At 38.7% G+C, this 68,715-nt stretch overlaps 1 protein-coding gene across 1 annotated transcript; it reads left to right on the top strand.

Annotated features, from left to right (window-relative positions):
* The first annotated feature begins 20,932 nt into the window (after window positions 1–20,932).
* On the top strand, window positions 20,933–53,648 carry Tram1 (translocation associated membrane protein 1). Its single transcript, XM_020166582.2, has 11 exons — window positions 20,933–21,195; window positions 29,696–29,759; window positions 31,102–31,223; window positions 31,348–31,464; window positions 32,676–32,734; window positions 34,314–34,398; window positions 42,537–42,607; window positions 42,710–42,814; window positions 43,754–43,897; window positions 44,216–44,376; window positions 52,110–53,648. The coding sequence occupies exons 1-11, from the start codon at window positions 21,073–21,075 to the stop codon at window positions 52,181–52,183; spliced, it is 1,125 nt and encodes a 374-aa protein (XP_020022171.2). The 5' UTR covers window positions 20,933–21,072; the 3' UTR covers window positions 52,184–53,648.
* Window positions 53,649–68,715: the final 15,067 nt, after the last annotated feature.

Below are 68,715 nucleotides of genomic sequence, written 5' to 3'. Positions count from 1 at the left end.
CTTATTAATTCACTGATGAGGTTAGCACCATCATGATCCAGTCACCTTTCAAAAGTACCATCATCTGGGAACCAAGCCTTCAGCTCATAAGCCTTTGGAGGGACCCTTCATATCCAAACCATAACGTTCTTCCCCTGGCCCCCAGAGGCTCATGTCCATCTCGTAATGCAGAATGCATTTAGTCCATCTCCAAGAGTCCCATTAGTCTCAACAGTTACAATATTGCTCAAAGGTCCAAATCCAAACTCTGAACTGCAAGCCTGTATAAAATTCAAAAAACCAAGTTACCTCCTTCCATCATACAATATCACAGAGTAAACACTCCCATTCCAAAAGGGAGGAATGGGACATAGGAGAAATGAGAGCAAAGCAAAACTAAAACCCACCAGAGCTCCCCTGTCTGGCATCAAGAGCACAAGTTGGCACGATTGAATTCCAAATAGCTTGGGCAGCCTCTATATCCTTGCCAGTTGCTACCTCTCCTGGGCTGACTCTGCTCACTGATTGCAGCATTCCTCAGCAGATGTTCCACATTACTGGCACACCTAATTTCCTAGGGTTTTTCTCCATTACAGCTTTGGCATCACTCCTCACAGTTTTACACATCACCCTGTCAGGGACTGTCTGCAAGAATTCCAGCCCAGCTACATATTGCCTGGCTTCCCATGTCTTCATTTGAAGTCTGGGGGGAAGCCTCTGTGACTCCACAACTCTTGCATCTGCTCTCCTGCAAAATTGGCACCACAAGGATAATGCCAAACTTGAACAGTAGCTAGGGCCACTTAAATCATGGCAACAGCTGCCTCTGACTGCCTAAATAGCTGAACACTTCTGTAGGTTGCCATGTACAGTGTACAATGGAGCTCTTTTCTCAAAGCAAAATCTTTCACATGAGTTTACATCTTTACACCCTTGAGCCTGCAATGGGTTGGGTCTTGCTGATTCCCAAGATGTCCTCAACGCATCTTTCCTAATGTCCTGGTGCAAGGTACTGTTATTCTTTTTAGTGGCATAAATTCTTCAACAACCGCACCTTTGTTGGCATCTACTTTAAATATGCTTCTTTTCTGGCCAAACTGCAAGTTTTTCAAATCCTTCTTCTTTGTTTTTTGCTCCTGATTCTCACTATAAGTCTGGCAAAAAGCAATCAGAAATATCCATACCACAGCCTAAATGTTATGCTGCCTTGAAATTTCCTCCACCAAATTAATTAGTCCATCACCTTTAAATTCAGCCCCACAAAGTCTTGAGGCATGGACAAAATGCAGGCAAGCTCTTTGCTAGACTGTAATGCAAATGGCCTCTAGTCCAGTTCCCAGTTGAGTCCTCATTTCCATCTGAAACCTCATGAGCACAGTCTTTACTGTCTGTGTTTCTATCAGCATTCTGGTTTTCTGAGTTCATAACAGAATTCCTGATTTAGTTCTGCTTACAGCATTCTAAGATTTTTCTAGTCAGTTTTTCCAAATTTTTATGAATTCCTCCCACAAGCCAATTCCAAAGACTTATGAACCACACGGTCAGGTAAAGTCATAGCAACAAGCCTACTTCATCATAATTTTCTGTTTAGTTTTTCATCACTGTGACAAAATACCTGAAAAAACTTAAAGAAGGAGGGCTAGCAGAGTGGCTGAAGTGATAAGAGTGCCTGCCTAGCAAACGTGAGACCATGAATTCAAACCCTGGTACCACCAAAATAAATAAATAAACTTAAAAATGGAAAGTTTTTGTTTATTTGCTTATAGTTTCAGAGGTTTCAGTCCATGGTTTCTTAGCCCCTTTGCTGTTACTAAGCCTATACTGAGGTGGAACATCATGGCAGGAGCACATGGTAGAGTAGAGCTACTCCCCTTATGGTGGCCAGGTGGGGTTGAAAGAGAGAGAGGGAGAGAGAGAGAGACAGAAAGAGAGAGACAGAGAGATGAAGGGTCCAGGTAACATACCCTTCAGAAGCATTCCCTAGTGACCTACTTCCTCCAACTAGGCTCCATCTCCTAATAGCCCATTTAGCTATGAACTCATCATTGATGGAATTAGTGCCCTTATAATCCAAACATCTCTCATTAGTATCACCAGCTAGGGACAAAGCCTTCAACACATAATAAGCCTTTTGGGGGGATGGGATAACTCCATTTTCAAACCACAACTACTATTATCATTCCTTTTCTGCAGATGAAGAAACTGATTAGACAAATATTGTTACTAAACTGTTACCGCCAACACCATGACGAATGGAAACATGAATAGGCCACGTATGGGGAAATCAATTTCAGTCCTCCTTGTTATCCTTGAGGGATATGTTATGTGACCCCCAGTGGATGTCTGAAAATATGAGTAATACCAAATGCTGCAAATTAATGCCATTTCCATCTTAGCCCTAATTTTTGCAGTTTGAGATAGCACAGGAAAACCAGCATGCATTTATGTTTCCTCCTCAACAATTTCATAGATAGAAGCACTTTGTAGCTTTTCTTTGGCATATCCAAATATCCAGCAGCACTACTTGTGTATGTTGGGATCATTAGAAAGTACCATTACTTGAACACAAGTACTCTCAATCTGATAACCAAGATGTCCAGGTGATTACTAAGTGGGTAGTGTCTACAGCATGGAAATGCTAGACAAAGGATGAGTCACCTCTCAGATGGGATGGTAGAGAATGACACAGGATTACATCACACTACTCAGAATTACCACTTAAAACTATGAGTTGTTTATTTCTGTAACTGTCCATTTAATATTATGGTAATGAAAACTATATGAAAGCTATTAAAAGGAAGGAACTAGTATAGTTATTTTAATGAGGAAATGAGCATTAGGCTAGGGAATATAAGAGAAAGAAATCCTAGAGGTTACAATAAATAATAGGCCTCGTTTCTGTGAAGCAAGCCACTTGCATTTCCTAAGCAGTTTCTCTTCTGATCATCACTCAGCCACCATTATTTTTTTGGGTCCTGAAACTGACTTCTCCCTACATCCTCAAATTAGAACCTAACTACTGCCCGCCTAAGTGGAGTGGGCTTACAAAACACAGGAGTAGCCAAGGACTAATTTAGCTTGGGACATGGGAGAAAGGTGGTACCACTCACCTAAATGGTGAGTTGGGCAAGGGTGGCACTCAGGAATCTGACACAAGGGAGTAAGCTGAAGTGTTCAGGTTTAGACACAATAGGTTTCTTCAGTTGATGTCTGATTTTGGGAGAGAGCCAAATGAAGGGACTGTGCAGATAACAAAAGATTTAGCCCTGGGGCTTTGGTGAGTGATTCCAGCTCAAGCATACATGTGGAAATTGCTCAGTATGGTGGTAATGGTTAAAGCCACTCAAATGGATCAGTGTTTTGAGGTGGTGAATAAAAGAAGGAAGAGCAACAGATTTAGTCTTGGGGTACTAATATCAAAGAGGCTGAAAGGGGGATCAGGAACTTAATTATATACCATGGAATTTCAAGAGTAATTAATTTCAGAGTGCTTTTCAAACAATGGTTTCCCACAAAATCTCTGTAAGCTTGGATAGTGAAACATTTTGATGCCAATAATAGTCTTTCTTGTTTTGATCCTAATAACTGATTTATTTTAGGCACAAGTGCTATTGCAAGGAATGTGCTGGTCTAATGGACAGTGTTTATACAAGTTATTTCCTCTGAAGTTGAAATGTTAAAAACGTATTAAAAGAACAAGTAATAAAATGTGGGGAAGAAAAGGAGGATAATTACATTAGAGGACTTAATTCTAAGAAAAAAATGCTATAATACTAGCTTCTAAGCAGACAGGTAGGGTAAATTAAGCAGATATTGTTCAAAACATTAATGCAGACTAACCTAGTATAGGTCCCACCTTAAAATTGATTGATAGAACTTGCAACAATTTTTTGCTACATAAGTAAAGGCCATTTACATTAGGGAAAAATGAAGCCCCTTCTTTAAAAAAATAGATAGAAAAAGGGAGGGAGGGAGAGAGAGAGAGACTCACATTGGCTTCAAGTGAAACTTCTGATTCTTAACTTTCCATCCAATATATTCCCTTTTTAATCTCTTGCATCTGAAGGAGTTATAACTAATATAATCTAGGTCATTGTAAATAAACTCCCCTACATCTTCCACCAGTGCCACAAACATTCCCTCGGGATACGGTTGCTTTAACTGTGTCCTGGCCCGCCTCTCAAACCACCAATTCCTTTAAGTCCTCTTAACTCAACATCTTGCCTCTCTCAAACTTTGTATATTTTGAGATCAGAAGTAGGGCTGATAGTCACCTCCCTCTCCAAACCAGTATAGTGGTGCCCTACTGAACAGCCCCTGCTCTTTCAGACATCTTTTCTCTACCTTTATTGCTGTTACTTTCCTCAAGTTCATTCTACTAAAGTAATTTTTGGGAGGTCATTAAGCTGAGATGGTTCCAGTGCCTTAGGATTCTCCATAAGCAAACAAAACTTCAATTCAATGTAAACAGTAAAATGCAACTTAAGCTCAACCAATCAAAAACTGCCAGTTAACCCTAAACTAGGGGCTTTCCACTGGATCATACCTAAACAAGGCAAACACTGAGCTGTGGCCAATCAAATTGCTTCCTCTTTCAGCACATAAAAGCCAGCTGCTCCTGCTGCAGAAATGAAGCCCTATTCATAAATCTTTTAGTGGTCAAGTAAACTCTGTGAAATTTATTTTGTCTGGTTCTTTTAACAATCCAAAACAGAAATTTGGCTTACCATGATCCTTGCACTGCCCTTCCTGATTTAACACCCATGTGGCAGAACTTCCACTCTCAGTTGTGTGATTGTATGTCTGTACTAATCTTTCCTCTTCCTCCTTCAGTGTGAAAAGAGGTGTCTTTCCTATGAAAAGTTAATCCTCTGTCTCTGTTTTGGTGAATTCAAAACTTCAGAGACCTCAGTGCTTCAATTTTCCAGGCTCTATCCAATGTCTTCAGCCTCTCTTTCTCCCCTTTTTCTCATCATCTAAACATGCTCAACTGTCATATCATTCAAAAACAAATCCTTCCTTGGCTCTCTTTAGTTTTACACCTAGCTTTCTCTTCCTCTTCAAAGAGAAACATCTTGAAAACATTGCCTCCATTTCCTGTTTCCATTTCTTTGCTTTTCATTCATCACTTTCTGAATCAGATCTCTTTTGCCAGAGAAACATTAACTCAGGTCTTGATGTGCCTCATTTAACCAAGGTGAGAAACTCCACCTGGGCTCCTTAAGCCTCCATAGCTCCCAGGATCGCAGGAGTGGTCTGGGTGGGTCACACGCTTTTCATAACCATCACCAGCCAGCTCTCAATTGTCAAATCTACCTCCAAGTATAATGTGCCAGCTCTTGCCAGTCTTATCTACTAGTACCCACACTGCATTATTAATTTGCTTTATGATTTACTCAGCAGTAAAATATGTGCTCAAGGAAATTATCAATGGAGTAGTTTTGCTTTCTCATTGAAATACAAGTTCAAAATTCAGTTTTATAGTTTTAAAAGTCATTATAAATGATATAATGATAGGATGTAATCAGATAGATGCTCTGCTTTTTTTAAATGGGCTTTGTGTTTCTCTCAAGGCAAGACCAATTTCTTGAATGGCTTAAGAATGAAATAAGGTTGATAATCACTGATCAGGGTCTTTCTAGCAAGTGAACCACCTGAGGACATGAAATGAGTTCAAAGGACAGATTTCTAGCCCCATGACCTTGTGGGAAAATTACATTATCTTGCCTGCCTCAGTTTCCCCTTTTTAAATGAGGATAATAACACCTATTTTGTGAAGATTAAATAATACAACCTATGTAAAATCAAAATACCTAGAAAAAAGTAGACATGCTGCAAATATTTGTTTCTTATTCTTCGTTCTTTTGTTCCCTAAGGAATATTGAAATCGAACAGTCCCACTTTGGTTCTTATTTCTGTAAGGCACTTTTTTTTGCACTTACTTTTCCATCATCTCAGAACTGGTTTTTCATTCTTCCATGTGTCTTATGTGGCCAAGTAGACCTAACCTCTTTGAGGGCAAAAATAATCTTTCTGTTCTTTTGTATTTCTCATAATTACAATAAACCTGTGCCACAAATTTTCCTGCATAGACTTAATTCCAAGTAAGCTGCCTTTTGTCCTTTTTTAAATCATTAAAAGTATTGCAAATCCTAATATTTTGGTGTTTGGGCTACACTTGCCAAAATATCACTTTCTCAAAATATGGTTACTGTGCACATAGTGGCCAGCACTGTGCTGAGATATAATGGCCTCCAGACCTGTACATACATGAGCAATCGAACTGCTTGAGGAAGGTCTGCCAAGCCCATGTGCCTTGGTAATAGGCCTTTCCCCCACCACCATGACTTACCCGTGCAGGAATGTAGAGGTTAGAATGTATTCCTCAAAGGTCCATATGTAAAGTCTTGGTCCCCAATGTGGCAATATTGGGAAGGGATATGGACCTTTGAGAGGAGGGCCTATGGAAGGTCTTTAAGTCATGGGGGTGTGCCCTCAAAAGAGATTGCAGGACCTCACCCATTATGTCTCTCTCTGCATCCTGGTTCATGAGGTAAGTGGTTTGCTCCACTGTACTTCCATCATGATGTGCAGTCATCACAAGGGGTCCAAACCATGTGGCCACCTGATCTTGGACTTAAGCCTCTAGAACCATGAGCCACAATAAACCTCTTCATAAGTAGCTTGTGTCAGTATTTCATTATAGTAACAAGAAAGTTGACACAATGGTCATCCCTCCCTATAAACTTCTTAAGAGGCTACTCCTAAAAAGGAAGCTGAAATTAAAATTGATTCTCCACTTTTCCCTACAAGACCATTTTTTATTCATTTATTCATATGTGCATACATTGTTTAGGCCAGCTCTTCCCTCTGCTCCCCCTCACCCTTTCCCTCTCCCCCACCACTGCCCTAGCTTCCAGGCAGAACCCGTTCTGCCCTCTTCTCCAATTTTGTTGAAGAGAAGACATAAGCAATAATAAGAAAGACATAGTGTTTTTGCTAATTTGAGATAAGGACAGCTATACAGAGAGATTCCTAGCATTGCTTCCATTCACATGTGTATTACAACCCAAATTGGTTCATCTCTACCAGACCCTACAAGAGCATTGGGATAATTCCACCATGCTTCAAAACTCCTTCCCACCCATGGAAAGTTATCAGCATCAAAATGAAGTTAACTTTGCCAAACCCTAACAAAATGGAGCTGGGAGACTATGAAGACACATTTATGCTTATAATGGAAACTATGCAAAGAATTCCCAAACTGTAGTATTCCAGATAAGCTGCTAGCATGAGGATACTTGCCTAACAGTGGCTACCTCCACTAATGGGTTAATGCTACCTCAGACAACAAGCCCTTGTAACCAATGGTATTTGTTTTTTAAGATGGCTTATGGGGAGTTCCCTTAGTCTTTAAAAGCTCCCCCTTTACCCCAATTCTTTCAGATGTGCCTGTTTTCAACCATAGCAGTGTATCCCAGATTGCATTTTCTGTTATTCCTAAACAAATACTTTGCTTTGGAGCATCAGTCTCTCTAGCACTCATTTAAGGTTGATACAACTTAGTCACCTCCATGGTCAAACCTCCAGTTCATCCAATATGACCACATTCATTGGCCACAAGGTTCTGTCCACCCCCTTATATGACTTCAGCTAAAAGCCCTTCCCAGTCTCCAACCCTTCTACTCTATCCCCTAGAGTCCTACTGTGTCACCTGCCAAGTTCTCCAGAACCACACACACACCTCTTTCTGAATGTTTTAGTTACCCTCTTTCTTAGAAATCTGCCTACAGCTCTAACTGAAAACTCAAACTTGCCTTCCCTAGGATCTTCTCAAGAGGCATTTGCTTTTTCCCTTCCATGCCCCACATACTACAAAGCATAGGAGTACAATGGGTGTCTTTCATGACCCTCATTGCTACTAACAGACGGTTCTCCCTTGCTCAAAAATGCCAGCTGTGAAACTACACCACCTACTGTCCCTGTGGCATTCACCTGCCATCATCCCTGACTGCTTCTCGATCATAGCAGATAATTAGCATATGGCTCACTTGCTGGCTCCCTTTCCATTTTACTCTTTCAGTTGTTCTTGGTGACTTAATATCTTTATCAAGTGTGTGTCAAGCACCCTAGCCTCTTATTGCCTGGACTCCTAGACTCCTCACTTCCAATGCTCTCTTCCTTAGCCACCCACTCCCACCATCCTACCTGGCCTATCTCATTGTCAGTGATTGCATAACCTCTGAAATAATTTCAACATCCCAATCTCCCTAACCAACTACCCTCCCTCAGCAATTCTTCAACACCATTGGTACCTCCAATTCAGAGGCACTATCACTATTTTTCTATCCTCTGCCAGACAGCTGGCAAGAAGAAGATGGCCCACTCAAAAGATCTTAAATGAAGAGTATTTCATGAAGGGCCGATCCACAGAGGAGTGAACAGGTGGAGGGAATTGAAAAGTGATAGTTTTAAGTACCCAGAGACTAGGAAGTCATTACTACCAGCAGCCTGAAGGGACCTGAGAGCACAAGGTCACTGGAGCCCAATAAGAGTAGGGACAGTGAGAGGAGGAACCTGGCAAGAGCTGTGGCCACAAGAGAACACATAAGCATCGAGTCAGCACTGTCATAAGGCAAGGAGAGATCAAAGGAGAACACAGCCCCCTAACTCCCTGATATTTGCCCATTGGCTTCCACTGGAAGTCAAGGGCCAGGGAGCAATAAGTCTGTAGGTGTTTGTCTTTCACAGCACAAAAGAGTGAGTTGCCAGAGACCAGAAGACAGTGTAAAGCACATGGCTGCCCTTCATGAGCTGTACTTCACCATTCCTGCCCTCTCCTGCACATGTCCTCAGCACCCTTGACTAGCAAAACCAACTCTGCCTTCCCCTTACCAATATCTAAGCAGAAAGATGTGACTGCAGAAAATTATGTGACTCTGCTTTCGAGTTCACTTAAAATTTATGTCCCAAGTCTCAAATGGGTCCAGCTGTCTGATTACATTCCCCTAATCCATTCCTCCTCCCATGACCTTACCCTATTCTCTCCTCAAACTCCATCACACTATCTCACACCTGTTACTTTTATTTCATATTTTACTGAGAAAATAGAAGCAATCAGAAGAGGACAACCTCATCTTGCCTTTATTAACTTTGCTCTCCCTGTGGTTGCACAGGGGGCCCATCCTTGTCATTGTGGGTGCTCAGTTGTGCACTAGACGCCATTGCCTCTGACCTACTCATGGTCTTTGCTTCTGCAATAGCTTCTGTAGAAGAAATCATTCTCACAGGTCATTCCATCTGCACACACTTGTTACATTACAGTAAATCCACCCTATTTGAGGCTTTATTACACTCAGTTTTGACCAAGTGTGGTCTAAATAAATCAATAGAAAGTTCAAAACAGAAAGTTTTAATACCCAGCATGTATTATGCAGCTCAGTTGATGCAGAGAAGTTCTTAGTTAGTCCCACCTTGCACTTAAATTGTTGTATGATCTGTTGTTTCCCAGTCCTTAATTTTGTATAATTATGCCTTCCAAAAAGCAAACTGTGCCCCAAAAGCAAGGTAAAAGTTAATGTGCTGAATTTAAGTGACCAAGTGAAAATTTTAGATTTGTTGAAAGGCAGCATGTCTTCAGCAGAAGTTGGATGGCATTGTGGGAAAAATAAATCAAGCATCTGCCATACAGCACTGAACTCTATACATCCTGAGCATTCGTGGTTTTTCCACAATGGTGGAACCATAGACCCACATTTACCAAGGGTCTCCTGTATATTTCATCCAGAAAGAAAAGTAAAACCCTCTTCAGCTATTTGCCCTTTTCTCTGTCTGTTCTTATAGAAAAACCCCTCAAATGAGTTCATCTACTCCTCCCTCTTCTGTGCTACTTCCCATTCTCTATGAACCCGTATCACTTAGCCATTTGTTTCTACTGTTCCAAAGAAAACACTCTCTTTACCTCAGTCAGGAATCTAGTAGAAGCAAGTTGCACATTCACATTGGGTAATATGAGGGCTGGGAATGTAGCTCAGTGGTAGCACTATATTTGCTTGTCAGCACTACAAATTGGGTTATTTGGGCAAATTTTCATAAAAGGGCCTGAAGGTATGGCTCAAGTTGTAGACCACCTGCTTTGAAAATGCAAAGCCCAGAGTGCAAACCCTAGACACACACACACACACACACACACACACACACACACAGAGAGTTCATAAAAGGACTTTTCACAGGTATGGGCAGGATGAAATGAAACGATGAAAGACAGTGCACCATCCTACCTGGCCCATATGATTGTCAGTGACTGCACAACCTCTGAAATCATTTCCAGCATTCCACTCTCTAACTGCACCCTCCCCAAGGGGTGGGCCATTAGCAATGGGTGCCTGAAGGATCAAAATGGTGGCGTGGTTACCAGAGCCCAAGAAAAGTAGGTCTCTCTGTGGCAGATGGCAAGAGTGCAGGGTGGGAGTTCCCAGTGCCTGACTAAGCACAGTAGTGGTTCAAGGACTCACCACCTCTTCCAGCATGAGAATGCTCCACAGGCCTTCTTTGTGTGGGGCTCTCCCTGACCCAAGTCTCAGGATCTTTGTGTCCCATCCTCCTCTCTTTTCACAGGTGTCAGACCTGTATCGTGTTCTGAGGGTTTGCCCTGCTAACTCCCTGACAACATTCAGAAATGTTATCACCAATAAATCTCTTTAGCTTCTAAATCTATCTTGATATCGATGTCTTGAACAACCCAAACTGTCACTCCATCTTGCCAAATCTAAAAGCTTATGGCTGACCACAATATGATATGTTTAAGCAACTGAAAGAAAGGCAGTGTAGGTATTTCCTCAAAAATAAAAGAGTGAAAAATAATTACATATTAAGGTTTGAGAGAGCCAACTTCAGTTTAAAAACTGATGTTAGCAGAACAATTCATTTCCACACGACGTGGGACTTTCCCATTGCACCCTGCACTGACCTTTTGAAAATATCCATCACATTGGTTATTTCTTATGTATTGTCTGTTTTCCATTCCAGGTATGAACTTCAAGAACAAAGACAGTCTATCTTATTCACAATTATATCCCTAATGCTCAGGACTTGCTTGGTGCATTATTATAAGTCCTTAAATTTCTTTAAGAGGAATATATTTGTACAGCCATATTTCAATTCATCTTATATTTGTCTCTTGGACAAACTATCTTAAAGTTTCATTCTAGTCCATATGAAGTCTTTTTTCAATAAATACTGGATTTCAATAAATTTCAATAAAAAAATGACACTATAGTGCCAAAGAGTAGGAGACACCAAGATGAAATGCCACAGTGAGATCCAAGATTCAAAGACAGAAACTATGGGCAATTGTTATTAGGATTATTGTTATATCAAGTTAGAAAAAATAAAATCCATGTAACAAAACCTGAACATTATCAGTAACTTCTTCATCTGATATATTTTAAAGTATATCTTGGATCAATGCAAATCAAAAGAAGTCACTTAAATAACATATTTTCTTATTCCCACAAGAAAAGCTTATCCATTTTCTGCCAATAAAAGGATAATAACAAGTGTTGGCAGGATAGGAAGAAATTAAGAAGACTTATACATTATTGGTAGGGTTGTAAAATGTTGCAACCACTTTGGAAATTAGCCTATGAGTTCCTCAAAAGGTTAAAAATAAAGTTGCCTCAAAATTACAATTCCATTGTTAGGTATATACCCCAAAGAATTGAAAACAGTTGTTCAAACAAAAACTTATACATAAATGTTCATAGAAACATTATTCACAATAGCTAAGAGGTGGAAACAACCTTCACTGGTTATGTGTACAAGGTTTCTTTCAGGGGATAATAAAAATATTCTAAACTATAAGTAATGGTGACAGTGGCACAACTTTGTAAATATACTAACATAATTGAATGATACACCTTAAATAGATGAGCTCTAAATTTTATCTCAACGAAGCTGTTTTTAAAAAACCAATCAAGATTCCAAGATGGCGGCTAGAGGTAGGAAGCAGAAAGCGACCCTCCTATAGTGAAATCTTGGAGAGACGCTGGAGACACACTTTGCAGGCATAATCACTGAGAAAAGGCATAACTTTGACCCCTCCACATCTCCAGCCAGTGCAGAGAATCTCCACTTCACGTTAAACGGAGAAACGAGGAGGGCTCCCGGGGCTGCCAGTGGCTGGCGCCCATACAGCTTGGGAAGAGGCGGACCAGGTGAGCTTCGCGGTACTGCGGTAGCCCCACAGACAAGCCTGGGCCAGAGCAGCATAGCCCCCTGGACAGACTGACCTCCACCCGGGGAAAAAAAGAGAAACTGAGTAATAAGCAATAAGAACAGTTAAGACACGCTGGAAAGAGAGGGTGGGGCGCCCTGAGCGCTGAAGATTGGGGGAAGGGAATCCTTCCCGGGACTGTAAATAAACAAGCCGGGCGGGCCGGAGAGCCTCTGGCGGGAGCAGGGCGCGCGCCCAGAAAACAGGAGTGGGGAAGCTTGTGAGAGGAGGGAAGACCCACTTCCCACGTGAACTGTAAACAAACATGGCGGCCGGCAGGAGCAGCAGCACTGCCCAGTAAGCAGGAGCAGGAAAGCTGCTGAAAGTGGCAGTGGGAGGAAAACTTCAGAGGAGAGGGGGAAGACCCACCTCCCACATGAACTGTAAATAAACACACAGGCCTGACAACGCGGGGCAGTGTAACCTTTCCCAGTGCTTGGAAAGGGGAAAGCCTGTAGCAGAGGCTCCCGCACAGGAGAACTCTGAGCAAACAAAGCCTGTGGGACCAGGTGAGTGCTAAGTTCACCCCAGAGATCTGCATAAATAACGCCTCCAGCTACAGGCTGAGAGCAGCAGGCAGGCAAGCCACAGGTGCAGATACCACTCTCAGAACTGCCTCCAGACGCTTTTTTTTCTTTTTCTCCCTACCTTTGATGAGAGAACAACCGAATTACACCTGCAAGCCAAAAAACTTACTGAAACTGTATTGCATTTGAACTGGGGACACTTGGTGGGGCTTTGTGTGTGTGTGTGTGTGTGTGTGTGTGTGTGTGTGTGTGTGTGTGTGTGTGAGTGTGTAGTTTTGTTCTACTTTATGCATACCCTTTGATGAGACAACTACAGAACAACATCTGAGGCACAACTCCAGGACTGGAGATTGAGACGGACACCCAAATTATTAAGACTGAAACTACATTGCATATAAACTTGGAAGTTTTTTGGTTTTTTTTTTTTTAATTTTCTGTTTTCCATTTTATTTTAATTCATTATTATATATAGATATTACTTTCATTTACTTATTTTTTATTTTTTTTATCTTTGATTTTTCAATCCTCTCTCTGTCTCTCTAATGTCTGTTCAGCTTACTGTCGATTAGTACACTAACACTCCCTGTTTATACCTTTGAAACTCTCTTGTCTGATACCTTGTTCTGCTTTCTCCCTCTTGTCTGTATATTTGTTTTCCCCTTTTCTTTAACTTCTTGCTTTCCATCTCAGCTCACTCTTCCATTCTAAATATTACCATTGTTCTTATTACAAGCTAGAAAATACTTAATTACACACAGTACAGGGACAGTAACAACACCAAGGACAATGACAGGAAGACAGAAAAAACAGGGAAACCAGTTTCCCCACAGCAAAAAATTAGTACAGGAACCAGAGGGGAATGAAGAGAACAGAAACTCAGATCCAGACTCCAACAAAATGAAGATAAACTATGCCAAAGGACCCAATGAAGCCCACAAGAATAATTTAAAAGAAGACATACTACAAGTACTCAATGAGAATTTTATAGAGATGATACTGGATAGGGTCAACCAAAATGTACAGGAGACACTCAAGAAATTCCAAGACAATAAAAATAGAAAATTTGAAAAAGCAAAAGAAGAAATAAAGGAAACCATAGAAGCACTGTATAAACACCAAAGTGAAAGAGAGAACACAATAAATAAATGGATAAATGAACTCAGGACAAAAATAGACAACAATAAAGAAGAAAACTGCCAGGATATGGAAAACCTCAGAAAAAAGAACGAAACAGAACTGCAAAACAAAACGGAAGGCCAATCCAGCAGAATAGAACAAACAGAAGACAGAATCTCAGAACTTGAAGAAGAAATGGTAATTAAAGGAAAAACCGAAGAACTATTAATTAAACAACTCAAGACCTGTGAAAAGAAAATGCAAGAACTCACTGACTCCATCAAAAGACCAAACTTGAGAATCATGGGCATCGAAGAAGGAGAAGAGGTGCAAGCGAAGGGAATGCGTAATATATTCAACAAAATAATAATGGAAAATTTCCCAAATCTACAGAAAGATATTCCCATACAGATGCAAGAGGCCTCCAGGACACCAAACAGACCAGATCAAAATAGAACTACTCCACGACATATCATCATTAAAACAACAAGTTCAGAAACTAAGGAAAGAATATTGAAGGCTGTAAGAGAGAAAAAACAAGTAACATACAAAGGTAAACCCGTCAAAATCACAGCAGACTTCTCAACAGAAACATTAAAAGCAAGAAGAGCATGGGGTGAGATCTTCCGGGCACTGAATGAAAATAACTTCAACCCCAGGATACTCTACCCAGCAAAGCTATCATTCAAAATAGATGGAGCAATAAAAGTCTTCCATGATAAGCAGAAACTAAAACAATATGTGACCACAAAGCCACCATTACAAAAGATTCTGCAAGGGATCCTGCACACAGAAAGTGACACCCAACTTAACCATGAAAAGGCAGGCAGCACCAAACCACAGGATAAGAAAAAGCAAGACAGTAGAGAGTAACATCAAGTTAGGTACACACAATCAAACCTTCAAACAACTAAGACAACTAAATGGCAGGAATCACCACATACCTATCAGTACTAACACTTAATGTTAATGGACTTAATTCACCCATCAAAAGACACCGTTTGACAAAATGGATTAAAAAAGAAGATCCAACAATTTGTTGCTTACAGGAGACTCATCTCACCGACAGAAATAAGCATATGCTTAGGATGAAAGGCTGGAAGAAGATTTACCAAGCTAATGGCCCCTGAAAACAAGCAGGAGTAGCAATACTTATCTCTGACAAAGTAGACTTCAAACCTACATTGATCAAACGAGATAAAGAAGGACATTCCATACTAATAAAAGGGGAAATAGACCAAAAGGAAATAATAATCATCAATCTGTACGCACCCAATGTCAACGCACCCAATTTCATCAAACATACCCTGAAAGACCTAAAAGCATATATTAATGCCAACACAGTGGTTGTGGGAGACTTTAACACCACATTATCATCAATAGATAGGTCATCCAAACAAAAACTCAATAAAGAAATCCAAGAGCTAAAATATGCAATAGATCAAGTGGACCTAGTAGATGTCTACAAAACATTTCATCCAACCTCTACACAATATACATTCTTCTCAGCAGCCCATGGAACCTTCTCCAAAATAGATCATATCCTAGGGCACAAAGCAAGCCTCAGCAAATATAAGAAAAGAGAAATAATACCGTGCATGCTATCTGACCACAATGCAGTAAAAGTAGAACTCAACAACAAAAGTAAAGACAAAAAACATGCAAACAGCTAGAAACTAAATAACTCATTACTTAATGAAGAGTGGATCATCGATGCAATAAAAGAGGAAATTAAAAAGTTCCTGGAAGTCAATGAAAATGAAAACACAACCTACTGGAACCTATGGGACACAGCTAAGGCAGTCTTGAGAGGAAAGTTTATAGCCATGAGTGCATATATTAAAAAGATTGAAAGATCCCAAATCAATGACCTAATGATACATCTCAAACTCCTAGAAAAATAAGAACAAGCAAATCCCAAAACAAATAGAAGGAGAGAAATAATAAAAATAAGAGCTGAAATCAACGAAATAGAAACCAAAAAAACCATACAAAGAATTAATGAAACAAAAAGTTGGTTCTTTGAAAAAATAAACAAGATCGATAGACCCCTGGCAAACCTGACTAAAATGAGGAGAGAAAAAACCCAAATTAGTAGAATTAGGAATGCAAAAGGGGAGATAACAACAAACACCATGGAAGTCCAGGAAATCATCAGAGACTACTTTGAGAACCTATATTCAAATAAATTTGAAAATCTTAAAGAAATGGACAGATTTCTAGATACATATGATCATCCAAAACTGAACCAAGAGGAAATTAATCACCAGAATAGACCTATAACACAAAATGAAATTGAAGCAGCAATCAAGAGTCTCCCCAAAAAGAAAAGTCCAGGACCTGATGGATTCTCTGCTGAATTCTATCAGACCTTTAAAGAAGAACTGATACCAACCCTCCTTAAACTGTTCCATGAAATAGAAAGGGAAGGAAAACTGCCAAACACATTTTATGAAGCCAGTATTACACTTATCCCAAAACCAGGCAAAGACACCTCCAAAAAGGAGAACTATAGGCCAATCTCCTTAATGAACACTGATGCAAAAATCATCAACAAAATAATGGCAAACCGATTCAGCAACACATCAAAAAGATTATTCACCACGACCAAGTATGCTTCATCCCAGGGATGCAAGGGTGGTTCAACATATGAAAATCAATAAATGTAATAAGCCACATTAACAGAAGCAAAGACAAAAACCACTTGATCATCTCAATAGATGCAGAAAAAGCCTTTGATAAGATCCAACATCATTTCATGATAAAAGCTCTAAGAAAACTAGGAATAGAAGGAAAGTTCCTCAACATTATAAAAGCTATATATGACAAACCTACAGCCAGCATTATACTTAACGGAGAAAAATTAAAACCATTCCCTCTAAAATCAGGAACCAGACAAGGATGCCCACTATCTCCACTCCTATTCAACATAGTACTGGAATTCCTAGCCAGAGCAATTAGGCAAGAAGAAGGAATAAAAGGAATACAAATAGGTAAAGAAACTGCCAAAATATCCCTATTTGCAGATGACATGATCCTATACCTTAAAGACCCAAAAAACTCTACTCAGAAGCTTCTAGACATCATCAATAGCTATAGCAAGGTAGCAGGATATAAAATCAACATAGAAAAATCATTAGCATTTCTATACACTAATAATGAACAAACTGAAAAAGAATATATGAAAACAATTCCATTTACAATAGCCTCAAACAAAATCAAATACCTAGGTGTAAACCTAACAAAAGATGTGAAAGACCTCTACAAGGAAAACTATACACTTCTGAAGAAAGAGATTGAGGAAGACTATAGAAAGTGGAGAGATCTCCCATGCTCATGGATTGGTAGAATCAACATAGTAAAAATGTCAATACTCCCCAAAGTAATCTACATGTTTAATGCAATTCCCATCAAAATTCCAATGACATTCATTAAAGAGATTGAAAAATCTACTGTTAAATTTATATGGAAACACAAGAGGCCACGAATAGCCAAGGCAATACTCAGTCAAAAGAACAATGCAGGTGGTATCACAATACCTGACTTCAAACTATATTACAAAGCAATAACAATAAAAACAGCATGGTACTGGCACAAAAACAGACATGAAGACCAGTGGAACAGAATAGAGGACCCAGATATGAAGCCACACAACTATAACCAACTTGTCTTTGACAAAGGAGCTAAAAATATACGATGGAAAAATAGCAGCCTCTTCAACAAAAACTGCTGGGAAAACTGGTTAGCAGTCTGCAAAAACTGAAACTAGATCCATGTATATCACCCTATACCAAGATTAACTCAAAATGGATCAAGGATCTTAATATCAGACCCCAAACTCTTAAGTTGATACAAGAAAGAGTAGGAAATACTCTGGAGTTAGTAGGTATAGGTAAGAACTTTCTCAATGAAACCCCAGCAGCACAGCAACTAAGAGATAGCATAGATAAATGGGACCTCATAAAACTAAAAAGCTTCTGTTCATCAAAAGAAATGGTCTCTAAACTGAAGAGAACACCCACAGAGTGGGAGAAAATATTTGCCAACTATACATCAGACAAAGGACTGATAACCAGAATATACAGGGAACTTAAAAAACTAAATTCTCCCAAAACTAATGAACCAATAAAGAAATGGGCACGTGAACTAAACAGAACTTTCTCAAAAGAAGAAATTCAAATGGCCAAAAAACACATGAAAAAATGCTCACCATCTCTAGCAATAAAGGAAATGCAAATTAAAACCACACTAAGATTCCACCTCACTCCTGTTAGAATAGCCATCATCAGCAACACCACCAACAACAGGTGTTGGCGAGGATGAGGGAAAAAGGAACCCTCTTACACTGTTGGTGGGAATGTAGACTAGTACAACCACTCTGGAAAAAAATTTGGAGGCTACTTAAAAAGCTGGACATCGATCTACCATTTGATCCAGCAATACCACTCTTGGGGATATACCCAAAAGACTGTTACTCCAGAGGCACCTGCACACCCATGTTTATTGCGGCACTATTCACAATAGCCAAGTTATGGAAACAGCCAAGATGCCCCAGCACTGACGAATGGATTAAGAAAATGTGGTATCTATACACAATGGAATTTTATGCAGCCATGAAGAAGAACGAAATGTTATCATTCGCTGGTAAATGGATGGAATTGGAGAACATCATTCTGAGTGAGGTTAGCCTGGCTCAAAAAACCAAAAATCGTATGTTCTCCCTCATATGTGGACATTAGATCAAGGGCAAACACAACAAGGGGATTGGACTATGAGCACATGATAAAAGCGAGAGCACACAAGGGATGGATGAGGATAGGTAAGACACCTAAAAAACTAGCTAGCATTTGTTGCCCTTAACGCAGAGAAACTAAAGCAGATACCTTAAAGCAACTGAGGCCAATAGGAAAAGGGGAACAGGTACTAGAGAAAAGGTCAGATCAAAAAGAATTAACCTAGAAGGTAACACCCATGCACAGGAAATCAATGTGAGTCAATGCCCTGTATAGCTATCCTTATCTCAACCAGCAAAACCCCTTGTTCCTTCCTATTATTGCTTATACTCTCTCTACAACAAAATTAGAAATAAGGGCAAAATAGTTTCTGCTGGGTATTGGGGGGGGGGAGAGGGAGGGGGCGGAGTGGGTGGTAAGGGAGGGGGTGGGGGCAGGGGGGAGAAATGAACCAATCCTTGTATGCACATATGAATAATAAAAGAAAAATGAAAGAAAAAAAAACCAATCAAATCATAAGAGATCGTTTAGGTCAGTCGTGGAATCAGTAAAGGTTTTGAAGAGGACACATCAGGAAAAGGTCACACATCTGTGAGACTTGAAGGAACAGCAGACTCTGATGGGTATATGAGAGGACAAGAAAATATTCCAGAGGCAGCAACAAGATACATATGCATGGAAGAGCCTAGGAAGGCAGCATGCTATAGCTTCACAGTGTGAGTAGTCAGGTTGAGTAGTAAGTAATACAACCAGATGGCAGGAGGCTTAGGGGGCAGGGTCTAGGGAAGCCCACCCAAGCTGTTTGGTAGGCAGAGTCAAATCATAAAGAACTACTTAGTCATGCAAGCCTTCTATGAAGGAAAGCAATGTTCAGCCTGCCACAAGCATTATTCTAGTATGAAAATTGGAAGGTGATCTGGAGAGAAGTGAAAATTGTGATTGCCCAGAAGGAAAGAAAATAATGACGGCTAGCTAATTTTATAGAGTTCTGACTCTCTGCTAAGCACTTTCCTTGAATCATCTCATTTCATTGCTAAAGTGAATGCGACAATTAGCTCCTTTATGGAACCCACGTGGCTAGCTTCCTTGCCTCCTGAAGGTCTTCACACAAATGCAACTTCCTCATGTTCTCCCTGTCCCCCTTCCTTTATTTTTCTCCTGAGTGCTCAACTCAATTTAACATGTTCATTTTTAAAATCTGGTTTAAAGATTCTTCTCATATAAGTGGATTAATTTGACTTTTTTCCTTGAGTTCTGAATCCTCAATGCCTGGCACATGGTCAATTCCCAATACAATTTTAAAAATAAATTAATAGATGAAATAAATGAGGAAATGAGTATCATAGAGATCAAGGAACCCCTCTATGATCATAAAGGTAGTAAGGTGTAAATACTGATTCAATAACCCACATTCTTAAACACTCCATGATTCCACCAGAAATGTAATATTGTAGGCAAGTAAGTCCTCTCTGCTGGGAGTATAGCAGTGGGAAGGGGTAAGACCGATAGAATGGCCTGAATTTGGTGATGGACTGGATGTGCAAGAATGCTGAAAGGGCTCATCTAGAGTGACTTTGGTTCCCAGGTTTGGCAAATGAGGAGAAATTAAAGGACTCCTGATTTGGAGAGAATGGTGGAAGAGGAGTACATGTCTAATCCACATTCATAAGTGTTAATAATAAATACGAAATAGGTGAACCCAAACTGATCCCATCATCTTCATCGTGTGGCCCAGTGGGGGATGGAGACAGATAGGACACGAAAAGTAGGAAAAGTCCACAGAAGTGTTCAAACTAACTCTGAGGTTAATTTTCACGACAGATAACAAAACCAGAAAATGAACTGGTCCCCTGAGTGGCTGAGTCATAGTCGTCATTTCCTGATTTTTCTAGACGGCGGCAGCCGCTTACACAGGTGACCATCAGTGTAGAAGGACTGGCAGGCTAGGAGCGCGGGAAAGCACGCTTGCGGCCACGCGCACCGTCGCCAGCCGGCGCCCGCGCTCCGGGCCGGGGTCTGTCTGTTGACCAGCCACCGGAAGCTCGCGCTTCAAACGACTCCCAACCCCCGGTCTGGCGCGGAGGCGGGGCGCGCGGTCGCGTCCGGCCCGACCGCGAACACGCGACCTCCGACCTCCAGGTGGCGTTGTGGGCTGGCAGGGGCGGCGTGGCCCGAGCGAGCGCCGTCTCCCTAGTGCGCATGCTCGGCTTCGCTGTGGGCTTGCCTTTTTTTTTTTTTCTTTTCTTTTTTTTTTTTTTTTTTTTTTCCGGGCGGCCCCGGCGGCTGCGTACTGGCTGTGGGATGGGAAGTGAAGCCCCAGCGAGCGGCTGCGGCGGGGCTGTGAGTAGCAGCCAACGGGAGGAGGCGGCGGCGGCGAGTCGGTGAGCAGCTGGAGAGCGCGGAGCCGGGCGCAGCACCTGCAGGCACGGGCGGCGGCCCCACCATGGCGATTCGTAAGAAGAGCAGCAAGAGCCCCCCGGTCCTGAGCCATGAATTCGTGCTGCAGAATCACGCGGACATCGTCTCCTGTGTGGCGATGGTCTTCCTGCTGGGGCTCATGTTCGAGGTGAGCCCGCCCTGCGTCCCAACCGCCCAGCCCCGGGGTTTAGCCGGCCTGGCCCCCTCTGCGCCGGGACCGCGGTGGGCTCGGCCCCCGGGGAGGCGCGGCCCTGTCCCCACCCGAGGCCGGAGCGGACCCCGCGGGCCCGGACGCCTCCTTGGCGGGGAGCCGCCGCGTCGCCCCCTCCCCAGCCGGCCGGCCGCGCCGCGTAGTTCCTGATTCCCGCGAAGGGCTACGTGGCAGCCGGCGAGGGGCCGCCGGGCGGGCGGGGGCGGCCCTGGCGCCGCGGAGCTGGCCCTGCGCGGTGGGCGGACCCGGGGTGGCCGGCGGGCCCGGGCCCGGGTGACAGGGGCCCCTGGGGGACCGGTGGGGCGGGCGACACCCTGGGATCCTGCACGTCCGCCCCGAGGGCCGTCACCGCGGGCACCCGTGGCTTTAATTTCTGACTTTTACCACTTCTGCAACTTTTTGCCCTGACGCCTGCTGTCGCCTTCCTAAAAAGAAACAAGGGACACCAGTGGAAGCTCTGAGCAGCTGTGCCGCGGAGTGGAGCAGAGGATGGGAATGTCAGGAGTGGGTAAACCCTCTTCCCACACCCACAGTGTTTTGATGACTTTTTAACAGCTGTTGAATGTGGTGATAAACTTTGTAAGGTGAACGTGTAACATCCTACAGGATTTTTCCTCACTCCCCAAGACTGACGCCTATTCCTTTTCTTTCGCCTTTGAACTCCTGTCTCTAGCCCTGTGTCTCATCAAGTATACTGAACATTTTATTTATGGGTTTGTCTCCTCTTCTTCTGGCATGTAACCATAGTAAGGACGAATTTTTTTTTTTTTACTAGCTTACTTCCAGTTCCTAGAATAGTGCTTTAAAAATTTGAGTGAAATTTAGACTGTGAGAAAAACTAATGGAATGAGAGGCTGCTAGTGACCAAAAGATGAATTTTTTTTTTAAATGGAGGCCATTTGGATTTTTTTTTAAGTTATTATTAGACAACTTACAATTTTACTTTATTTTTGTTTCTCTTCTAATAGACTTTTCTGAATCTAGATAATAGATTTTTTTATTCTTGATAGTGTCGTGTATTGCTCAAACCACTGCTAAGGAGGTGGCAGATTTAGTTAAACCTGGGAAGTAGAGGGACACCAACATACGTCACAAGCTTACTAGGTGACTCAAGTCAGAGACAGTTTTTCTTCTCTGTATATAAGAAAATAAAAATCATCTGTACTATTCTCTGCACAGTTATTGTTGCAAGGATCACAGAACATGGTGTTTAGACATTTGACAGTTTACAGTTTACTATATGAATATATGGAACTAAAAATACAGAGTTTGGGGTGGGAAGCTCAGTGGTAGAATGCTTTATTTCTCTGTTTGTTCATTCATTCGTTTATTTGGCGATGCTGGAGATGGAACCCAGAGCCTCTAGGCAAATGCTCTACCACTGAGCTACATCCCCAAACCCCAGTGCTTCCTTCAGCCTGTGAGGGCCCTTGGTTCAATCATGAGCACCACACACACACAAAAAAAAAGCCAAACAATTGTACTCCCTGAATTTGGTACTTATATACACATGTTCTGCTTCAGTATTAAAAATAATACTTTCATATATGCAATATAGTCAACAGTTTTGTGTAACTTGCCATCTTGCCTAACCCATCTCCACATGGTAAGAATTCCTGACTTTAAAGACATACTTTAGTAGTGCCATGACCTGTAAACCTGTAAGGAATATTTGCAATGCTTTGGATGAAATTGAAAAAAAATCAGATTGCTTTAAAACTATAAATGGGTTATGAATTTTGTGGGGTTTTTTCCTGCATTGAAGTGATTCAAGAGTTTTTCTTCTTGATTTATCAAGGTGGATTACCTAGATTGGTTTTCTGATATTTAACCATCCCTGAAATAAATGTTTCTAGATATATAAAATATATATATATAAAAATCAGAAATTCTGACTCTTGGAAATACTATAACTTTACTTTTATGTAAATTGTCTCACATTCTTTCACCTCACTTTCTAGGAAAGTTCTGCCCCCCTACCTTGGCTCTTATGTTAAACAGTGAGTGGATTTTCACCTTTATGTTAATACTAAATAGAAGTCACTTAAAAAGGAGTGTTAAAATGATCTACAGAAGAGGAATTTTGTACATGTAGCTTTTCTTGCCATATGTTAAAAGTTTTAGCGTTTGAAAGCATATTGACTAGATGAGTTTTGCTATTTGACTTTAAGATAGTTGCTGCTGAATTTCAGTCAGCATAATTAGAGTTTGTGCTGAAATAATATAGAAGTTGAAGTTTTTGTAGAATTACCAGGCCTTTTGTGTAAGTATAGTGAGGAAATACAAGAGAATTTATGGTGAAATCAGCAAAGAAATAACATAGACTGCATTACTAGCCAAAATGAAGAAGCAGTTGTAGGTATAAAAGTGTGGATTCTGAAGCTAGAAGGATCCATGTTCAAGTTAGGGCGTATCAGAACTTAAGCTCCTTATCTGTAAAAATTCAATTTACTAAAAATATGGATAATATCTAGTTCAATGTTTGGCTTACAAGAAAATAGCTATTATTATTCCTTGGAAACTCATAAAAGTTGGAAAATAGATGGTAGCATTTTTAAATAAGAGAAGGGTCCAACAGTTAATATCTAAAAAGACTGTGTATACTGAAAAGGTTGGCGAAGTAATCTGTTTGGGGGAAGAACAAGAATTTGATTTCCAGGAACTTTCTATTATTAAAAAAATTGCTTGTAAATTTTGAAGTCATCTTTTAAATTTTTTTGACAGTCTGTATCTGTACACATAATACAAGAGTAATCTTAATGACTTCATATTCGAGGTAGGAAAATCAGAACAGTCAAAAAATGTAAAGATACTTGGGAATCTTTCTAGAAGTAAGGAAGTGGAAAGAGGAGTAGAGTTAGCAGAGAAGTACTTCCTTCCATCTATCCTTTCCAGGGAGATGGGCAGGAATCTCTAGATTGCTTGTGAATTACAGGTTTGAGGGACCTTAATACTTACAACAATCTTGGAACAGTTTTGGGGTTTGATTTACTTTTAAGTGTGGCTTGTCTTAATGACAGTACTTTCTTTTCCTCTCATTTTCTTTAAAGAACTTAGTTTTATATGTCATGATGGAGAAATGGAATTTGATACTCAGAAATTGGCTTTACTTTTCAGAGATCCAAGTCTGTGTAGTAATCACACCTTCCTCTTACAAGTACAAAATAGTAAATATTTCTGTATCACAAGAGAAGACATCAATCCCAAGCTGGCAACCACTCAGTTAAAGAAACTTTGCAATATTCATGACTTTGCATATGTAGAACTGGACAATTACTTTGTGGTAACCCACTTAAAATGGGTCTGAATAAATCTCATTTTTTCTTATAAATGGAGAACAATGGTATAAATGTCCAAAACTGTCATAAACTGTTACTACTTTTAGTGTAATACATATTTCTGTAGCATATTTATATTCCAAACTAATGTATCTTACCATTAACTAAGTGTAACATTAGTTTAACCAAAGCAGTATTGACTGGGATGTGACTCTTAGAAAGGCCCTAGAAATATCTAGAAGAATGATTTCTAGTTTAAGCTTTTGGGAGGTGTGTAGTTTGTATTTTTCCTCCTCATGCTGCTTAATGTCACATGCTAAGCCAGCTGGAGGCCAGATTTTAATTTTATTTGGAAGCCTAGCATAAAAGGATAATCTAATTTTCGTTGCTATTAGAATTTCATACTAAATTTGTCTTTGAAGAATTTTCATTTGTTGTTTGTAAAGGACTGTAATACAAAGTTTTCTTAGCTGTGGTAATGGTGACCTCATCTTATAAACTAGAAACAGGGATGTGGAGGACAGGGGGAAGGAGAGAGAGAGAGAGTGTGTGTGTGTGTGTGTGTGTGTGTGTGTGTGTGTACCTTTCTTTGTGCATATTTATATGAAGTCTAAGCAAAACTAAAAAGAAATTCAAGCAGTCGATCAATTTTATTGAAATTACCACATGAAAGTTGTGTTACGCCAAAACTTAGGAATTCAGTAATGAATACTTGTGAATGGCCTATATTTTAATATAGTAGCTTTACTAGCCTTTTCTGTTTGTACGATCTTCATATCCTTTCCCAGTTCAGCAATTTACTATAGTGGCCATATCTTAGACTTTTTCTTTCAAATAACACAAACCTTATTATTTTCCAGACCTTGAATTCCAGAATAGCAGAGTTCAGCCCACATCCTACATGTTATTCATCTCCTCCTTCTGCTGTCCATGTGTCAATTCTCTGTAGTCCTGGCTTTTATGATACCTTGTTCCATTTTTTCTTTCCTCCAGTATACTAGCCCCATCATTGCTTTGCTTTTCTTCCTATAGACTTCACTCTGTTACAGTAGCCCTCCCCCCTTACCCACAGGGAATATGTTCCTAAACTCCCAGTGGATGCCTGAATCCACATTACCAAACCTTGTTTATACTATGTTTTTTTCGTATACATACCTATGGTAAAATTTAATAAATTAGATACTGTAAGAGATTAAAAACGGGAATAATAATAAACTGTAATAACAGTTATGTGAATGTGGTCTCTCAAAATATCCTATTATATTGTATTCACCCTTCTTGTGGGGATGTGATGAGATGAAGTGAGGTGAATCATGTAGATGTTACTCTGCAGTGCAAGGGTTAATGTGAACCCAAGTACTGCCTTGACAATCTGATGACCAATATGGAGACTAACAAGCTAGTAGTCAGCAAGGGTATAGTGGACCAGGTGATTTATATCCTGGGCTAGATGGAGTAGGGTGGCCCAAGGTTTCAATACATTATTAAGAACAGTGTATAATTTAAAACTTATGTTTATTTCTGGAATTTTCCATTTAATATTTTCAGACTTCTGTTGACAATAAATAACTGAAATCACAGGAAGTGAAACCATGAGTCAGGGGAGGGGAGCTACCGTTTATACCTTTTCTTTATTTTTTGTCACAGGATCTCACTGTGTAGTACAGGTTGACCTCCACCTGTTGATCCTTCTGCCTCAGCAGTCTGAATACTAGGATTATAGGCATGAACCACCATGCCCAGTTATTTCTGCCTTTTCTGTGCCTCTCAATTCTCAGGTTGTTGAGCATTACGTGAAAAAGTAACATATATTGATAGATAAATCAGGTTTTTAACCTCAGACATTAATGACATCCAGTGATCTTTTTACTTTTCCTAATCAATTTCTTTCCCTATAGGAACGATATATATACTACTGATTAGATCCTCTTTACACTTAACATGTGGTGTGGCATATTTTCCCTGTAGAGAAATAGCAAGTTTATTGGGTATAGATTTCTCCAGTTTCCTGCCTTTTGAACTTATGTATCTATCTCATCCAGTCTAGGTTGAGCACTCCTAATACCAAAATCCAGATTGCTTCAAAATCCAGAACTTTTTGAGCTCTAACATGAGACCACAAATAGAAAATTCTATCCCTGATCTCACATGGCAGATTGTAGTCAAAACACAGGAACACTAAAAACATTTTTAAAAATTATCTTCATACTATGTGTATGAGTTGTATATAAAACATAAATGAATTGCATGTTCAGAATTGAGTCCCATCCCTAAGATTTCTATTATGTATATGCAGGCATTCCAAAATCCCCAAAAATTTGAAAGCTGAAATACTGTGAGTCTTAAGCATTTTGGATAAGGGATAGTCAACCTGTACTACCTTCTTTCCAGTCTAGGAGGAAGCATTCAAACGGACTGTACCTTTACAGTTTCATTCCCTACTATATCTTCCCTTTTGTCCTTTGTATTTAGTTCCTCCTTTTTCCCTAGCATCTTCCCTATTGCATCCCCCCAGCGCCAACCCTCTCTCTCCCATCTAAAAACATTAGTCTTGACCTGGCATCTACTAGATTATATTTTGTTCCTCATCTGTTCTTCAATTCACTACAGTTTGGCTGCTGCTCTCATTACTTTGTTGGAATCACCGTGACCGGTAATGACTTCTTAAATTATCTGGTCTGTTGCATTCTCCATGTCACATCTATGTTGAAACTTTGCTAACCTGCATCTTTTTGAAATGTTTTCCCCTTGGCTTTGGAAATGCCAGGCTCTCTTCATTCTCTTTCTGTCTCCCTGACCATTTCTTCTTAGTTCTGGGAATTATGTTAGGGAGTTTTGTAAGAAAAGGTTTATTTTTGCTCACAGTTTTGCATACTTCAGTCCATGGTCACTTGGCCCCATTGCTTTTGATCATGTGACAAGATAGTACATAATGCCAGGTAGCTCATGACAGGGAAGTAAAAGAGAGGTGGTGGAGAGAAAGGAAGAGAGTAGGCCACCTTGGAGGGGGGCCATACTTCCAGTGACCAGATGACCTCCCACAAGGCTCTACTTCTGCAAGAGTCCACCACCTATCAGTGGCAGCATAGATGGGACCAAGCCTTAAGCACATGGGCCTTTGGGGGACATTTATCCAAACCAAGTGGGACGTAAGTTTTGGCTTTTTATCTGCTCCCTCCACAGGTGTGATGTTGTCTTCTCTATAAATACAATATGCTTCCCACATAGGATTTATATACTCCCCAGCCTCAACTTCTATCTATCTGTAAATGGGTACTCCCAAATCTTTAGCTAAGCTAAGGTTCCCCCTGCTGAATTCTAGACTTACGTTTTAGCTGCATCCTGCTTTTTCCACAGATTTCTCTATCTCAAAGAAATCTCTTGAGTTTGTCTGAAGCTCAGTTTCTTCTTTTGTACCCCAAACCTGCTATTTCTGTATTCACATTTTTTTTCAGTACTGGGAATCGAACCCAGGGCCTCATGCATGCCAGGCAAACACTTAACCACTGAGCCATATCCCCAGCCCCCTCACATTTTTATTAATGATTACTTTTCACCTAGTTGTTCAAGCTGTAAGCATCAATAAGTAATCCTGATTCCTTTCTCTTTTGCTTACCAAGCCTTATCTCCCTTACAAGTGCCTCCTCCTCTATCCCACTACCCCTGTCTTAGTTCAGGTCTTATCTTTCATGTGGTCTCTCGTAAAAGTCTTGTACTTGACTTATAAACTTACTCTAACTGGTATTTTATCTGATGCTTATAGCAAATAATAACGTGATCAGTACTATTTATCAATTGCCTAATATGTGCAAAGTCCTATAATAGACTGTAAGCATACAGTGACATCAGAAATAGGCATAGTCCTAACTCTCAGAGTTTACTTTGTAGTGGTTGTAATGGAAATTAATATGATCATATCAGAGTATGTGTTTCGAAGGAAAGGAGAACAATTCTCTGAGACAGTATGACAAAGGAAATGCCCTGTTGTAGAAGAAGAGGGGCCAGGGAGCAGGAGGAAGTAGTCTGAGATGAGGCTGTGGAGATAGGAAGAGTCAGACTACTGAGTATTGTAGGCCATATTATTCTAGAAATACAGGAATCACAAGGAAGATTGTTAGCAGATAGGCTAGGGAATGTGGTAACAGAATTAGAAGATCTTTCTGGTTGTGATGTGGAGAGGATCCAAGGGGGCTTGAGAGGTTAACTTAAGTAGGCTGTAGCTAGTTTCTAAAAGGCATAAGTGAACTTACCCCGCCTTAAACTCCTGCAATCATACTAAAATAAATCTTAACTAACTCAACAAATAAGGTGCTTTCAAAAGCACTGAGTAATGTTTCTTTTCTACTAACTATCCCTAGTAAGTGCCATGCTTGGCCTTGTATTTACTGCTGCTTTACCTTATTTCTTCTACCTGTCCTGCCCTCTTAAAACCCTTGCGAGTCTAGGGAACTTCTGTTTTCCAGCAGTTCCTGTACCAACTCTGAAGAGCATTTCCAGAACAGGCACAAAGAAGTGCGCTGTTCATCCCGAGTACTCATAGCATAAGTATTGACAGTATTATGACAATTTGTCTACCTGTCCTCCTGACACAACTGAGTTCCTTGTGGGAGATTTCATTCATCTTTGTTTGATCCTTTCTTGTCTAGCATTGTGTCTGGTGCCATAAATGCTGAGTAAGCATTCCTTTTTTCTATTCTGACCACTTTAATTTTACTAATAGTCAAGTCAACTAAACCTTTTACCAGGTGTTTGGGAAATAACACACAGATCCTGAATTTGATCCATTTTTCTTATGCTAACTGTGCTTCCTCTAATTTTACTAATTTCCATTTAAGTTTTTCTTGATAAGGAGTTTTGTGTTCCTTGTATAGTAGAGAGTACTGTAGTAGAGAGTCATTATTTCTGAAATCATTGTTTACCTGAACTGCAGAGAGTGTCACTTGAAGTTATATCTATATTGCAGAATACTTTGGTGAATTATCATAACTCCCAGGCTCGACTCTGATGATCAGGAATTCTCATTGTTCCTGTTAGGGTGCCACAAGAACCAGGGTGCCTTAGTGCCTAGATTTGGTGACAGAATTTACAGTGTTTTTGTCCCTGATCTATTTATTTGGGAGAGAGTCACAAGTTCAACTTTTTCCTTTCTTTCTTTCTAGATAACAGCAAAAGCTTCTATCATTTTTGTTACTCTTCAGTACAATGTTACTCTTCCTGCAACAGGTAGGTAGTTTTCATAGCATTTTCTTGTTTAAGTAGAAATTCAGCTGAACAAATTTGGGAATATTCATGAACATTAGATTCTGCATTAATCCTCATAAGTCTCACCCATGATTAGACTGAATATTATTTTGATGATTTTTGTAATACAAGATCTGGTGGTTTGGAGTTTTTTTAATCCTACACATGATATGAAAACCCATTGTATATGTTTAATGTTTATTATATATTTTTGTGAATGAGCTTGAAATCCTACCAAAGATTGTGTTGTTTTCTCCACTCTTGCATAAGAAAATTCTAAGAATAGATATTTTAAATTTGTTTAGTGACCCTAAACAATGTTTTGTTTCACTTTTTCTGACCTATAAATTATATTTTGGATCTAGACTAACCAGATAATCACATCCAAACTATACTTTTATTTTTTTATTTCAAAAAGTTTGATTTCTAAATTATGCAATGTGAAAATCAAGTTCAGAAAGTTGACTGTAGTGGATATAATTAACTGGTTTGAGTACAGATGGGGTACTTGGTTAATAAAATATAAAAATACTCAAGCAGTAAACCTACCCTGATGTTTTTAATTTTGAATGTAAGATCAGATATATGACATTGAATTGGGGTTTTGTTCAGTTATGTGTAGTTTTGTAATACTTGATTTACTGACTTAGATATCAGGTTACTCATACCTGCAATGTTGTTTTGACATTTGAACATGCCAGAGAAGAATAAGGCTTTTACTTAAACAGTCCCTGTAAGCATAACGCTTGAGCACAAGAGTCAGCTGTTCATTAGTATTTGTTTTGAAAAATTTTGGAAAATAATTACAAGGATTAAAAACAATCTAAATAGTAGTTGCCCCTGTCTCTGCTGCTTATAAAACTAAATCAAATAAACATCAAGTCAGCTTCTCCATCAGAAAATAACATAGTGTCCAATTTGAAAATAGAGATGGGAAGCTTCAAAAGTCTTGAAAAGACAGGCAGAGAGGCCAAGTTGAATCTCTTACCAACATGATCTATACCCTTGGAATAATATCAGTTTATTTAGTGTGGCCTCCCTTACCCTGTTTTTTGGTCTTTGATGGCTGTAACTAACATGTGTCAAGTCTTTGTAAGTAATTTCTGAAGCTTTGGGTTTCTAGATAGCCTCCTCCTCAGTTTTCATTTCCCTTCCCTCCGCAAGACTCAAGATGTCCAGGAGCAAATTCTCTATGGTGTTTCTATAGAACTTTTTTTTACTGGGTTAGTCTTCTTTTGTTTGTTTCCATAACTATGTTGTACTTAGTGCTGTTTTTATAATCTTATGTATATTTTTGTGTATGTGTGTCCTTTTTGGCCTTCAGAGGAACAAGCTACTGAATCAGCATCCCTTTATTACTATGGTATCAAAGATTTGGCTACAGTTTTCTTCTACATGCTAGTGGCGATAATTATTCATGCCATAATTCAAGAATATGTATTGGATGTAAGTATGCAATCTTAGAAATCTATATTTTGTAAAGCACTAGCTCTCTATACTATGATAGTCATATATTAAGTATATTTTATAATTTATTCTTAATTACTAATAGCTGTTTTTATTTTTTTAGAAAATTAATAGACGAATGCACTTCTCCAAAACGAAACATAGCAAGTTTAACGAATCTGGTCAGCTTAGTGCATTCTACCTTTTTGCTTGTGTTTGGGGTACATTCATTCTAATCTCTGTAAGTATGTCACTCTTAGTATTGTTGTTCTTTCTCATCTAAGGTTAGGAACTCTTTGCTAAAGACCAGTATAAATTAAAAAATGAGTTTTAGTCATAAATCTCTGCTAGTTTTTATACAGAAAAAAATTCTAAGCTGTTCACTGTTTCAGAAAGCCTGTACATTTTTAGTCACTGGATGTTATTTTTCTATCTAGTGGTCATTTACAGACAACTCTGTAATAAGAAAAAGCATAAGATGTTAGTGACGATCTTACTAGGTTACATAAGCTGTAATGTTTCCAGTCATTTCCTCCTCTAAAAAGAGTCCAGTTGTTTTCCCAACAAGTTATAACGTATAACTTTTCAGGTCAGACAATCAGAGCATTTAATCCTATCACTAACTAATGAGCGAGAAGGCAGTAACAACTAAAGCAAGAACAATCCCTTAAATTTATATGGTATTCCATGGTTGATATACTTTCGATTTTGTTGGACACATAATTTTTTTTTAAATCACCATGTTGAAGATGAATAATAGGCAAAGTGAATTTTCTGTGATAGAACATTTAATACCATAGTTAGATTAAAACCCAACATTTCAATCCCTTTTACTCTGCTGTTTTAATAATACTTTTAGAAACATGTAAATTTCAGTTTAAAGTCTATTATATAATTTTTTAAAAAACAAAAGAGTTGCACTTCTGTGGGAAAATATTCTTTTTAATTATAAATCACTTTAGTTTTGGGGGAGTTTGTTTTGTTTTTTTTACCTATGTATTGATTCTTACTGGATGTATCTAGTTATCTAAGAAAGAAGACTAGGGTAGTATTTATGGACTTAGTCTCATAAAACTTGGCAGCATTGTGGTCTTCTAACTCCTCTGCAAGGTGCTACATATTTTCCCAAAAACCATTCTCTTATTAATTAAGACAAAATTCATCTCACTCATAGGTTGTTGTTCCTGTGTTACATATGATTACTGTTTATTGCTTATATTGTTTGTATACTTGTACTTTTTACTCTACTGGATTGAAAGATATTTGAAAATCAGGAATTATGTTTTATTTGATTTCATGTTTCTAACATTGATTTTCACTTGCTAAAGTAAGCAATTCAAATTATATTGAAAATAAAAAGCTTGATTTTAGTGTGATGTTTGAGATGTAATATGGGCAATTTTGAATGTTTGCATGATACTCACAGGTTAATTTTCATGTCTTCTTTTTTAGGAAAACTACATCTCAGATCCAACTATCTTATGGAGGGCTTATCCCCATAACCTGATGACGTAAGTCATTTTTAACAGGCCTTTCTGAAATAAAAACTATGGTCACATCACAAGTAAGCAGAATTAAAATTCATTCTTGTTAGTTTTTTGATTTTTTTGTTTGTTTGTTTGTTTTTGGCACATTCATAAAATAGGTGAGACTATGTCTTGGCAGTCCCATTGCCATAAGAAGAAGGTTCTATGTACTTTTTTACATGTATATCTTTTCAACATCTTTATTGGTTTTGGATTTTAACAATAATCTTAATTTAGTACTCTCTTCCCTTTTTTCTCCCTCATCCTTTCACCTCTTCATAACTCCATCTTCTCCATATTTTTGATCCTCCCCCACCACATCCCAACTCTACCCTCCATCTCTTTTTGTTTCTTCCTTTTTTATCCTCTTCTTGGATAAGCTTCTTGAAGTTAGGGATTATTTCTTTTTTATATTTCTAACCTCCACGGTTTCTATGTAGTGCTTCCAGGAGCACTGTCTTCCAGGTTATGAAGATACGTATCTAAATTGCTCACTCTTCAAGCCTAACCCATCTAGTACTGCTGCTCCATATTAATTTTCCTTGCTACTTTGCCTGTATTGGTCTTAGATCCTTTACTTTGTCAGGTAGATTGTAGGTGCTTGTCACCTAGACAGTACTCACTAAATACATTGTTTGATGTGAGAAATGGAGAAAAGACATGAAGGAAAGAAGGGAATAACATGACTATGCATATCTTTAAATCCAGCAGTAACACCAACTCTATTGAGTCATTCTCTGACTTTAAAAAGCTACATTAATTCAATAAACTTTTAGAAAATGGGATTATAGCATTATATGACTGCATTTCTCTCCCAAAATGACTTCATTTGATTGGCTTTGTATTTTAACTTAGTTTTCTGGAGAAGGGAGAATAAAGAGGAATCAGAAGGGTGAAAGGTTATAATATAAAAGAAACTATTGATTCTAGATTGATTAAAACAGTATCTCCTGGGAAACCCTCCTATGTCTTATTCCTGTCTTTAATTCTGTTTCTGCCTTCATTTTTTTGAGTATCTCTATGTTTCAACCAGGTAGAATTACAATATTTCCCTAAGGAAAAAAAAATGATGATATTTGACATTGGGATTATCCCACATTCTAAGAATTGATAATGTATATACCTTTACTTTTGTGTCTGTCCCTTTTCTTGAGTATACATTCATTGTACAAAATAATGGGTTTCTTTGTTACATTGTGTCAGTCTTTTTGCCCTTCTTGTTTCTCCTTTGATGAAACCCTACAGATCTGAAGGTTGGTCACAGTCCTTGTGTTTTCAGTAGCTAGCATAACCTATTAATCAGTATTAATTAAGTAATAGACAAGGAGCCTGGCTCCTTCCAGCCAGCTTGTGTGTTAACAGCCTTCTGCATATGATGTTTCATCCAGGAAAAATGCTTGATTGGTGAGACTATCCCAAGGAAACAGTGGAGAGTGGCTGCTATAGAGTTGTTAAAGATATGTAGAGGATGCTGCTAGTACATCTTCAATTCCAGTAGTTATTTACTATGTTCTCTTAAAATACTCTGCTTTAAAAGATATTTTTGCTTTTTTGTATTGTGCAGATTTCAAATGAAGTTTTTCTACATATCACAGTTGGCTTACTGGTTTCATGCTTTCCCTGAACTCTACTTCCAGAAAACCAAAAAAGTAAGGTGGTATTTTTGTACTTTTAAATATTGTCTTGTCACTTTTTTCTCTCTTTAAGGTTTTTCTACAATTAAATATTTTCTTACCTCTTTGCCCTCCCTCAATTCTTCTTTCATCCCCTTAACTCCCCTCTTTCTGCAAAGCCTGAAATCCTTAAATATTTCTTGAAAAAACTTTTGTCTTTATTTTAACTTAGAGGGGGATCTTCTATATTTGACATGATAATTGCTCATTTTTAACTTTTATTAGTGGCAATTTAAACTAAATTAAAATTTAAGCAAAAATTTCAAATATATTATGAGTTTCATCTTACTGATATTCTTAACAGTTTATTTCATAAGTAAGACAAAAGGATTAGTCAAGATTACAACTAACTTCTTTAAGGCCCCAAGAAAAATTCAGTGTTGACAACAGAAAGTAAACTGTGGTTCAGTATTCACCAGGGAAGCCTTTCCTGAAATGGGTGGGGCATTCCCTTTTTAGCATGTGGGAAAGATGTTTGTTTGAACAAATAAGTATACTACTGGAGCACTGCAGTATCCTTTCCAGTTTTATCTTCAGTATTTTTTAATTCAAGCTTCCATGGTATCACAATAGTCAACTATACTTCCTTTACTTAACTTTTTCCTCTGAAACTTTCAATAACTTCTTATTGCTTTAAACTAAAAGCCGCTTACCTGTGCTCTAAAGGTCTCCCATCTGTATTTATTCCGTGGTCTCTCATCCTTCTGCTCTGTAATTACTCTTCATTCACACTGATATTCTCTAATGTTATAATCCCAGCACATCAGTTCTTTTCCTACAGTACCTTTTCCCTCTAATAAAGTAATCAGCCACCTGTATTCCTGTTGGGTACAAGGGTAGAATTTAAGAAAATCTCCATATATTGTATGCTCTGTGTGATTTACTTCAAAAATAATATCAGGTAAAGATAAATGGGTAGGGCTACAGATGAAAGTCTGGTTATTTGTTAATAACTTCTGAGGCTGGGTTACAGAAATAAAGGTTTTCATTTTATTCTCCATCATTTGTATATATGTACATTTTTTCACATTTAAAGTTTTTTTCTTTAATCCCCTTACTTTCAGAAGTCTTCCTAAGTAGAAGTATGACAGCCTGTTTAGTGACCAGTTTACCTCTGTCCCTCCCAAAAACCACAGGCATTTTTTTATATGAGCTAAATAGTTAATTCATGGTATAGGTCCTTGATTTGTCTATATTTTATGTATTCTGTGTGCCTTTTTCATTGATAATGGCTGCTAATACTAGAAAACAACACCAAATTAGAGGCCATATACTATCTTTAGCTATTGATTTCTTTTATAAAATGGAATGGTTTTCCAGTTAAGTAATTGTAAGGATTAGAATGAAGATCTTTATTTATGTTAAATGTTTGACTTCAAACTATCTTAGAATAAAATTATTAGACCCATAGGTTAGACCCATAGTTTCCAGTAACCCTTCTATATTTAGTGAGCATCTCCTGTGACTCATAGGAGTCCTAGACCTGTGCTGTCCAAAATGGTACCACTAGCCACATCTAAATTAATTAAAATTAAATAAAAACACAAACAATTCACTTTCTTGGCCATGCTGGTTATTTCCAGTGCCCATTAGCCATGTATGGCTAAATGTCTACCATTTTGGACAGAAGTGTTTTATTTGTTTGATGTTGGACTTTGGTTTTGGGGTGTTTTTTTGACAAGCTTGGTAGTAGCTCTGTCTGACCTGGAACTTGCTATGTAGCTGAGGCTAACCTCAAACTCATGATTCTCCTGCCTCAGCCTCCCAAGTGTTGGGATTACAGGTCTATGCCACCAAACAAAGCCTGGACAGATTTGTGGAACATTTCTGTAGTTACAGAAGGTTCTGTTGGACAATGCTACTGAGCGTATCATAGTTTCTTGATGTCTTTGTACCATGGCTCAGATATTTAAGTTTTCTTTAGTTATTTGTATACCCATAGATATAATACTTCTGGTTTTCACTATTAATCCTTATCTGTATCTTTCTCATTGACCCTAGTAAGTAAAAAGGAACATATCAAAGTAATTGTTCATTTTAGTTCCTGAAGCTTTTTTCTTATCAGTTCCTGCCAGATGGCATTTCTCCAGAAATGCAATCTAATTTTTATGGAATAATTTGCATAACTTAGAACTTAAACTATTTTTAACACCTACATGTGACAGTTGAAAGTAACTGTTTCAAGTAATTAACATAATTTCAAAGTAACAGCTGCATATGTGTTAAACAGTTTCTTAAAATTTACTCTATGAAAATTATTTTTGGAAGAACTCTTTACTGGAAAAGACTTGAATAGTGATTTGACTAGTGATTGTTTTGAACCAGTCCTACACAAAAATGAAGAAAGAAAGGAACAGTGTTATGAGCAGTTCAAGAGATGTGTTAGTCACAAATAATGTAGTTTCTTCAAAAGAGAAAATTTAAATCACATATATTATATACACTTCAGTATAAATAGTTCTCCATTTTGTCCATGAAAATATTCAAAATATCATTACTTAGCCAAGTGCCATGGTATGTGCTACAGTCCTAGTTACTTGGAAAGCTGAGGCAGGAGGATTGCTTGAGCCCAGGAATTTGACACCAGTTTAGGCAACATAGCAAGAGACCCTGTCTCAAAAAAATAATAATTTCTTAGCCAACTTTTAGGAAAACCATAAAATAGCCAAGTATATGTTTTTATTTCTAATATTCAAATTTGCTTTAATTATATATGATTGTGTATCATATTAAGTATTAAGTTAGAAGTAACTTCTTCCACTCCTACTTCATGAACGTTATACTCACATTTTTTATATGGAACTTTAGTGTTAATCTCTGTCATTCATTCCTGTAGAGCCACCTTTTGAATCCTCTAACAAAGCTTGTCCAGAGTTCATCATTTTTGTATTTCTTACTGATTCTTCATTGGTCCTGGATAAGCATTATAAAATGGCATTAATGGAAGCTTTCCAGGCTTATGTGTCTTACTCAAATGTTTGTTTATAGCTCAAAACAATCAATATAATCTCTGTATGATATAATCCCTATCTCATATAATCATGAGAGTTTTGTAACAAATATAAAATGGCTCAGTCTTGGGGCTTGGAGGAAAATCTTTGCCTTATATTTGGGCATATATGTGATAGTAGTTGTGGTAACATTTATTTTGTAGTATAATGTTGTCAAGATAAATTTTTCGGTTTTAATGGTTCTGGATTTGAACTCAGTGTTTTGTGCTTGCTAGGTAGGCCCTCTACTGCTTGAGCCGTTCCTCCAGCCCTTTCTGTTCTGGTTATTTTGAAGATAGGGTCTCACTTTTTGCCAGACTGGCCTGGAAACAATCCTCCTATTTTAAGCTTCCCACAGACGTTGAGATAACAAGCTATGCCCAGCTTTTTTTGTTTGTTTACATGGAGTCTAGAACAAGGTGGCCTAGAACCACAGTCCTCCCAATTTCACCCTTCTGCATAATTTGGATGATGTATTTTCTTAAAAAGATATACACTAAAGGTACCCTTTTTAATATATTGAGATAGCAACTGAAAATGTCACTTGAGATTATTTATAATTTTGGAATGTATTATTTAAATGTACTATATTTATTAGATTTTCCATAATAAATGAAATTATTTTAATTTTAAGTCATTTCATGATTTCATTCTTGTATAAGCTCTTAAACATTAGCACTGAGAATATATAAGAATTTGGGGCTGGGTGCAGTACTCATACTTTAATCCCATCTACTTCAGAGGTAAAGGATGGAGGTTTGAAGCCAGCCTGAGCAATTTAAATGCTAGAAGATCCTGTCTGAGCAAAACAAAGCCAGGCATTGTGTGCCTCTTACCCCAGTTACACAGGGAGGCATAGGTAGAAGGATCACAGTCAGATGTAGGCCCAGGCAGAAAGTGAGATCCTATCTGAAAAATAGCCTAAAGCAGAAAGGGTTGGAGGAGTGACTCAAGTGGCAGAGGACCTGCCTCACAAGTACAGGGTCTGAGTACAAGCCACAGTACCACCAAAAAAACTTGGAAACAGTTTTCTGAAAACTCATTTTAATTGTGTGTGTGTGTGTGTGTGTGTGTGTGTATTCCATTTAGGTATTTTAAAAATTGCTAATCTTAAATATCAAAAACTCATTTTGGTTTCTGGTAGAAGAAGTTCATTTATATAACAAAATCATTGAATGTGCACGAAAATATGTTGGAAAGTCAAAACAGCTCTGTGGTTTAGTGTTCATGTAAACTATAGTTACAAGAACACTGATGAGCCAGCCTTGGGCACTTTGCTGGGCCAAATTTCACCCAGCCTCCTCCGTTCTCTCCTGGTTCCCACACCCCATGTAAACCTGTATGCTCCAGAGAAAATAGTGTGTGGCAAGGTCTGTTGGTCTCAGACATGACTACCAAGCCATCGGGGCTTCATCCCCTGGGGACTGGAGAATCTTGAGTGTATATTCCCCAGTTAACCACAATCTTTCCCACTGCTTGTGATTTTACACTCTATCACTCTTTCTTTGTTTTGTTGTGCTATTATTGTTGTAGCATTTATCCCCACTAGGTAGAGACATGAACTAAGTTGTGCAAGATTACACAGCTAGCAATTGGTGGACCTTATCAGCTATCCATGTTGTTTATTTATCATTTATTTTTACTTTTTCTGTGGTGCACTTTGAGTGTATAAACATTGCTTTAGAGACACTGATCTGTTTGTATACAGTTAAATAAGGACCATTACTTAGAAGAAAATTTCTTGGTACTTCTGTCCTTTTGAAAGCTATTGATACTATTTAAAAGCTTAGGCATTTTTTTTTTGTCTATTATTTTCTTTTTTTTTTTTTCTTTTTTCTTTTATTATTCATATGTGCATACAAGGCTTGGGTCATTTCTCCCCCCTGCCCCCACCCCCTCCCTTACACCCACTCCGCCCCTTCCCCCTCCCCCCCCCCCCGCCTCAATACCCAGCAGAAACTATTTTGCCCTTATTTCTAATTTTGTTGTAGAGAGAGTATAAGCAATAATAGGAAGGAACAAGGGTTTTTGCTGGTTGAGATAAGGATAAAGCTTAGGCATTTGACGGTTGTGAAGATGGTAGCTAGAGATGACATTCTTACCTTCTGTCATTGTTGACTCGGTTGACTACCAAAAAGACCAGGCTGTGATACAAAGATGAATCTAAATGTAGTAAAGAAGTTCTATGACTTTTTGTTTTTCGTTTTTGTTTTGGGGGGTTTTTTTGTTTTGTTTTGTTTTGTTTTGGTGCTGGGGATCCAGCGCAGGGCCTGCTCATACTAAGCAATGTTCTCCACCATCCCCAGCTCTTTTCTATGGGGTTTTTCTTAGTGCCAAGCGCACACTTTTTTTGGACAGGGCTGGGGTTTGACCTTGTGCCTGCTAGGCAGTCACTCACCACTTGAGCCATGCTACCAGCCAAGTTTGGCATTCCTACACCAAGAGTTGAACCAGGCCACCTGAGTAAAAACCAGGAATCCTAACTGCTAAGACCATGTATGAACCAAGCACACTCTTACTCTACCTAATTGGGTTGAGATTTAAAGGCAAAAAAAATCAGAGAACTGGAATGGTTTTTTGAAGTACAGTTAGTAATAGTGTATTTCAATTTGTCAGAGAGGAAAAAGATAGGCACCTTAAGTTCTTCTCTGCTAAAAGACCAGCGTTTATTTTTAAAACTTATTTTGGGCTTCTTTAAAATTAAAAATTTTCAACATTCCTAGTAAGTTACATTCCTATAAAATATTTTCCCAGCACATTAGGTTTTTTTTAAATTGACTTATATGAGTTTTTGCATAATGAAATAGGTTATATTACTAGTTTAAAAAAAAACTTAAAATCAAATAAATATTAAGGGTGCCATTGGTCTGTGCTCTCATCAGAGATTTGAAGCATTCATTAACACACCTGAAGGAATATAGCACTGATTCCCATTCCCAGTCAGTTACATGCCACCACAATCTTTTAGCATATTCCCATGCTACTAGTTCATATTTTTGACCAAGTCCTTGTTCTTATAATATTACTCAAGTAATTATTAACATATACTAAATAACTTAAAATATTTTAGTTAAAATTAAAGCTAAATAAAAGTGTACTATATAAAATCATTTTGTCCAGTACAAATGACAAATACACTACACTTTGGGAAACACTGCATCATACACATAGTGGCAGTTTTATATGTATAGCATATCTGATTGTATTAATCAGACTATAAGAGAGCTGTTTTGAAATGATTATAGAAGGAGAAGGAAGAGGTTCCCTTGTGGTTGAACCTCAGCATGTCTTATCAACACCCTTTCTCCCTTACTGTTTCCTTTTATGAGGCGAGATGTTGCACTGGAAGTATGTGGAGATACTTCTCTTTTCAAGGAGAACCACCACTGTAATAAACTTGGGAATTTTCTGAAAGTTACAAAGTAAAATATTGTTGATAGTGCTGTTCAGACTGACTTATGTTTTATGATTGATCTTTGTGCCATTTTTTACCAAAGAAGAGTTTTCTGTTTGAACTGGACTGGTTCTCTCTACTTGTTCTCAGAAGATTTGGTGAAGTAGCCTGTGCTGAAATATAAGGGGAAAGATAGAGGAACCATGTGCCTAGATACACTACATGCAGGAGATGGTTTAATTAGGTTCAGTCTGCCAGTATCATCTTACCATGGTAATCATTATGCTTAGTAGCTACAGTACTTGAGTAGTACTGACCAGGCTAATGTAAATAAACCTTATAAATACATATAGGAGGAAAATAGCCCAAACCAGGTGTGTAGAAATGAGGGAGGTACTTCATCATCCAGTGAGCACTTGTTGAGCTTATGGCTGTCTGATTTGTAAACATTTTAACTGCAACCCAAAGTGAAAAACAGGATCTTACCTCATAATTCAATGTGTGTGTATATAAAATCTGGATTAAAATTTCCATAATATAATGTATTGTACACTCTGGTTGGCTTTTTATTCTGTTTTTGTTTTGTTTGATTGTTCCGGTTTTTGTCTTTTTGGGGCCACACTAGAGTTTGAAACTCAGGGCCTAGTGCTTGCTGGGCAAGCACTCTAACACTTGAGCCATGTTGCCAGCCCTTTTAACTTTAGTTACTTTTTTTGCAATAAGGTCTTGCTTTTTTATGTTCAGCTTTTATTGCTTGAGATGGGATCTCTTGGATTTTTTGCCCAGGCTGGCCTGAAACTGTGATTCTCCCAATAACTACCTCTCAAGGACCTGGGATTTACAGGTGTGAACTGATAGGACTCCTAAGTTGATTTCATGATTCACTATTAGATCTTGATTTATTACGTTTCTTAAAAAGCACCATTCCTGTGCCAGGCACAGTGGCTTATTTGTGTAATCCTATCTACTCAGGAGACAGAGATCAGGATTGCAGTGAGGGAAACCCAGACAGAAAGTTAGCAAGACCTCCATCTCAATCAATAAACTGGGGAGCTGGCAGAATGGCTCAAGTGGTAGAGCACCTGCTTAGCAAGCATGAGGTCCTGAATTCAAGTCCCAGTATTGCCAAAAAAAGAACTGTTTCTAAGATAATAAAAAATATATAGTCAGCTATGGACTGTGAAAGAAAAAAAAAAATCTAGATACTTGAGCTTACAGTTATTGGGGAGAAAGGACATACAATTAATTAGGTGGTCTCATAAATGAGAAGGGAATTTTTAACTTTGAGTTCTAACAACCATAACTGGCAACGAATGGACTAAAACAGTTTAAAAATGTGACTATTTTAGATGAACAAAACCATCTCACATCTTATAACCATAGCAATTTTAATATTGGCCATTAAACCACCAGCATACAAGTTAATTATTATGTCATTCGATAAATTATTTTTATAAAAAGAACCACAGATCTTAGCAATGGAAGGGATTTTGAATTCATCTGATTGAAGCCAACTGAAGTATTCACGTTTTACAGATGAGAAGCTAATAGCCAAGAAAGATTAAAAGACTTGCTAAAGCCTATAATAAACCAGGGATGAGAAGGGCATACCCCTAAATCACCCTCTCGGCTCCTACTTCCTTCTTATACATTCACCCTGTGACACTGCAGTTAAAGAACACAAGTGTTTTAAATGTATTTTAATTTGTAATGTATTTTTCTGTTTGCAGGAAGATATTCCTCGTCAGCTTGTCTACATTGGTCTTTACCTCTTTCACATTGCTGGAGCTTATCTTTTGAAGTGAGTTGGATTTTGCTTGGGTGTGTAAGTAGACTGGGCAGATAGTATCCTAATATTATCTTAATTGATAATGTTTCCATTTTAAATTTGTTCTTTTAACAGCTTGAATCATCTAGGACTTGTTCTTCTGGTGCTGCATTATTTTGTTGAATTTCTTTTCCACATTTCCCGCCTGTTTTATTTTAGTGATGAAAAGTATCAGAAAGGGTAAGTTATTTAGCCATTCTTTTTCTTGTGTAGCAAGTATTTGATTGCTAAAGCCCATACCCTGGACAATGATGTTACTTTTTATGCTGGTATTTTAATCTCTAAAATGGAGTCTTTTTCAGCTAAAGAGATCAGCAATTTTCAAGGCTTTGGGGATTTACTTTTCTGTTATAAATTTTCCTGCTTTGTTTTTTGCAGGCATTTTATTTGGAAAAGAAGTGAGAGAGAAATAAACTTTCAGAAGAAAATGAAAGAATAGATAATGCGACTTTAAAGATACTAAAAGAGGTCTGGCAGAGTGGCTCAAGTAGTAAAACACCTGCCCAGCAAGCACAAGGCCCTGAGTTCAAACCCAGTTACACACACGCACACACACAAAAGATATAACTAGGACTCTCAAATGGGAATTGAGCATCCTGTTCTTCATAGTATGGCTTTTTTTTGTTTGTTTATTTCTCAAAATTGTTCTGTGTATCAGTAGTTCTGAAGATCATTAATAGTGCTTACACACAAAAAGATGAACTAAACAAAAAAATGTAACATTTCTTTACTGGAGTTCTTAGAAACTTAAATAGACGAATATGTTGCATGTCTCTAAGAATGGTAACGTAGTATTTCCTAGACATTTGACTACAGAAGTCATGAATGGACTTAGTAGGAATCTAATTTTTTTTTTTTTTTCTTTTTGGTGGGACTGATTTGAATTCAAGGCTTCACACTTGCAAAACAGGTGCTTTACTACTTAAGCCACACCTCCAGTCCATTTTGCTCTGGTTATTTTGGAGATGGGGGGTCTCATGAACTATTTGCCTCGGCTGGCCTCAAACCTCAACCCTCCTCATCCCATCTTCCCAAGTAGCTAGGAGTACAGGCATGAGACACCAGCACCCGGCAGGAATCTAATTTCTAATAGAATCTTTTCTTGCTTTGGTTTTGCAGGTTTTCTCTCTGGGCAGTTCTTTTTGTTTTGGGAAGACTTCTGACCTTAATTCTTTCAGTACTTACTGTTGGCTTTGGCCTTGCAAGAGCAGAGAATCAGAAGCTGGATTTCAGTACTGGAAACTTCAATGTGTTGGCTGTTAGGTACAGTCAAGTTAAATTTGTGCTGATATTTAATATGTTACCAGTTTCTCTATAATGTAAATCATCTTAAAAAGTAAGAGAATAAATATGTGGGCTGGAGAAAATACTCATTTGATTTGATACTGTTGCAGTTTTATTTCTGATTGAAGTAGTACTTTAACTTCTAGGTTGAATTATTAATAGAATGATTATTAACATAGTCTTGTCAACAAAGTGAAAATTTTAGCACTATTACTACTGTCAAAGCAAAATACAAAGTACTTTTATTAAGTTACATTTTTTCATACACTCTAATTTTTTGTTCATTAATATTTTCAGAATCGCTGTTCTGGCATCTATTTGCATTACTCAAGCCTTCATGATGTGGAAGTTTATTAACTTTCAGCTTCGGAGATGGCGGGAACACTCCACTTTTCAGGCACCACCTGTGAGGAAGAAACCAACAGTAACTAAAGGCAGGTCTTCTAGAAAAGGAACAGGTTGGTATTTAGTAAGCAATGAAAAACTCAGCAAAGTAAAAATCATTTTAAAATTTGGTAATGGGGTCTTAACTTAGCTTCTTTGTTTTTTTTTGGTTTTTTTGTTTTTTTTCCTCCATTGCTGGCGTTTAAACTCAGGACCTTGTACTTGCTAGGCAGATACTCTACCACTTGAGCCACGTCATTCCCCCAGCCCCCACCCCTACATGCCAACTCTTTTTGTTTTAGTTATTTTTCAGATAGGGTCTCAGGTTTTTGTCCAGGGCTGGCCTCAGACCTTGATCCTCCTCCCTCCACCATCTGCCTAGCTGGGATTATAGATATATACCACCACACCTGGCACTTATTTTCAAATCTTAAAAATTAGAGACAAAGTGACCTTCTTCTATTCCACAGATGATTCTTTGGGACAGGGGAATCCATAACAGCCCTCAAACACTGTCCACTGTGTTTTACTCTCACAGATCTTCCATGCTTAATTACTTTGTGCCACAGTAGACCAATGTATAAGGGAAGTTTTAGTAAACAGCTGAGCTAGAGTATGATATTGTATGTCAAAGCATCTTGCACACATTTTAAGAACCTCCATAACTCATTTCCTTCTCACCGGCCTTTTAGCCTCAAATGAAACAACCATTTTTATAAATTCTGATTGCTGGATCCTTTGTCTTTGAGCCTGTCATTAACTTCTTTTCTCCTTCCGGCTTTTGATTGAAATACATTGATACTGCAGTAAATACTTTTCATTTGTATGTGGTGCATTACTTAGAACTGTAGCATAGGGAGTTCCAGTTTTAAAAATATATCAGCTCTGATTTGCTTCTTGTAAGTCTTGATCTGATAAAATTTATGTCCTCCTGATTTGTCCCAGTAATTCTTGGCCCTTTGCATTTGGTCCATTTCCACACAAAACTTGCTGAGAAAGATATTGGGTTGATTACATTTAGGGGTAATTGATTTTTTAATATGTGGTGTATTCTTCCACATATTAGTTTTACTGGGGTATAATCCCCACATCATAAATTTACCCTTTAAAGTGTACATTTCACTCATTCATTTTTAATGTATTCACAAAGCTACATGAACCACTAATTTCAGAACATTTTTATCACTCCCCAGAAACCTATGCCCATTACATGCACCTTAGCAGTCATTCTCCATGCCTTCTTCCCCTGGGCAACCACTCATTTAAGTATTTTCTGTCTCTCTGGATGGGTCTCTTTCTAGGTATTTAAGATAAATGGAACAGTACGATATATGTGGTTTTCTATGACTAACTTCCTTCACTTAGCATATTTTTGAGGTACATCTATATTGTAAGATGTATCACTCCCTCATTCTTTTTTTTTTTTCCTTGTGGTACTGGGGTTTGAACTCAATCTTGTACTTGCTAGGCCGGTATTCTGCTCAGACTTCCTTCATTCCTTTTTATGGCCAAATATTCTGTTGTTTGAAGATACCATAATTTGCTTATTCATTCATCACCTGTGATGGACATTTGGGTTGTTTCCACTTTGGAGTAATTAAGAATAATATGAGCATTCATGTACAAGTTTTTGTTTGCACACTATGTTCATTCTCTTGTGTATATACCTAGGAGTAGAATTGCTGGGTCATTTAGGGGAACTGCTAAACTGTTTTCCAAAGTATCTGTACCATTTTACATACGTAGTTTTATAGGTATATAAAATGGTGCAAAGTATCTGCACCATTTGTTGAAAAGACTAACCTTTCTCTGTTGAGTTGTGTTGATGCCATTTTTAAAAATAACATAGTAAGAGTTTAGTTCTGCACTCTGAATTGTTTTATTTATTTGTATGAGTCTGTTGTTGGGGCAGAAGCATTGGTTGCTGTTGCTTTGTTAAGTCTTGAAATCAGGAGATGGTGAGTTCTCAAGTTTTGTTTGTTTTTTTATGTTTTGATTATTCTGGTCTCTTGCATTTCTCTCTGAATTTTAAGATCAGCCTTTCAGTTTCTGCCAAAAAGCCAGCTGAAGCTTTGATATGAATTACCTTTAATCTGTGGATTGCCTTAGGGAGTATGAATATGGATATCTTTTATTTTGTTCCTTAATTTGATGCTATTGTAAAATAAAATCATCTTTTATTTTGTGGGGGGGGGGTACTGGGATTTGAACTCAGGACCTTTTAACCAGACAAGTACGTATTCTTATCACTTGAACCACATCCCCAGTCCTTTTTTTTACTTTAAATATTTTTGGTTGGTGGGGTGGGTCAAGTGGTAGAGCACCTGCTTAGCAAGCGTGAGGATCTGAGTTCAAACCCCACTACCACCAAAAAAAAAAAAAAAAATGCTAAAACTAAATATTTTCAAATAAGGGATGTTGCATTTATGCCCCAGCTAGCCTGGACTACAGTCCTTATATTCATGCTCTCCTCCTGGCTGGGGTATCAGGTGTGCACCACCATGCCCAGCTTTTATTGGCTGCTAGCCTTGAGCCTCTGTCCTCCGGATCTTCCTCTTGAGTCGAAGAGCCACAATGCCCAGCCTAGAGCCATCTTCATTTCACTGTTGCATTGTTCATTGCCATAGGTAGGAATACACCGATTCTCATATGTTCATCTGTTAATCCTACAACCTTGCTGGACTTACTTATTCTAATAGTGTTTTGGTAAATGTGGATTCCTTTGGATTCCCAGTATACAAGGATCATCTGTAAATGAAAATAATGTTTACTTCCTGTCCAGTTGGGTGCTTTCCATTGCATTTTTGCCAAATTCCCCTGTTTAGAACCCCCAGAACTGTTGAATAGGGCAAGAAGCAGAAGTCCTCGTCCTGCTCCTGATCTTGGGGAGATAACCATCCAGTCTTTTACTATTAAGTGTGATGTTACCTATGAGTCTCATCGGGATGAGAAAAATCCTTTCTGTTCTTGTGTGTGTGTGTGTGTGTGTGTGTGTGTGTGTGTGTGTGTGTGTGTGTGTGTGTTAGGTGTATTATGGGAGGATTGGTTGGGTTTTTGGTTTTTTGCTTGTTTTGTGGTTCAGGGGGTCAAACTGAGGGCCTCCAGCATGCTAAACAAGCACTTTACCACTGAACTATATGCCAGCCCTGTTTGTGTTTTTATCATGAATGTATAGTCAATTTTTTCAGTGCTTTGGGTTTTTTCTTTTATTGTAGATTACATTTAGTGCATATCAGGAGTTAAGCCAACATTACATTCCTAAGATAAATCCCACTTGGTCATGGTATATAGCCTTTGTTATATGTTGCCAGATTTGATTTGCTAGTATTTTGTTGAGGATTTTTGTGTCTTTATTTGTAAAGGATATTGGCAGAGGCAGTGCTGGGGGGTGGGGGGGGGAGGTGTCAGCTGTGTTTGGTGGTTTTGTTTTTGCAGTCTTTGGTTTTGGTATTAGGGAAGCACTGGCCTCTATTTTTTTAAAGCAATGGGTTCCTATATGGGGATCTCATATTTTTCATTAGATTTATTCTAATTTCATTAGATTTATTTTTTAAGCTACAACTACTGTATGTGCTATTTTTAAAGTTTAATTATTTGTTACATAGCAGTGTCATTGGTTTTCTTTAAGATACTTTTCTTATATTTGATTTATTCCAAAGTTTCTATCATATCATTGTCAAATATTATACCATTCCTTTTCCTTGCTGTATTATACTAGCTAGGACCACACAATAATATAAGTAGAAGAATATAAGATCAAGGGCAAACTCAACAAGGGGATTGGACTTTGATCACATGATAAAAGTGAGAGCAAACAAGGGAGGTATGAGGATAGGTAAGATACCCAAAAGACTAGATAGCATTTGTTGCCCTCAACACAGAAAAACTACAGCAGATACTTTAAAGCAACTGAGGCCAATAGGAGAAGGGAACAGGAACTAGAGAAGAACTAGTTCGAGAAGAATTAACTTAGAAGGTAACACACATGCACAGGAAATCAGTGTGAGTCAACTCCCTATATAGCTATCCTTATATCAACTAGCAAAAACCCTTAGTCCTTCCTATTATTGCTTATATTCTCTCTTCAACAAAATTAGAGATAAGGGCAAAATAGTTTCTGCCGGGTAGCGAGGGGGTGGTGGGGAGAAGGAGGGGTTGGGGGAGAGGGAGGGGGTGGGGGGTTGGGGGGGAAGAAATGATCTAAACATTGTATGCACATATGAATAAAAAAAAAGATAAATATGTCTTATTCCTCATATGAAGGGGAACACTTTTTTAATATTTAACCAGTAAGAATGATTTGGGACTGGGGGTGTAGCTTAGCAGTAGAATGCTTGCCTAGCATACCTAAGGCCCTAAGTATGATCCCTAGCACCACAAAAAATAAAGAATATTTTTAAATGCTTTTTATTCTGTTATAAAAAGTTCTCATCTGTGCTTCATTTGCTGTGAGTTTATGTCATGGTTGGATGTGGAATTTTAAGAAATCCTTTTCTGCAGCTATTGAGATAATCACACATACAGTTTATCTTTATTCTCTTAATGTAGTGAATTACATTGATTTTCAAATGTAAAACTAATCTTGCATTCCTGGTGTAAACCCAAGTTGGTGAAGATAATACATCACTTTTGCTGAGTTGGTTTTTAAATATTTGGCAGGATTTTTGCATCTGTGTTCACATAAAAGATTGGCCTATAATTAGCCTTTTTGTGCAATATCCTTGTCAAGTTTTGATCTAAAAGTTATGCTAGCCTTATAAAACGTTTTGGGCAGGTTTGTCCTTTGTGCAGTATTGACATTATTTCTTTTAAGTGTTTGGAAGAATTCACCAGTGAAGCCATCTTCTTTAGAGGAAGGTTAACTACACGTCTATATTCTTGAAAAGATAATGGAATTATTCACATTTTCTACTTCTTATTGTCTCTTTCTAAATTGTTTTTCAGGGAATTTGTTTTGTATAAGTTTACAAATTTATTGGCAGAAAATTATTCATAACGTCCTCTTGTTATCTTTTTTTTTGTGTGTGTGTGGTACTGGGTTGAAATCGGGCACCTGGTTCCTTTTGTTATTGTAATGCCTATAGATCAGCAGTGATTTCTCCTTTTCATTTCCTATTTTAGTAACTTACTCTTTTCTCATTCTTCTGTCAATCAAAATCAACATTTGAGGGCTATGTTGTTCAGTGGTAGAGCACCTGCCTAGCATGTATAAAGAAGCCTAGTAGGTTCAATCCCCAGCATGGAGGTAGAGATGAGGAGAATCCTGGTTGAGAGCCAGCACTGGCAAATAGTTATGAGAACCTATCTTGAAAATAACAAACAAAAAGCCATTTTTTTGTTGTTGGTTTTTGTTTTCTATATTGTTGATTTCTGTTATTTCCCTTTCTTTGAATTTAATTTGCTGTTTTGTTGTTTGTGTTTTACCTTTTGAGATGGATGTTTAGAACATTGATTATCATGTCTTGTGAATCATGTTCAGTTAAGCACAGACTTTCCCTCTCAGCACTGCTTTGGCTGTATTCACAGTTTGGTTATGTCTTTAACATTATTCAGTTCAAAGTATTTTTTATTTCTAATTGTAATTTCTTCTTTGAACCATGAAGTTTTTAATAAGTTCATTGTTTAATTTACAAATATTTGGTCATTTTCTACTTTTTGCTATTGATTTCTAACTCAATTCCACTGTGATTAAAGAGTATCCTCCAATGATTTCAGTTCCATAAAATTTGTTGAGACTTTCATTACAGGTCAGCCACTGTCCAGTTTTGGTAAATGTTTCTGCGGTTCTAAATAGAAGTGCACTTCTGTATTCGTTTGGCAGCAGGTCACATTTGTTAATTGTGTTCCATATTTTTTAATTTACTGATTTGGTGTGGAGAACTTACTTGTTCTGTCCATTACTGCAAAATTTATGTTAAAAATCTCAGACTGAGATTGTAAAGTTGCCCGTTTCTCTTTGTAAAATTTCATGAGGTTTTTGAGTACTTTGAAAGATATGTTATTAGGTACATCAAAATTTAGAACTGTCTGGTCTTCCTGTTGAAAGTGTTGTTTTTTCATTGTCAAATGTATGTTTGTCTGAGTTTACTGTAGCTATGCTAGCTTTCTTTTGTTAAAACGTTATTGTGGTATATGTTTTCCTGTTTTTTTCACCCCAAGCCTTTCTTTGTCTTTATGTAAAAATCTTGGCTCTTATAAGCAGCATCTAATTGGATTTCATTTTTTTCATCCAACCTGATCACTGAGTTTGCATTTTATCAATTATACTAAAAGTGTACCAACGGTGTATTATTATACTATGATATGCCTGGATTTTCTGTATTTGGCCTACTCTGTTGGGTGGAGCTTTCTAAATCTTGATGAGGCTTATTGTTTTTGGAAATTTTCTTCTGTATTATTCAGATACTGCTTCAGCCCCATTCTCTTTCTTTTGTCCTTCCAGGGTTCCAATTGTACATATGTTAAATGTTAAACTTCTTTACCTGGTTCCTTACATGCATTTTCCATCTTTTTTTCTGTTATATTTGTAATCTGAGTATTTTCTCCAGTTCGCTAACCTCTTCTGTTGTGCCTAATCTGCTATTAAGTGCGCTTGTTTAACTTGTACTTTGAATGTCTCTTTTTAATAGCTCCAGATCTGGATCACCTTAGGATCTTTTTCTGACTTTTTTTTCTCTTGGTTTTATTTATTTGGTCTTGTTTTCTAACTGGCCTAGTAATTTTTAGCTGATTCTTTTGTGTAAAAATCGGTAGCGTCTCTGGATTGAATATGGGTAGACACTCCATATCTCGCTGAAGCTGATCTATTTCTGGTTTGCCCATGTTCATAGGATGGATATCAGCATATTAGGCATATATAAGGACTTTCTTCCCTGATGGACCCTGAAATCAAAGTTTTATCTCCCTCTCAATGTGAGTCTTCCAGTTCTCTGTGTAACTTTATAGTTTCTTAGGAATTGCTCTTGTGTGATTTCTGTCTTCCTTGATGCATATACAGGTTAATATTGGCAAATGCTTTGAGGGAGAAGTGCATATAGAATATTGGTTCTTTTCCTTACAGTTTCTTCTCACCAGGATTTCAGCTGCATCTTGCCTGTTTGCTATTCTCGAACTTGGCTCTGAGCTTTTCCTTTATTGGGCTCTCAGCCTGAGTTCCTGTCTACAAACTTTGATTCCTTCAGTCTTCAGATGGTCCAGAAGAAGTCCCAGTTAACACAAGTCACTTCAATTCATTTCTTTTCCTTCCAGAACCTTGGCACATCCAGACGCTTTGCCTTGATTGTTTCCAGCACCTTGAAGTGCTATTTTTTATCTTCAGCTTCTATGGATAGAGAGGGAGGGTTAAGCAGGCATCAATGATAACATCATAGCTTGAAGAAGTAGGAGGAGGCCATGGTATAGGCCTAAGCATAACGGTTGTGCTAAACAACTTTCTATGCATTATAAAGAAATAATCTCAAAGGACTGTTACTAAGTGTGAAAGGATTCTTTATTTCCACCAAAAGCCCTGCTCTTGCACGTTATTTGTCTGTAACTTTTTAAAATAGTTTTTTATCCTGTCACTTTTTTTCTGCTTTCAATAGTAGTTAATCTCTTTTAATTTACTGCTTTCAGTTCATTGTGTTCAGCATAATACCAGGTTCTATGATGAGTTAAATCATAGTTAAGATTAATCACTAGTAAATAAGTTTCAGGTGAATATATATTGGACTTTAAATTTTCTTATCTAACGGTAACTTTATACATAAAGATTATTACTTGCATTTACTTACAAAAGACAGTGACACTGATTCTTTTCTCTTTTCAGAAAATGGTGTAAATGGAACAGTAACATCAAATGGAGCAGATTCTCCCCGTAATAGGAAAGAGAAATCTTCATAATGAATTAACAGCGAATTGATTCATGTCCCCAAAGAAATCTGCTTTTTACTCTATCTTTCAGCACTAGAGATTTTTCTGTTCTTGAAAATACAGTTTGTGCTCTTTGATTCTTGCTATTGTACCGTTTCATGCATTTTTTTAAAGGGCATTTGAGGGAGGATGATTACTATGAGTGAAAAAATATTTTAGCTTAGACTAAGCTACCTGCCTTCAAAATAGTTTAGGGACCACCACATATTTTACTTTGTTTTTTATCTTTGAACATTTTTCTAATGGTTTGGGAAGTAAACCTATTTACAAAAATCCCACATATCAGTGATAAAATTTCTTGCTCTCACTAATTTTTTATACTAGCAAGGTGACCTGTTCCAAGAAGGTCATATTTTTTAAGTTATCATTCAGGGTAAAATGGAAATACTATAAAGTCAGATGTCAAACTTTAATATGTTTTCAGTGTTCTCTAATTTTTAGGAATTTTTGTAGTCTTTACACCTGAAAAAAAAAGATTTATAAGATCAACAAAATAATTGTGTGCTTTATTTCATAGACAGTAGTTGTTAGTGTTACATTCCCATTTTAAACAAAATAGATACTAATGGTTACAACATGTGAAGATTTATTGTCATACATATTGGATCAAAATATTAACATAAAAGTATTGTGTAGTAAAATCTTTCTTTTGCATTTCAACACTTAAAAACTGGCAATCAGAAAATGTTTACTATGAAGAGGAATATCCAAGTTGGCCCTTTTTGATATGTTTATTAATAATGATTTCTAATGGGGCATCTCATAAGTTTGATATGCATAGCATCTTAGAAAAATACTCCTTAAATTGCAAACCCTTTTAAAAAACAATGCCTACTTGATTTGTATCTATATGTCAGGTAATTATATTTGGAAAACTAGTGCACTAACTTTAAAGAAATTGAAAATTCAGGTGGATAGTCTTACAAAAGACAGTGCTTTATGTTATAACTAGCTTTGGTCCCATCTTTAATTGAGAAACATTTATCTGTATAAAACATATTTTTGGATAAATATATATATATATATATATTTGTATCTACAGAAAGGCTCTAAAAAGCATTTGAGTAAAATATTTGGTTCCCTTTTCTATGATTACCCTTTGAAGTCCTTATAGACAAATGTGGTTGTTTGTTGTCTTTATAGTACATACAGTGGTCTTTTGGTGTCCACGTCCTGTTCCCCATTTTTCACTCTGTCACCAGCTATTTTGTGCCATTTTCAGTGTAGAATTGCAGACCTGTGAGGTCTGTGGTTTAAGTTGCCATGCTGCTAGAAAGTTGTGCTTTCTCTTTCCAGCTGTTTACTACTTCCTGGAAAAAGTAGTAGCTCTCTGTAGCATTATGGACTTTCAGTGGAACCAAATTTTTGCCATTAAAAACTGGCATTGAACTATACATTGAGAAATCAGTCAAAATAAAAATTTTTACTTTCACAAGCTGCTTCCTGGACAATTCCTTCATTTTAGCATTTATGTTATTTTAGTATATCATTTCACTAAAACTGCTATTTTTAACAAATTCTTAGCTCTGTAAGATATTTATGAAGGCTACTGGGGAAAAGTGATACATAACCAAAGAAGTGAAGGGAATGTTGGGTTATGGTGTTCACTACAGGACTATTCTGTCCTTAAAATGCAGTCCCAGGAATATTGGCAGTGGCACTATAATAAGCAGTACTTCCTCTCTTTATTTGACTAGAATCTTCTTCTTAAATTACTTACAGCATTTGTGTTCTGTAGCATGGACTGTGGATTTAAGAAAAGAAAAAACAAACCCTTAGTGTGTGGATAGAACATTACAAACAGACATACACACACATGTAATAGCCCTGGACCTTCGCTTCTCAAACGCCCGAGGAAACTCCTCACTGGCTTCCCAGTCATGCAAAGGCCAGCACTATCAGCTGTATTCAGGTTGAACTTTGAAGCCTGATGGGAAACAGGACTGTGAACCAGGACAGCTGCTGTTTGGTCTTAGGTTCAGTGACCTTGAACTAGTTGCTTTTCCATTCTGAGGTTCAGTCTTTCCCTTTAAAATGCTTTCCTATCTGCATTTTAGACTATGACTGTGAGTGATCCACGTGGACTATTCCAGAATGAAATTACTAAGCATATTATAAAAATAAGCCATCTTGCAAAGTCCTTAAGTTCAGAACTAATCCTGGAGTAAAGCTTGTAAGCTTGTATAGATAGGGAAATGAGAAAATTTTTATTGCAAACGTGTTGGCAATAGCCAACTAACACCCTGTATCTCCATAGTGTTGCCAAATGTTTTCACTGAAAACTAGTTCTTCTCATTGTCTGCAAATGGACAACAGCAAAAATTGTTTTTAAAAAGTAAGAAAACTAATACTAGTCACCTGTTTTTATCTTTAAATGAGTGGGTTTAAGAAGTACTGTGGAGAAAATTCCAGGGGATAATGCTTAAGCAGATACTTGATGTTGAAGTTTTACAACTTTCTTGGGCATTCATGCTTGCGATGCAAGTGCATTGTTTTGTGGATGTGACGGCATGTGCAGTAATAGACCTGTAAGTGCGTGGTCACATGACACAGACTAGCATCTGAAGACTTCAGGTCCTTAACTCTTGTATGCTTGCTGGACTAATCCTTTTTCTTATTAAATATGAAAAACCATGCAATAAAGTTCCTTATGAGAACAATTAGAATTTAATGTTTCAAAAATGCAACTTAAACTAATTGAGGTCAGGCATAATGTCTATATTGTATGTACTAAATTACAAGAAAAATGAAAAATGGAGTGTAGTTTCTAAAGTGAATTCCATGAATTCTTATCATTTGCAAGTAAGTGGATGGAACTGGAGGACATCATTCTGAGTTAGGTTAGCCTGGCCCAAAGACCAAAAATTATATGTTCTCCCTCATATGTGGACATTAGATCAAGGGCAAACACAACAAGGGGATTGGACTTTAATCACATGATAAAGTGAGAGCACACAAGGGAGATATGAGGATAGGTAAGACACCTGAAAAACTAAATAGCATTTGTTGCCCTCAACGCAGAGAAACTAAAGCAGATACCTTAAAGCAACTGAGGGCAATAGGACAAGGGGAACAGGAACTAGAGAAAAGGTTAGATCAAGAAGAATTAACCTAGAAGGTAAAACCCACGCACAGGAAATCAATGTGAGTCAATGCCCTGTATAGCTATCCTTATCTCAACCAGCAAAAACCCTTGTTCCTTCCTATTATGGCTTATACTCTCTCTACAACAAAATTAGAAATAAGGGCAAAATAGTTTCTGCCGGGTAGTGAGAGGGTGGGGAGGATGGGGGGAGAAATGACCCAAACATTGTATCCACATATGAATAAAATAAAAATAAAGAGTGAATTCCATTTCTGTAGCATTAAGGCCTAGAAGACTACCACACTAGAGTGGCATCAAGTTCTTTCAATGTACAGGTTCTCTGGAATTCTGAGCCTCAGTATGAAATATAAAACTACGGTTTTAGATGGAAATGCAGATTCTGCACAAGAAACAGCTCAAGTAATCAATTTAGAAAAAAATCACAGGCCTAAAAGAGAATTTGTAACATTGGAAGGTGGTGAGAACAAATGTTAACGGTGGCTGGGTTAGTGAGTACAGCTGTTGGTGATGTACCTATATCTTCACTACATGTTGGACGCTTTGGAAAATTCAAAAGAAAATATCTAACTCTGGGTTCAACTTCCCCTTCAAAGAAAATTTCCATAATTATACAATCATCAACCAGTGAACAGAAAGCCCAGTTCAAACCTAGAAGTAGTTTCTTTATGGATAAGGTATGGAAGGGAGTCAACTCTGCCCCAGTGCAGACACCAGTACAAAGGAACATGACAAAGATGGGGAGACAGCCATTTAGCAAAAGAAAATCTTAAGTAACTATTCTGCAGTGATTTTACTGACATTTATGGATGCATCTCTACTGACCATTGTAAAAAGCTCAGGCTCATTCTTCTCTTACATAGGATCTTAATTTTGCATGGCCTGTGGCTTTTTAAATAAGCGTTAAAGAATTTAAAAAGCAAAGGCATGTTGTGGAATGTAGCTTCAGGTTTAAGTAATCACTGGTCTCATTTTACTGTTTTGATGAGCACCAACATTCTAATTACAGTCCACCATCTCTTGTTTAGCAGGCGACGCCAATCTTACCCATTATATCTTGCAGTAGAGTGAGTGCCCATGAGGGGCTGCTGCAATCACCACCCTCATTTTCCACTCCCGCTCCCTCCACATCAGCGCTGGTCTCCAGAGGTAAAAGCAGCTGTACTTGCTGTACTCATTAACCCAGCTGCCCTTGACATTTGTTCTTTTTCTCCCCCACTAATGTTACAAATTCTCTACTTTAGGCCTGTGATTTTTTTCTAAATTGATTACTTCAGCTGTTTCTTATGCAGAATCTGCATTTCCATCTAAAACCATGGTTTTATGTTTCATACTGAAGCTCAGAATTCCAGAGAAGAACCTGTACATTACAAGGACTCAACACCACAGGATGACAGGATGGCCAATAAGGTGGGCCTAAGTGGTCCAGAACTTTCACTCATGGAGCCAAAATTCTGACTTAAAAGGAAATCAGTTTCCTCTTAATATTTCCAATTGCCTAAAAAACTGAAGTTACCAACTGCACAGGAAAAAAAAAAATCTTTTTGTGACAGAGCCTCACTATCGAAGCCCAGGCTGGCTTTGAACCCATGGTCCTTCTGCCTCAGCCTCCCAAGTTTGGGAATTACAGGCATTTTGCTTAGTGATTTTCACATCAGAAAGTCTTGTTGTAATAGGTTTCTAACTGAAATGCTCTCACTCCCTTTTAACTCTGCAAATGTCTGGTCTTTTTATTCCCCCTCGTGGCAGTCCTGGGGTTTAAACTCAGGACCTTGGGCTTGCTAGGCAGGCACTTTACCCCTCGAGCCATGCACTCAGTCCCAATGTCCATTCTTGACCGTATAGTTTATATTAATGCACTCTGTCTCTGTCTTTCCTGGCATGTACCTTGCATCTGAAAGGGAAGAAATTAAGAAAGTGTATTTGCATTTTCACACCCTGGTGCATTGCACAGGACCAACCCCCTACCTTGGAGTCCTCAAAATATCTTCCACAGCCCATCTTTATCCTCCCCAATCTTCCTTTTTTCCCACAAGACATAATTGTACTAGTCTTGGGCTGTTAAAAGTGCTGTAGACTGAGTACCTTTCAAACTACAGAAATTTATTTCTGGCAGTTCTGGAAGCTGGAAGATCAAGGCAATGGCAGATTTGGCCTCTGGTAACCACCTGCTTCCTTACAAATGTCACCTCACTGTGTCCTCACATGATAGACTGAGCAAACAGCTCCCTTGGTTCACTTTAATAAGGGCATTAATCCGGTCATAGAGCCCTCATGACCTCATCACCTCCCAAAAGTCCTACCTCATAACACCATCATCTTGAGGGAATTCAACATGAAATGGGGGAAGGGAGAAATAAGATGCATCGAGACCACAACAATAATACTGTATATTATTATTGTTTCTAGAATATACTATGCGTACACTTTAGCATCTCTGAAACAAGAACAGGTCTTTCAGTCAAGGGCATATTTTTCTTAGTGGTACACAAAATAAATATTTAAAAAAACTGATTTGCATGTTTATCGTCTCCCAAACTCATATTGAAATTAACTTGCCGTTGTAACAATACTGAGAGGTGAGACCTGGGCTGAGGTCATGGCTCAAGTGGTAGAACCTTTCCCTAGCAAGCACAAGGTCCTTAGTTCAAACCCCAGTACCACAAAAAAAAAAAAATCTTTTAAGAGGTGATTAGGCCGAGGAGAGATGTACTTTCATTAATGGATTGATTTTAAGTAAAAGATGGATTGCAATCTACCTTTCTCCCTTCCCTTTGCCCTTCCATCATGGGATGGGATGGGATGACACAGCAGGAGGCCCCTATCAGATGCCAGCCCTGGATCTTGAATTTCCCAGGTTCCAGAACCATACCCAGTAAATTTCTGTTCATTATAAAAGACCCTGTCTGGTATTCTGTGATAGCAATACAAAGTAGACTGAAGCACTGATGATCGTATGGAGTTCAGGAAAAATTGCTAACATGTATTGACAGCTTATTAAGCTTTATTATTTCAAGTGTGAGACACCCCCCCACACACACACCCCATGCCCTTCACAAAAGCCCTGTGGCTGTGCAGGGACTGTCCTTAGCCCTGTTTCACAGAAACTGAATCTCAGCGGGGCTAAGTGACTTAGAAGGGGCCAAGCCAGGCTTCCAGTACAGATCTGTCTGATGTTTGCTAAGCCGCAGCTCTTTACTAGGTTTCCCTTCACAAATCATATGTGGACAGGGAAGGCAGGCTGCCCAGGAGACATGAGGATGTGTGCCGGGAGGGACGGGGGCTCTGTGAAGAGGGAGGACTGAACCGAGAAACCCAGGGTGAGTGAGACTTAGACAGACATAGAGGGTCAGAGGACAAAAGTGCGATTAGAAGGAAGCAGGCAGGATGGGGTCTCCCAGGACAAACTCGGAGCTAGGGTTTGAGCCAAACCTGTGACTCCAGGTACAGCAGCCCTGCCCTCAGGACCTCTGAGTCCTCCTCTCACAGGGTCCATCAGGAAGTGTGGCCTGCAGGCCTGTACTGTGCTGAACCTAGGAAAGGAGATCATTCTTTCTGGCTCTCTCCCTCTCTCTCTCTTTCTCTCTCCCTCCCTCCCAGCAACGTGTGAGCCTGATGGGAACAGTGCCTGCTTGTTTTTTAGCACATGGGACTAGTATTTCTCATCCCATTCATCTCATCCCATACTGAATGGGGCTTGCAGGTCAGTAAGGGAGAGAAGACATACGTGGTTCTGAGAGTGACATTCCGGCTCCCAGTGTGTGTCTGGGCTGGGAGACCAGGAGGAATGGTGAGTGACTTCCAGAGCGAAACATGGAAGAGTTCAAATCACTGAACAAACACGTACTCTCTGACTGCCCGGTGGGTTAATGGCTCCTGCCCTGAAAATAACGCGCTGTTAAACCGTGCTGCTCCAAGTGCAGCTGAGACCCGTCCTGTTCCATTCTGCGACCTGCCACAAATCTTCAGTGAGGAAGCCCAGAGATAGCATTCAACACTTTGTCAATAGAACTGTAAGAAAAAACAATTTTTTTGAGCTCATCTTTTTAAAATATCATTTTTCTAGCAGTTTATTTTATTACATCTTTAAAAATATTGATCCGTGATGGATTTCAAACAAAGCCATCTGACACCACTGCTCTGAGCCACTAAACGGCCTTCCAAGGACTCCACTGAAACACAGGCGTTCGGACCCAACAGGTTCCAGAACGATTTGGAAGTACTCACAGGTCAGAAGTGACCTGGGCGCTGATGGCTCACACCTGTCATCGTAGGTACTCAGGAGGCAGAGATCAAGGAGGATCAAGGTTCGAAGCCAGCCCTGGGCAAATGGTTCACAAGACCCTATCTTGAAAATACACAACACAAAAAAGGGCTGGTGGAGTGCCTCAAGTGGTAGAGCTGCTGTCTAGCAAGCATGAGGCCCTGAGTTCAAACCTCAGTGCCTTCAAAGAGAAAGAAATAAAAGTGACCTGGTGCCAGCCTTTAGACTTTCTCACTCAGAATCAGACTTCTCACCCAGCTGACTCCTGCCAGCAAGAAGCACAGATCAGAGGCTCTGGGAAGTGAGGACTAAACCAATGTGGCCTTTTTCAAGAGCATAGGCCTGATGTCACATGGAATCCTGATGTCACATGGAGTCCACAAAGGGCAAGCTGGCCAACTGGAGGCAGAGAACTCGAGTGCTCTGGGATGTCCACAGAGCTAAATGTCCAGATGGCGTCTTCTAACTTTAAGGGAAATTTAAATATCCTGAGTTGACATAATCACAAATCACAGGCACCAGTCCCCAAGTGGCTGCCATGGCACCTCCAGTTAAATCAAACCACATGATTCAGGTAGAAAGCAGCCTAATTACTCCTGCAGCCACTAAGGGATGCAAGGCAAGCTGTAGGGCTGGTGTTCTCAGGGCATTCCCCAGCATCCCCAGGTGGGATTCCTCATTGATGTGTGTGGCTTCCAGAAGTCTGAGGGAAGTCACTGAGCCCACCTTCCGCACTTACCGGGAATGGAATGATGCGCTCTTGACATTTGCATTTGCCTTGTTTGGATTCCTGGCTGTTCTCATGTCTCTGGGTGGTGTCTGCCATTAGGTTAAGCTAGTTGGACTTTTGCAGCTGAAAAAATTCTGTACCTAGTGGGTTCTCAACTGTGTTGACTAACCTGTTAATAAAGTTATGAAAATCAAACAGATTCCTTATGTTCACTTTCTCTTTCTTTTTTGGTGGTGCTAGGGTTTGAACTCAGTGCCTCCCACCTTGTTAGGCACGAAGCACACACTACCATTTAAGCCATGCCCCAAGCCCCTTATTTTCACTTTTGAAGTGCATTTTGTTTTCCTAGCTGGCATACTGTTTTGTTCAAAGTTCCATTAATTTGATTTTAAATATTGGAAATGAAAAAGCATAGGAAGATTGGGTATGGTGGCTCATGATTTTTGAGTAATCCCAGTTACTCAAAAATCAGAGATGGGAGGATAGAGGATCAAGGCCAGCCTAGTCAAAAAAATGTCAGCAAGACCTCATCTTAACAAATAAGATGGGCATGATAGAATACATCTATAATCCAAGCTATTCATGAGGCATTGGTGGAACCACCATGTGCAAGGCCTGCCCAGGCAAAAATGTGAGAGCCTATCCAAAAAATTAAAGCAAAAAGGGCTGGGGGTGTGGCTCAAATAAATGGTAAAGCCATTGACTTCAAACCCCAGTACCACCTGCCCCACCCTCCAAAAAGAGCACAGGAAAAAGTAATGCAAAACAGTTCATCTAGACTCGTGTGCTCAAGTTCTGTGCCCTCCCATAGAAAGTGGCACGTATGTGCCAGTGCCTAATTAGTTCAGGCTACTCCCCCCTTAGGGGAGCACATACCTAGACCTCTTTAAGGGGAATTAAGAAACCGAGACCTAAAACACACCTTCTTCACACGCCCTTTTCTTTCTTTTTTTATTTCTTTTATTCATATGTGCATACAATGTTTGGGTCATTTCTCCCCCCTTCTCCCACCCCCTCCCTAACTCCCCCCCCGCCCCCTCCCTCTCCCCTTCATCCCCTCCCTACCCAGCAGAAACTATTTTGCCCTTATTTCTAATTTTGTTGTAGACAGAGTATAAGCAATAATAGGAAGGAACAAGGGGTTTTGCTGGTTGAGATAAGGATAGCTATACAGGGCATTGACTCACATTGATTTCCTGTGCGTGGGTGTTACCTTCTAGGTTAATTCTTTTTGATCTAACCTTTTCTCTAGTTCCTGGTCCCCTTCTCCTATTGGCCTCAGTCACTTTAAATTTAGTTTCTGCATTATTTCCTTTGCATTGAGGACATCAAATGCTATCTTGGCTTTTTTTTTTTTTTTTGGGGTTTCTTGCCTATCCTCACCCCTCCCTTGTGTGCTCTCACTTTATCATGTGATCAAAGTCCAATCCCCTTGTTGTGTTTGCCCTTGATCTAAAGTCTGCATATAAGGGAGAACATACGATTTTTGGTCTTTTGGGCCTGACTAACCTCACTCAGAATGATGTTCTCCAGTTCCATCCATTTACCTGCAAATGATAACATTTCGTTCTTCTTCATGACTGAGTAGTATTCCATTGTGTATAAATACCACATTTTCTTAATCCATTCGTCAGTGGTGGGGCATCTTGGCTGTTTCCATAACTTGGCTATTGTGAATAGTGCTGCAATAAACATGGGTGTGCAGGTGCCTCTGGAGTGACCTGTGTCACAGTCTTTTGGGTATATCCCCAAGAGTGGTATTGCTGGATCAAATGGTAGATCAATGTTTAGATTTTTAAGTAGCCTCCAAATTTTTTTCCAGAGTGGTTGGTTGTACTAGTCTACATTCCCACCAGCTACACTCCCTTTTCTCTTCACGACCTTCCTGGCAAGTATCCAGAGAAGCTTAGAGGGAAACTGAATGTGCTGTCTCCCACCACAGTGAAACTCAGCCATAATGTCCAGTAAGCAAGGAGCCCTGTGCCCAAGGGAGCCTGGAGGGGAGGGAATGAAGCTGATACGCTCAGGCCAGAGGAGACAAACAAAGGGAGGAAACAAAGTCTGTTTGAGCAATGCACAAGCCACTGCTGTTGACCTGAGTCCATTTTGTGGAAACCTGGCAGTACTTAGGGAATTTCATTCTGTTCTTTGCAACTTTTCCCTGCATCCACCCTTTGCTTAGCCAAGCCCACCTTCCTTCTCTATTAGTCTGTTTTCTATCATTAGAACGAAAGACCTGAGGCTGAGTATTTTACAAAGAAAAGAGATCCATTTAGCTTATAGTTTTGGAGATTCAAGAGTACAGCAGCCAGCATCTGCTCAGCTCCATCACAACATGGTGGACAGTATCATAGTGGGAGGGTGTGCAACAGGGAGAGACCACATGACAAGATGGAAGCCCAAAGAGATTTTGGGGCCAAGCCCTCTCTTTATAGAAACTCACTCTTTCAGATCCATGAGAACTCCATCAATCCTGTCTGAGGGAATGGCCCCAGGGCCTAATTATCTACCAAGTCCCACCTCTTACAGGTTCTGCCATCTCCCCCCACTGCCATGGTGGGGAAGACGCCTTCACACATGAACCTTCAAGGGGACACACTCAAGCCACATGAACCTTTAGGGGGACACACTCAAGCTGTATCCAGACCACAACCCTTTCTGCTAGACAAGAGGGTGACTTGTTGGGTGGGAGGGTGGGGAGTGGCCCACATTGGGTCAGAATGGAGCGTCCCCTTTGTATGTTGACCCTGCACACCTAGTGAGTGGAGTCCAATGGTTGCTTTGAGAAAGACCCCAACTCTTCAGATACAGTCAGGGAAGATTGTGTCTATACTAACTAAATCCTTCAAGGATTACCGTGGGGTTCTAGAATTTCTAGAACCTATGAAAGGACAGCTTACGTGTTTGGCGATGCCTCAGCAATGCCACTTGACAGCATTATTGACTAATAATCTAATAAGGCTCACGAGCCACAGAAGAGGAAGTGAAGAGGGGAGAGAGCCACGCACACAAAGCAATCAAGTAAGGAGAGACCCCAACTTCCGCAATCTTGCCCTCACTCAAATGACCTTATGGAAATTGAGAATTGGGCAATAGGAAAAAAAAGAACGAAAGGGAAGAAAGGAAATGCTTTGTGTGTCCCTTCCCATCTCCTTTGTTTGGTTTTTGAAAAATGAATTCAGAAGCATGATTGTGCTGTGTTTGCTATCGGCAGAGGCTTGTGGAATAACTCCTTCATTAGTGTGCAGTGTGTGATTTAGTGATTTGTTTTCAAGTCAGAGCTTCAGTGTCTGTGGTGTAATGATACAGGCTATATTGGGATGTTTTCTAGGATAACAGAAAGGATTTCAGTTCCAAAAAACTAATGGAAGAGGATGGAGGAATGATAAGAAAAAGAGCTAGGAAAAAAGGAACCACTGCTCAAATTCATGCCAGCCTGGGTCCAGTTGCCTGTGCAATGACATGGCTGTCACTGATGCTGCTGAGACAACATCCAGAGGGACAGGACGCGTCTCTGAGCTCACAGCATCCTCACTTCCCCACCTTCCTCCCTCTCTGACCGTCAGCAGCAAGAAGTGGAGAATGAGGGAATCCGGGTGCACGACCTGTGGAAGGCCAAGCCTGCATTGAGCCTCAAACCTGCGCTGTGCGTCAGGAACACGTCTCCTTTCTTTTTATTTATTTATTTACTTATTATTTTTTATTTTTTTACTGTAAAGTCCTTTTTTTTTATTGTTTTATTATTCATATGTGCATACAAGGCTTGGTTCATTTCTCCCCCCTGCCCCCACCCCCTCCCTTACCACCCACTCCGCCCCCTCCCTCTCACCCCCCAATACCCAGCAGAAACTATTTTGCCCTTATTTCTAATTTTGTTGTAGAGAGAGTATAAGCAATAATAGGAAGGAACAAGAGTTTTTGCTGGTTGAGATAAGGATAGCTATACAGGGCATTGACTCACATTGATTTCCTGTGCGTGGGTGTTACCTTCTAGGTTAATTCTTTTTGATCTAACCTTTTCTCTAGTTCCTGGTCCCCTTTTCCTATTGGCCTCAGTTGCTTTTAAGGTATCTGCTTTAGTTTCTCTGTGTTAAGGGCAACAAATGCTAGCTAGTTTTTTAGGTGTCTTACCTATCCTCACCCCTCCCTTGTGTGCTCTCGCTTTTATCATGTGCTCATAGTCTAATCCCCTTGTTGTGTTTGCCCTTGATCTAATGTCCACATATGAGGGAGAACATACGATTTTTGGTTTTTTGAGCCAGGCTAACCTCACTCAGAATGATGTTCTCCAATTCCATCCATTTACCAGCGAATGATAACATTTCGTTCTTCTTCATGGCTGCATAAAATTCCATTGTGTATAAATACCACATTTTCTCAATCCATTCGTCAGTGCTGGGGCATCTTGTCTGTTTCCATAACTTGGCTATTGTGAATAGTGCTGCAATAAACATGGATGTGCAGGTGCCTCTGGAGTAACCTGTGTCACAGTCTTTTGGGTATATCCCCAAGAGTGGTATTGCTGGATCAAATGGTAGATCGAAGTCCAGCTTTTTAAGTAGCCTCCAAATTTTTTTCCAGAGTGCTTGTACTAGTCTACATTCCCACCAACAGTGTAAGAGGGTTCCTTTTTCCCCGCATCCTCGCCAACACCTGTTGTTGGTGGTGTTGCTGATGATGGCTATTCTAACAGGGGTGAGGTGGAATCTTAGTGTGGTTTTAATTTGCATTTCCTTTATTGCTAGAGATGGTGAGCATTTTTTCATGTGTTTTCTGGCCATTTGAATTTCTTCTTTTGAGAAAGTTCTGTTTAGTTCACTTGCCCATTTCTTTATTGGTTCATTAGTTTTGGGAGAATTTAGTTTTTTAAGTTCCCTGTATATTCTGGTTATCAGTCCTTTGTCTGATGTGTAGCTGGCAAATATTTTCTCCCACTCTGTGGGTGTTCTCTTCAGTTTAGAGACCACTTCTTTTAATGAACAGAAGCTTTTTAGTTTTATGGGGTCCCATTTATCTATGCTATCTCTTAGTTGCTATGCTGCTGGGGTTTCGTTGAGAAAGTTCTTACCTATACCTACTAACTCCAGAGTATTTCCTACTCTTTCCTGTATCAGTTTTAGAGTTTGTGGTCTGATATTAAGATCCTTCATCCATTTTAAGTTAATCTTGGTATAGGGTGATATATATGGATCTAGTTTCAGTTTTTGCAGACTTCTAACCAGTTTTCCCAGCAGTTTTTGTTGAAGAGGCTGCTATTTCTCCATCGTATATTTTTAGCTCCTTTGTCAAAGACAAGTTGGTTATAGTTGTGTGGCTTCATATCTGAGTCCTCTATTCTGTTCCACTGGTCTTCATGTCTGTTTTTGTGCCAGTATCATGCTGTTTTTATCGTTATTGCTTTGTAATATAGTTTGAAGTCAGGTATTGTGATACCTCCAGCATTGTTCTTTTGACTGAGTATTGCCTTGGCTATTCGTGGCCTCTTGTGTTTCCATATAAATTTCATGGTAGATTTTTCAATCTCTTTAATGAATGTCATTGGAATTTTGATGGGAATTGCATTAAACATGTAGATTACTTTGGGGAGTATCGACATTTTTACTATGTTGATTCTACCAATCCATGAGCATGGGAGATCTCTCCACTTTCTATAGTCTTCCTCAATCTCTTTCTTCAGAAGTGTATAGTTTTCCTTGTAGAGGTCATTCACATCTTTTGTTAGGTTTACTAGGTATTTGATTTTTTTTGAGGCTATTGTAAATGGAATTGTTTTCATACATTCTTTTTCAGTTTTCTCATTGTAGTGTATAGAAATGCTAATGATTTTTCTATGTTGATTTTATATCCTGCTACTTTGCTGTAGCTATTGATGATGTCTAGGAGCTTCTGAGTTGAGTTTTTTGAGTCTTTAAGGTATAGGATCATGTCGTCTGCAAATAGGGATATTTTGGCAGTTTCTTTACCTATTTGTATTCCTTTTATTCCTTCTTCTTGCCTAATTGCTCTGCTAGGAATTCCAGTACTGTGTTGAATAGGAGTGGAGATAGTGGGCATCATTGTCTGGTTCCTGATTTTAGAGGGAATGGTTTCAGTTTTTCTCCATTAAGTGTAATGCTGGCTGTAGGTTTGTCATATATAGCTTTTATAATGTTGATGTACTTTCCTTCTATTCCTAGTGTTCTTAGAGCTTTTATCATGAAATGGTGTTGGATCTTATCAAAGGCTTTTTCTGCATCTATTGAGATGATCAAGAGGTTTTTTCTTTGCTTCTGTTAATGTGGTTTATTACGTTTATTGATTTTCGTATGTTGAACCACCCCTGCATTCCTGGGATGAAGCCTACTTGGTCGTGGTGAATAATCTTTTTGACATGTTGTTGAATTCGGTTTGCCATTATTTTGTTGAGGATTTTTGCATCAATGTTCGTTAAGGAGATTGGCCTATAATTCTCCTTTTTGGAGGTGTCTTTGCCTGGTTTGGGGATAAGTGTAATACTGGCTTCATAAAATGTGTTTGGCAGTTTTCCTTCCCTTTCTATCTCGTGGAACAGTTTCAGAAGGGTTTGTATCAGTTCTTCTTTAAAGGTCTGATAGAATTCAGCAGAGAATCCATCAGGTCCTGGACTTTTCTTTTTGGGGAGACTCTTGATTGCTTCCTCAATTTCATTTTGTGTTATAGGTCTATTCAGGTGATTAATTTCCTCTTGGTTCAGTTTTGGATGGTCATATGTATCTAGAAATCTCTCCATTTCTTTAAGATTTTCAAATTTATTTGAATATAGGTTCTCAAAGTAGTCTCTGATGATTTCCTGGACTTCCATGGTGTTTGTTGTTATCTCCCCTTTTGCATTCTTGATTCTACTAATTTAGGTTTTTTCTCTCCTCATTTTAGTCAGGTTTGCCAGGGTTCTATCGATCTTGTTTATTTTTTCAAAGAACCAACTTTTTGTTTCATTAGTTCTTTGTATGGTTTTTTTGGTTTCTATTTCGTTGATTTCAGCTCTTATTTTAATTAAGTCTCTCCTTCTATTTGTTTTGGGATTTGCTTGTTCTTGTTTTTCTAGGAGTTTGAGATGTATCATTAGGTCATTGATTTGGGATCTTTCAGTCTTTTTAATATATGCACTCATGGCTATAAACTTTCCTCTCAGGACTGCCTTAGCTGTGTCCCATAGGTTCCAGTAGGTTGTGTTTTCATTTTCATTGACTTCCAGGAACTTTTTAATTTCCTCTTTTATTTCATCGATGATCCATTCTTCATTAAGTAATGAGTTATTTAGTTTCCAGCTGTTTGCATGTTTTTTGTCTTTACTTTTGTTGTTGAGTTCTACTTTTACTGCATTGTGATCAGATAGTATGCACGGTATAATTTCTATTTTCTTATATTTGCTGAGACTTGCTTTGTGCCCTAGGATATGATCTATTTTGGAGAAGGTTCCATGGGCTGCTGAGAAGAATGTATATTGTGTAGAAGTTGGATGAAATGTTCTGTAGACATCAACTAGGTTCATTTGATCTATTGCATATTTTAGCTCTTGGATTTCTTTATTGATTTTTTGTTTGGATGACCTATCTATTGATGATAATGTGGTGTTAAAGTCTCCCACAACCACTGTGTTGGCGTTTATATATGCTTTTAGGTCTTTCAGGGTATGTTTGATGAAATTGGGTGCATTGACATTGGGTGCATACAGGTTGATGATTATTATTTCCTTTTGGTCTATTTCCCCTTTTATTAGTATGGAATATCCTTCTTTATCTCGTTTGATCAATGTAGGTTTGAAGTCTACTTTGTCAAAGATAAGTATTGCTACTCCTGTCTGTTTTCGGGGGCCATTGGCTTGGTAAATCTTCTTCCAGCCTTTCATCCTAAGCCTATGCTTATTTCTGTCAGTGAGATGGGTCTCCTGTAAGCAACAAATTGTTGGATCTTCCTTTTTAATCCATTTCATCAAGCGGTGCCTTTTGATGGGTGAATTAAGTCCGTTAACATTAAGCGTTAGTACTGATAGGTATGTAGTGATTCCTGTCATTTAGTTGTCTTAGTTGTTTGAAGGTTTGATTGTGCGTACCTAAATGAGGTTACTCTCTACTTTCTTGTTTTTTCTTTTCGTGTAGTAGTTTGGTGCTGCCTGTCCTTTCATGGTTAAGTTGGGTTTCACTTTCTGTGTGCAGAATCCCTTGAAGAATCCTTTGTAGTGGTGGCTTTATGGTCACATATTGTTTTAGTTTCTGCTTATCATGGAAGACTTTTATTGCTCCATCTATTTTGAATGATAGTTTTGCTGGGTAGAGTATCCTGGGGTTGAAGTTATTTTCATTCAGTGCCTGGAAGATCTCACCCCACGCTCCCCTTGCTTTTAATGTTTCTGTTGAGAAGTCTGCTGTGATTTTGATGGGTTTACC

The sequence above is a fragment of the Castor canadensis genome, chromosome 3 (assembly GCF_047511655.1).
Source record: "Castor canadensis chromosome 3, mCasCan1.hap1v2, whole genome shotgun sequence".
Classification (NCBI taxonomy): Eukaryota; Metazoa; Chordata; class Mammalia; order Rodentia; family Castoridae; genus Castor; species Castor canadensis.
The sequence above is the reverse complement of the archived record's forward strand: the minus strand, read 5'-3'. Positions and strand labels throughout refer to the sequence as shown.

Coding starts and splice junctions, on each gene's coding strand:
- Tram1 (XM_020166582.2), top strand. CDS start 21,073: ATGGCGATTCGTAAGAAGAGCAGCAAGAGCCCCCCGGTCCTGAGCCAT. Junction 32,735..34,313: donor TATCCCCATAACCTGATGAC/GTAAGTCATTTT, acceptor TGTATTGTGCAG/ATTTCAAATGAAGTTTTTCT. Junction 42,608..42,709: donor GCTGGAGCTTATCTTTTGAA/GTGAGTTGGATT, acceptor TTCTTTTAACAG/CTTGAATCATCTAGGACTTG.